Source organism: Haliotis rubra, unplaced genomic scaffold (assembly GCF_003918875.1).
Source record: "Haliotis rubra isolate DU_JTF1 unplaced genomic scaffold, ASM391887v1 Scf111, whole genome shotgun sequence".
NCBI lineage: Eukaryota > Metazoa > Mollusca > Gastropoda > Lepetellida > Haliotidae > Haliotis > Haliotis rubra.
In genome coordinates, this window is record NW_025765015.1 from 904902 (window position 1) to 976990 (window position 72089).

Below are 72089 nucleotides of genomic sequence, written 5' to 3' on the forward strand. Positions count from 1 at the left end.
GGACTGATTCGAAAAGACGTGTGCCGCCATTTGCACTCATGAACCCTTGCAAACGTTCCATGTTGTACATTGTTTTCACTGAGTGTGATTTGGTTCTAATTGTCATGAGTGAATTTGTTAACATGAATAACCACATAGTAGCTCGGAGCTGGAAGTAGATCTTTATCGGAAGAATCATCATGGTTATCAGTGAAAAATGTCATCTTCAATTCATCAAGGAAGCCACGAGGCAAATATGTCTCACGGTGAACGGGCACAGACGTTGTAGTAACTGTACCAATGTTGTACATTTTGAATGTTCAAAGGGAACCCTGTCTTTATCTCTAACGGCGATATTCACATGCCCAATTGTTTACACAGGTATCACTGATTGTTCAAGCCATTTTAAATTCATGACTAAAATCATTTTATTAATAATAGGAATTAGAAAATATACTAGATTTGTGCTATGTTTATTTTAATTGTGTTTTATTGTATGAATACCTGTTTGTGATAAACTCGGGAAAGTGACAGGTAGGTGTAAAGGTGTTTGACATGAGTAACATAGTCCGGCTCGATGGAAGCACGAGTAACTTATAAATGAAATTTAATCAGAAAGGTAGTCCGTCAAATCCTGAACCTAGGTCATCACCAGGCAGTAGCCAATCACGGGCTTGGAAATCGACCCCCTACATATGTTTGATACCAGTTTTCTCACATATGTATCTCACCCACTGGTGTGTAAGGATCCAAAATGTCCCATCTGTTACACTTTTTAAACAGCATTATGTATTGATAGTAAATATAGTCTAACATATTTGTTTTACCTCATTAGATAAAATACGTAAAACTAATCACAAAATATTGATTTACAATCATAGACTCTCAAACCACTCTGCTATGTAAAGACATTATTGTCCTTATTGTAAAATCATTTATTTTATACTTCTCTTTCGTGTCACTTTATTGTTTGTACAAACTATATTACACCTTTTTCTTTCTTTGTGTTTGTATGTACTTAATTACATCTCTAGCCTCCACATATATATATATACTTGCAACATGCAGTCAAGTAGACATTGCCGTAAAGTTATTTGGACAGAAGTAAAACATAGATGTTTCAGAATTCATCTAAGAATATGATTAAACTCAAATTACTTATTGTGCTTTAGGAAAATTGAAAGCATGAGTGTTGTTTTAACATTATACAAACATGTGAGTAGACTAAGGTAAATAAGAATGAGTTTCGCACATACTGTTAACTATATTGAAGCCAAGAATCCAAAAGTAAGAAACTGAACATTGCTGTCATGCTGATGAAACACTGTGTTTGTCACAGCTAGTTAGACATCACTGGTTGGGAACTTGGTTACAGTGAGACTGGATTCTTTGTGATTTTTGCGCTTGAAACTTTGCGATATGTCACGGAGTCTTTGTGATTTTTCACAGAGTCTTTGCATTATGATACAGAGTCTTTGCATTATGATACAGAGTCTTTGCATTATGATACAGAGTCTTTGCACTGGGATGCGTTTTAACAAGACGAAATGGTAATTATTGGTTTATTTTCTGGTATTTTAGACATTAAATTTCGATATCTCATCATGTCAATGTTATTTTACACAATTGTAATTCACTGGGGCAAGTCAAGATATAGCATAGATACATGTATAATGTTATCATAATACGGAATCAAAGTCATTTTGATTAAAAATATGAGTGTATCAGCCGAAAGAATAGCACACACCAGTAGAAAAAGTTAATATCTAGCAAGAAAACCCGGTAAATTTGTATCACAAATGTATTTGTAAGTCAAATAATATTTGGTAATATTTTCTGTTACATCAATTTCGTAATCACAAAGTTTCTGTGACATTAGACCAATTCATGGAAATTCATATGTACGTTGTTGTTGTTTTTTATAAAACAACACATGCTTTATGATGAAATGGGATAAACCCTAATCGGAACACTTTGTATTATTTTACACTTACATGGGATCATTTGTCACAATATACCGATTATTTATAAAAAAAAGTATTAAGTTTGTGACAATTAATGGTTTTACATTATTATCCGTAGCTTTCTGAACAACATATCTTTACTTGTTACTGATGGAAACCTAATGTACATAAATGTCACTCTCTTGATATATTGATTTTGTAGGTATACAGGAAATTTGTCGTACCCTATCCTTCCCTTTGCTGTGACATATCGCAAAGTTTCCGTCGCCAAACTCACAAAGACTTCACTCTCACATTAACCCAGTTCCCTACCAATGGCATGTTCAAGTTGTAAATTGCAATCTGCACAATGTGTATTTGAGCACTGGTTCACATGCTGAAGGTGAGAGGCACTCATTCAGGTCAACAATTCATATCAACAACATGAGCACAGTCTGGCCCAAACAATTGAATTTATAGCCTCTGTGCCTGCCCTTACGGGTGTACTATGGACTACTGATTGTATCTACTACTAGTATGCCATGCTTAGGAGATAAACCTTATGTGTTGGCCAATTTCCGGGTGTTATTGAGTATTTGAAGCACAAATGAATGTTTATCGACATTGTAAACACAAAAGTAAACCAAAAGGCCCACATGACTTTAACTGTCTGCACTCATTGACATTCCGACTTTACGTCACAATATGATTTGAATGACGTCACCACTGCTGACGACGCAACAATACAATGGTGTGTTCGATTTTTGTACGTGTCAATACGCAGTGAATAGTCTTGCAATTTCAGGGAATCGAATACCATTCGATCATGTTATTCAACCAATCAGATTAAAGAACACGGTGACTTTTGGTTTACAATATACTGTATATTACACTAGCAGATCCCCTCCATTGTAGTTATTATGCCAAACTATACTTAGGAGATAAACATCATGTGTTGGCCGAATTCCAGGTGTTATTGAGCATTTGAAGAAAGGGAATTCATTTGGAACCGACGGCGTCAGCCGGAGGTTTCAAATGAAATATTCCCATTCTTCAAATACTCAATAACACCCGGAAATTGGCCAACACATGATGTTTATCGACATTGTAAACACAAAAGTAAACCAAAAGGTCCACACACGTTTTTGTGTCTACACATCGAGTACAGGTACAGCAGTGAAATGTCATCAGCCGGCCGTTTCCCATGGTAGCATCTGGAACTGCTCATTTGTGACGTCATTAAGATTTTTCGTCACAATATAATTTGAATGACGTCATCACAGCTGACGACGTAACAATAAAATGGTGTGAGCGATGTTTGTACGTATTAACACGCAGCGAATTGCCGGAATCGAATACCATTCGATCATGTTTTTCAACCAATCAGATTAAAGAACACAGTGACTTTTGGTTTACAATGTATATTATACCAGCAGATCCACGCCATTGTATTTATTATACAATGTAGTGTATGTATACAATGTACTGTATGTATGTATTTACTATACTGTATATAATACCAGCAGTTCCACTCCATTGTGCCAGACTTTTACGATTTTGTATATGCTCCACTGAAATGAATAAAAATATCTATTAAAAAAACCATGAGCACAGTCATGTACATGATTACCGGTCATATTTATATACAGTTCGATATCGAGTCTCGTGCTGATTTTCCCATATGTTGTTGGAACTGGCGTGAAGGCTTAGCAATCAAGTAATCTGTTTCGGTAATGTGTCTGTGATTGCTTCAGTGGTTCAAATGTTGATGCAGTTAATCTGTTTTCCTCACCTGGATCCAAATATCACCGTTACCCTGAGTTCTGCTTGTCTGTTCTGTCTGCTCACATTCCTGCTGGGACATAGCATTCAGGTGGTAATTTTCTCCAAATGTGACAGTGGCAGTCTGAGGAAACACCAGCCTGCCATACTTTGTTCCTGAAGACTTGACTGGCGCTGGCTTAATAAACCTTGTCGGTAATTAGGAATTACATTTGAGAAAACTGTAAAGTCAACTTTGTCATTATTGTGTTACATGAAGTAAACAAAATTATTATTGTAAATATTTCAATATTGATAAATACTCTTTTATTTGTTCTAGGTGTTGACCCTGTGGATCTTATTCACGGTGTCGCTGAGAATGCAATTCTGAAGAAAGATCTGGCAAATATGCAACTTAAAGCTTACAGACACTAAGAGAAAGATGAAAGATTTGGAGTAAAAGTCTGAGCACTTCCAAAAGTTGAAAACAGTAACTTTTACAATTATTATTGTAATAAAGTATTCGCTACTACAAGAAACCCTCTGTGAGATATTTCAGTATTCGTTACCAGATGATCATGAATATCCTCTCAGTAAAGGATCAATTGTCTAAAATATAAGTATCTCCCTTTTATCGTTTGTTTTCGACCTTCTTTAAACATTGACTTTGATTTCCGAGATTTAGCTTTTAGATATGGAGGATGACAAATGATAGATACAGCACATTCAAGGGTTCAAGGTTCCGACCGCGAAGCATGCTCCATGTTCAGGTAGTGATGTACAGCTCGGATGGTACCTCAGTGAAACCTATCATCTGTCACTGTTGAAGTGCGATGATTAAAAGTGAAAATGTATGTAATATGAGGAACACGGCGTTTCGGAATATATTCTTACTCCTTCGTCAGGTGAAGAAAACTATGAAAGCGATAGCTATACAAGAACATGTGAAACGACAACGGTGATAAGATCGACATGAGGGAAGCCGGTAGTTTATCGGCGTTGATTGGTAATGGCAATGGACAAATACAAGCCATGAGTTAATCCAGGCGTAAATAGTCCTGATAGGTAATTAGGCACTGGTAGGTAATGGACAAAGGGAGGGCAAGGCGGGGGTAATAGCTCTGATCGGTGATAGTGAAGACATGGAGGCCAGGACAGAAGAATCAAATCAATAACTCCCAACCGCTAGGTAGGTATGTTCCCTTGTCATGGTTGATTGCTTGTTGGGATCTCCTGATGCCATCGACGTAGTTTAGCTTCCATGAGACCAGTTGTTGCTAGTGGACAGGGTTTTAGTGGCTGTGGTCTTGGTTCTTGCTAATGTAGTCGGAAATGGCGCATTTCTGGTCGAGTTCATCGACATATGTCTGGTGTTCTTTGTGTCTGGTGTTGAGGGATCTGAGGATTTCGCCAATCTGTTTGTCGCGAAAAGTTTCATTCTGGTACATACATCCTATGGGTTTGAGACTTGAACTGTTGGTGCCTTTGACATTGGCTTGAAAGGACTGTCTTCATAGTCTTCCTGCTGGAGAAGGTAATATCTGTTTTGGCTTTTTTCTTCGTGATGGCTAGCAAGGCCTTGATAGGGGATGGTGATTCTGATGGGCGATTGGGCAGGCTTGGGTCTTGGCTTAAAAGTCTTGATAGTCTTGTTGATAGTTTTTTAAGACTAGGTTGGCAAGGCAAATGCTGACTGAGGTCAGGACGGCAAATCACTCTGACACGTCGGGTGAGGATGGTACGGTGGCATAATAGGGCCATCTGTTTTGGGCTGTTTTCTTAAACTTTCAAGTAATAACTTGAAATTTCAAGATTGTAACTTAGTTGAAAATAGTTGAAATTTCAAGGTAATAAGTTGAAATTTCAAGCTTGGATTATCAGCTACTACACCGATGCTGTTAGAAAACTTAACGGTTGTCCTCAACGTGTACGATCTGATGCAGGAACAGAAAACTCCACAGTTGAACACATGCAACGTTTCGTCATCATGTCGAGTGAATGGTACCTTGCTGACATTGCCCACACAGAACTGGTCAAAGAGAGAGTCACAGAACTCTACCAGTGCATCACGCATAACGCCTCCATTGTCTTCTGCCACCTTCATTTCGCCATTAGGAAGGATTATCTCGAAATTGAAAGCATCCTTGTCCAACTCATAGGTGAGTTTTTTAAACCGTGCTCTTAGTTCATTGTCATCTGTGTAGGCGAATCGTATGTTGTCTGTCCTCGAAGTTAGCGATGAAGTCATCCAAGATGTCGTAAGAATCAGAAGTGACATCAGCATCAGCTTGAAGAGGCAGTATATCTGGAAGTTCATCTTCAGTTGATGAGGAGCTATGGTCCAGTTGATCAACATGTGGCTTAATTGAATGCTGAATTAGAACTCCAGATTGATCCCAAGCGTTGGTTGTCTGTGAAGGTGAAACAGGAACGTCGGTTGCCTGTTAAGATGTTGCCTGTGAAGATGAAACAGGAACGTTGGTTTTTTTAGCAGATGTGTTTATCTCAGAATGTATTGGCGTGATTGCAAGGTATAATCTGAGGTTACTGAGTCCTGTTACTTCAGATAATCGACGTACTGTTATATCCTCCTCGAGAGTGACAAATTGGTAATCCATAAGGTCAAACTGGTAATCTGCTTCGAGTCCAAATTTAACAGAATCACCCCCAGGGAAGAACAAGGATTTTGCTTGACATATCAAATCTGGTTTGGTGGCCTGTTTAGAAACGGATACATTTCTTGTGCCCCCTCCAGATTTCGTTTTCACTTGAAAATATTACCCTCTCTCTGCAATAGGCCAATTCCAGTTTTTTTTGTAGGTTTCATTGCGTTTTGACTTTGCGGGCTTGTTGCTGTTTCCTCAGAAGGTGCATCTGACGTGCGATTCAGCTTAATCCGCAACCGTCCGAATAGACCCTGTTTACGTTTCGAAACTCTTTTCATTGTTGCTGCCTCAGCCTGAAATAAAGTTGCTATACATAAGTTTCAAACAAACATATGACTCAACATCAACAAAACACCAAGCAAATATTTTCAAAGTACACTATTACAAATGTTCTAAATTTAGTTATTAGTCACTATTGAGCTTGAACACAAAGTAAATTGATATACCTATCTGAAAACAATTACGTAAAGTGCAGTGAATGCAGTGTGATTGCGACACATAAGGGCAACTTAGAAATTATGAGTGATAAAGAAACTTACCCGAGATGCTGCATCAACGCTTGTGCTGTCTGTTGGGTCACCCATCTTTCCTAGAAAATATCCGTGTGATGTTAGAATAGTAGCTCGAAATTTCAATATATACTCTACAAAAACAAAAAAACGCATATAGGAATTTCAACTGTATTTTTATGTATATTTTGAAACATCTTGTAGGGTTTATGAGTCAATGTAATATAGCGAAAGTGCACACTGGGAATGCAGACTTATCCGTCTTTGGCACCAACTCGAGGAAAGTCAGTTTGAGTGTCACATGAAGACGTGTGGTGGCGCTGAAGTCAATACTTTGTGTGACCACCGTGGGCATCCAGAACTGCACGGCATCGCCTCGGCATCGAACGAATAAGTCTCAGAATCTCGTGTTGCCCAATCGCAGCCCACTCTGCCTGTAGTGCCTGTGCGAGTTGCTGAAGTGTCTGGGGCTGAGGGTTACGGCGTCGCACCCGTCTGTCCAGGGCATCCCACAGATGTTCGATCGGGTTTAAGTCCGGTGATCTTGAGGGCCAGGGGAGCACATTGATTTTGTGGTTCTTGAGGAAGTCTCTAGTGTGACGTGCTGTGTGGGGCCTGGCAGTGTCCTGTTGAAACAACTCCCTCTGGCGATCAATGATTGGAAGGAGGTGTGGGCGTAGGATTTCATCACAGTACCGTTGAGCTGTCAGGTTGCCCTGGATCATCACCAAATCACTTCTCCTACGGCAGGTGATCGCTCCCCACATCATAACACTTTCCCGGCCGAATCTGTCCACCTGGGGAACGCAAGAGTCGGCGAAACGTTCACGTCGACGTCTGTACATCCGCATTCTTCCACCGCGTCGTTCCAATAGAAATCGTGATTCATCACTGAACCAGATTCTACGCCAAATCGGTAGGTTCCAGGCCTTAACGTTGGTGCACCATTGAACTCGATGTCAACGATGTTGTTGTCGAAGCACAGGGCCAAAATAAGGTCTTCTGGCACGTAAACCAGCCTCTCTCAACCTGTTCCTGACGGTCTGTGCAGAAAGCCTCATCAATCCGGGTATTTGTCGAGCGGTACTGGTCGCCGTAGCTGTTCGACGACGCAGGTGATGTACCCGGATATAGCAATCCTGCACCAGGGCCGTGAAATGGTGCTTTGGTGAACATTCATGCGTCGGGCAACTGCACGTTGAGACTGGCCAGCTTCAAGCAAACCGATGGCGATATGACGGTTGGCTTCACTTAGACGTGGCATTTTGCGTTCGTCAACAATATTCCAAATACAGTGAATAATCGACAGACAGCGATCAACCTTTTATACCCATCATTGAGACTATCTGATCCCCAACCTTCACACGTGCATTGCACTACACGCCGAAATTGAAAATCATGCTGTTAAATACGGGTATTTTACGGATGGTGCGTTTTGTTGTGATGTTTTAAAACATAAACACCATAGGACTCATAAACAGAGCAAAACCTTTTGTAAAATGAATCACGTTTTAATTCATTGCTACATGAAATTTCTATTTTCATGATGCGTTTCTTTTTTGGAAGAGTATATTTTGATGAAATGTCAACTCGATATGAAGATTTTGAATAAAATGAATTGAATATTACGGTGGCATAATAGGGCAATCTGTTGTTGTTTTGGTTGTTTTTTTTAAATTTCAAGGAGTAACTTGAAATTTCAAGATTGTAAGTTGCAATTTCAAGATGTCGATCTTGAATTTTCAACTTAATTATCGCGTAAAAAATCTTGAAATTTCAAGATACTATGTCGATATTTCAAGATGCTATGTTGAAATTTCAAGTTAATAAGTTGAAATTTTAACATACCACTAACGTAAGATCTTGAAATTTCAAGATTTTTACGCGATCATATAGCTGAAATTTCAAGTAAAATATCTTGAAATTTCAACTTATTACTTGATATTTCAACTTATTAACTTAAAATTTTAAGATCGACATCTTGAAATTTCAGCTTACAATCTTGAAATTTCAAGTTACTACTTGAAATTTCAAGAAAACAAACAAAAAACACATGGGCCTATTATGCCACCGTAGAATATTGATCGACTTATTAACTTGAAATTTGGACATAGTATGAAATTTCAAGGTATTTTGAATCTTTCAAAGAAAAAACACACACAAAACAGATGGCCCTATTATGCCACCGTACACCAGTATGGATCTCAGGTTGTATTCACAGGGTAATGATGAGGCAGATTTGACTGGACAATAATTGGCCTCTTGACTGTGTATCACACAGCTGTAAGATCCATCAATATGTTTGAGCATCCTTCATCAGGGGTAATAACAATAATAGAGTGTCAATGAGAGTAGTTTGACTCACACTCTCACTGTGTATACACACATGTGAATGAAGTAGTTTGACTCTTTCACTGTGTATCACACATGTGATGAAGTCGTTTGACTATCTCACTGTGTATTACACTTGTGATCAGGTAGTTTGACTCTCTCACTCTGTATCACACATGTGATGTAGTAGTTCGAATATCTCACTGTGTATCACACTTGTCATGAAGTGGTTTGACTCTCTATCACACAAGTGGTTTGTAATGAAGTAGTTTGACTCTCTCACTTTCTCTCACTGTGTATCACACATGTGATGAAGTAGTTTGACTCTCTCACTGTGTATCACACATGTGATGAAGTAGTTTGACTCTCTCACTGTGTATCACATCACATGTGATGAAGTAGTTTGACTCTCTCACTGTGTATCACACATGTGATGAAGTAGTTTGACTCTCTCACTGTGTATCACACATGTGATGAAGTAGTTTGACTCTCTCACTGTGTATCACACATGTGATGAAGTAGTTTGACTCTCTCACTGTGTATCACACATGTGATGAAGTAGTTTGACTCTCTCACTGTGTATCACACATGTGATGAAGTAGTTTGACTCTCTCACTGTGTATCACACATGTGATGAAGTAGTTTGACTCTCTCACTGTGTATCACACATGTGATGAAGTAGTTTGACTCTCTCACTGTGTATCACACATGTGATGAAGTAGTTTGACTCTCTCACTGTGTATCACACATGTGATGAAGTAGTTTGACTCTCTCACTGTGTATCACACATGTGATGAAGTAGTTTGACTCTCTCTCTCACTGTGTATCACACATGTGATGAAGTAGTTTGACTCTCTCACTGTGTATCACACATGTGATGATGAAGTAGTTTGACTCTCTCTCACTGTGTATCACACATGTGATGAAGTAGTTTGACTCTCTCACTGTGTATCACACATGTGATGAAGTAGTTTGACTCTCTCACTGTGTATCACACATGTGATGAAGTAGTTTGACTCTCTCACTGTGTATCACACATGTGATGAAGTAGTTTGACTCTCTCACTGTGTATCACACATGTGATGAAGTAGTTTGACTCTCTCACTGTGTATCACACATGTGATGAAGTAGTTTGACTCTCTCACTGTGTATCACACATGTGATGAAGTAGTTTGACTCTCTCACTGTGTATCACACATGTGATGAAGTAGTTTGACTCTCTCTCTCTCACTGTGTATCACACATGTGATGAAGTAGTTTGACTCTCTCACTGTGTATCACACATGTGATGAAGTAGTTTGACTCTCTCACTGTGTATCACACATGTGATGAAGTAGTTTGACTCTCTCACTGTGTATCATCACACATGTGATGAAGTAGTTTGACTCTCTCACTGTGTATCACACATGTGATGAAGTAGTTTGACTCTCTCACTGTGTATCACACATGTGATGAAGTAGTTTGACTCTCTCTCTCACTGTGTATCACACATGTGATGAAGTAGTTTGACTCTCTCACTGTGTATCACACATGTGATGAAGTAGTTTGACTCTCTCACTGTGTATCACACATGTGATGAAGTAGTTTGACTCTCTCACTGTGTATCACACATGTGATGAAGTAGTTTGACTCTCTCACTGTGTATCACACATGTGATGAAGTAGTTTGACTCTCTCTCACTGTGTATCACACATGTGATGAAGTAGTTTGACTCTCTCACTGTGTATCACACATGTGATGAAGTAGTTTGACTCTCTCACTGTGTATCACACATGTGATGAAGTAGTTTGACTCTCTCACTGTGTATCACACATGTGATGAAGTAGTTTGACTCTCTCTCACACTGTGTATCACACACATGTGATGAAGTAGTTTGACTCTCTCACTGTGTATCACACATGTGATGAAGTAGTTTGACTCTCTCACTGTGTATCACACATGTGATGAAGTAGTTTGACTCTCTCACATGTGTAGTTATCTCTCACTGTGTATCACACATGTGATGAAGTAGTAGTTTGACTATCTCACTGTGTATCACACATGTGATGAAGTAGTTTGACTCTCTCACTGTGTATCACACATGTGATGAAGTAGTTTGACTCTCTCACTGTGTATCACACATGTGATGAAGTAGTTTGACTCTCTCACTGTGTATCACACATGTGATGAAGTAGTTTGACTCTCTCTCACTGTGTATCACACATGTGATGAAGTAGTTTGACTCTCTCACTGTGTATCACACATGTGATGAAGTAGTTTGACTCTCTCACTGTGTATCACACATGTGATGAAGTAGTTTGACTCTCTCACTGTGTATCACACATGTGATGAAGTAGTTTGACTCTCTCACTGTGTATCACACATGTGATGAAGTAGTTTGACTCTCTCACTGTGTATCACACATGTGATGAAGTAGTTTGACTCTCTCACTGTGTATCACACATGTGATGAAGTAGTTTGACTCTCTCACTGTGTATCACACATGTGATGAAGTAGTTTGACTCTCTCACTGTGTATCACACATGTGATGAAGTAGTTTGACTCTCTCACTGTGTATCACACATGTGATGTGATGAAGTAGTTTGACTCTCTCACTGTGTATCACACATGTGATGAAGTAGTTTGACTCTCTCACTGTGTATCACACATGTGATGAAGTAGTTTGACTCTCTCACTGTGTATCACACATGTGATGAAGTAGTTTGACTCTCTCACTATGTATCACATCTCATGTGATGAAGTAGTTTGACTGACTCTCACTGTGTATCACACATGTGATGAAGTAGTTTGACTCTCTCACTGTGTATCACACATGTGATGAAGTAGTTTGACTCTCTCACTGTGTATCACACATGTGATGAAGTAGTTTGACTCTCTCACTGTGTATCACACATGTGATGAAGTAGTTTGACTCTCTCACTGTGTATCACACATGTGATGAAGTAGTTTGACTCTCTCACTGTGTATCACACATGTGATGAAGTAGTTTGACTCTCTCTCAGTACACATGTGATGAAGTAGTTTGACTCTCTCACTGTGTATCACACATGTGATGAAGTAGTTTGACTCTCTCTCACTGTGTATCACACATGTGATGAAGTAGTTTGACTCTCTCACTGTGTATCACACATGTGATGAAGTAGTTTGACTCTCTCACTGTGTATCACACATGTGATGAAGTAGTTTGACTCTCTCTCACTGTGTATCACACATGTAATGAAGTAGTTTGACTCTCTCACTGTGTATCACACATGTGATGAAGTAGTTTGACTCTCTCACTGTGTATCACACATGTGATGAAGTAGTTTGACTCTCTCACTGTGTATCACACATGTGATGAAGTAGTTTGACTCTCTCACTGTGTATCACACATGTGATGAAGTAGTTTGTAGTTTGACTCTCTCACTGTGTATCACACATGTGATGAAGTAGTTTGACTCTCTCACTGTGTATCACACATGTAATGAAGTAGTTTGACTCTCTCACTGTGTATCACACATGTGATGAAGTAGTTTGACTCTCTCACTGTGTATCACACATGTGATGAAGTAGTTTGACTCTCACTGTGTATCACACACTGTGTGATGAAGTAGTTTGACTCTCTCTCACTGTGTATCACACATGTGATGAAGTAGTTTGACTCTCTCACTGTGTATCACACATGTGATGAAGTAGTTTGACTCTCTCACTGTGTATCACACATGTGATGAAGTAGTTTGACTCTCTCACTGTGTATCACACATGTGATGAAGTAGTTTGACTCTCTCACTGTGTATCACACATGTGATGAAGTAGTTTGACTCTCTCTCTCACTGTGTATCACACATGTGATGAAGTAGTTTGACTCTCTCACTGTGTATCACACATGTGATGAAGTAGTTTGACTCTCTCACTGTGTATCACACATGTGATGAAGTAGTAGTTTGCTCTCTCACTGTGTATCACACATGTGATGAAGTAGTTTGACTCTCTCACTGTGTATCACACATGTGATGAAGTAGTTTGACTCTCTCACTGTGTATCACACATGTGATGAAGTAGTTTGACTCTCTCACTGTGTATCACACATGTGATGAAGTAGTTTGACTCTCTCACTGTGTATCACACATGTGATGAAGTAGTTTGACTCTCTCACTGTGTATCACACATGTGATGAAGTAGTTTGACTCTCTCACTGTGTATCACACATGTGATGAAGTAGTTTGACTCTCTCACTGTGTATCACACATGTGATGAAGTAGTTTGACTCTCTCACTGTGTATCACACATGTGATGAAGTAGTTTGACTCTCTCACTGTGTATCACACATGTGATGAAGTAGTTTGACTCTCTCACTGTGTATCACACATGTAATGAAGTAGTTTGACTCTCTCACTGTGTATCACACATGTGATGAAGTAGTTTGACTCTCTCACTGTGTATCACACATGTGATGAAGTAGTTTGACTCTCTCACTGTGTATCACACATGTGATGAAGTAGTTTGACTCTCTCACTGTGTATCACACATGTAATGAAGTAGTTTGACTCTCTCACTGTGTATCACACATGTGATGAAGTAGTTTGACTCTCTCACTGTGTATCACACATGTGATGAAGTAGTTTGACTCTCTCACTGTGTATCACACATGTGATGAAGTAGTTTGACTCTCTCACTGTGTATCACACATGTGATGAAGTAGTTTGACTCTCTCACTGTGTATCACACATGTGATGAAGTAGTTTGACTCTCTCACTGTGTATCACACATGTAATGAAGTAGTTTGACTCTCTCACTGTGTATCACACATGTAATGAAGTAGTTTGACTCTCTCACTGTGTATCACACATGTAATGAAGTAGTTTGACTCTCTCACTGTGTATCACACATGTGATGAAGTAGTTTGACTCTCTCACTGTGTATCACACATGTGATGAAGTAGTTTGACTCTCTCACTGTGTATCACACTTGTGATGAAGTAGTTTGACTCTCTCACTGTGTATCACACATGTGATGAAGTAGTTTGACTCTCTCACTGTGTATCACACATGTAATGAAGTAGTTTGACTCTCTCACTGTGTATCACACATGTGATGAAGTAGTTTGACTCTCTCACTGTGTATCATTCATGTAATGAAGTAGTTTGACTCTCTCACTGTGTATCACACATGTGATGAAGTAGTTTGACTCTCTCACTGTGTATCACACATGTAATGAAGTAGTTTGACTCTCTCACTGTGTATCACACATGTGATGAAGTAGTTTGACCCTCTCACTGTGTATGACACATGTGATGAAGTAGTTTGACTCTCTCACTCTGTATCACTCATGTAAAACAGTAGTTTGTTTGCTCACTGTGTATCACTCATGTGATGAAGTAGTTTGACCCTCTCACTGTGTATCACACATGTACTGAAGTGGTTTGAGCCGCTTTTAGCAATATTCCAGCAACATCACGGCGGGGGACACCAGAAATGGGTTTCACACATTGTACCCATGTGGGGATTCGAACCCGAGTCTTCGGCGTGACGAGCCAACGCTTTAACCACTAGGCTACCCCACCGCCCTGAAGTAGTTTGACTCTCTCACTGTGTATCACACATGTGATGAAGTAGTTTGACTCTCTCTCACTATGTATCACACTGTGCATCGTTCTCACGGCATAATGGGATTCAGTTAGGTTATAACTGATATAGCTGATCTTCCCAAAGTTTAGACGAATTCAGGAAGCAAAAATAACTTTTCAATTCTTAATATGTCATCCACTGAAATGTTGTGATCCTTCGTCCCTGCACTAAATGCACTTCTATAACACTGGCGAAAAGGAATCTAGGAAGACTGTCTGGTACATCGTGTGTAACTTGTTATTGCTTTTCATTACTTTGTGTTATTCATATGCACTTTATGCCAGATTTTACGAACATGCACGCAATGCATGCTTATGTGTAAAGAGGTAGAGCAAACCAGTCTATCCCTGCTTATTAAAACCGAATTGAGTATTTTTGATTGTTTTATTTGGGGGGAGAATGGTCACGATCTGAGAGGCAGTCATTTAACTTGGATAAGAGATGTTAAGCCCAGGAATTATTTTCGATCTAAGGTCACCATAACAATGCCACACATCTTGCTGCGTCTTCATATGTAAATATCGCACTGCCCTCCCTCTCCTATGTGGACAGTCTTCCCGGTGGGATCCTAAACTGACCATAACACACCCGATATAAAAACGTGTGTCATTATTCATGAAATGTATTTATTCTTTCGATTTTGCAATTTTGTTATCTTTGAGGACACTATTTATCCCGGAAACCTGACCGGATGACAGACAAAGCGATTGTTATCGTGACTGACGTGAGCCTTTGGATCAATCGATCGTTATTTTGTGAAACTGAAGGGTCGATCATGAACATTATGGGTTTGTTAGTATATGTTCCATAGTCAAAGGTTGTGAAGCATATTGGCCTCTCCACGCTTATTTATGACAATTCCCATCATGCCAACTGCATTCACTAGTTCATACACAAACAATGAATGATATTAACTTATATGATAAGCACAATGCATAAACTGTAAGGGTGGTCAACCAAGGCTAATGGTCCTTCCACTTCGGTCAAAATCACAATACAATCATCATTCATCCTCAGACAGTGCCGAACTGTAGACAAAGTTATTCAGTACCAAGAAATAGTGAACATGAACGTCTTCTGCAAATACATGTTCATATGGTTATCTTTTGTGTGACAAACACGGTCTCATGCGGGAGTTGACATATCATGGTGGAAGCGGACGTAACAGCCCAGATGAAATCACGGTACTCATCACAAGTCAGGTTTGAAATATTAGGTAAGATTCATTAGTTATTTGAGTCTCACATCATGAGGTATACTATGGTATGACCAGAAAGTATTGAGAATTTTAGGAATATGTTTAATTGGATTTCTAGTATAAATAACCTTGACCAGCTATCAAGTGCTTTGTTTCATTCAAGAGAGACAACTCCGTTAATCCTTTTTCATAAGTTTGTGAAGAGTTATCCCCCTTTGTTTACTTGCTAGCAGACGACATGTTCAGTGATCCTCAGTATGGATGATTTAGAGAAGAGGTAGTTGATTTTAGAGTATTATAACAAGGACATCAGATCAGCTAAAGTGATTTCAAGTAGAACAGGCATCCCTTTGTCCACTGTTTATCGTGTTTTGAAAAATAATGCGAATGGATATGGCATTGAGCACCAGGGAGGCGCAGGTAGGCCCAGAAAATTGACTGTCGGTGACAGGAGGCGGCTTAGTATTCTTGTTTCTAAAAACAAACGAAGGAGTTTAGAAAACTTAAGGCTGGATATGATTGATAGAGGAACTGTGGCTGTCTGTAAGGAGACAATAAGAATTGAGCTGCATGCAATGGGTTGGCAGAAAAGTCGAGGAATTCCATCACCGATCATGAAACCTGAACAAAAGGAGCAAAGGTTGAGCTGGTGCTTACAGCATAGAAAATTTAATTGGGACAATGTGATTTTCTCAGACGAAAGTTCTGTGTGGCTGTTTCCTAATACACTGAAATTCTGGACCAAACAAACTGAAAAACCTTTGTATCAGCGCCCAAAGTACAGTCCGAAATTTAACGTGTGGGGTGGCATATCTGTGTTAGGGGCAACGTCCCTCTATGTATTTGAAGGGAATATGAACAGTGAGCGGTACACAGATATTCTCGAGGGACATTTACTTCCATCTGCTCACGTGTTCTATGGAAAGTTTTGGATTTTCCAGCAGGACAACGACCCAAAACATCGTTCAAAGCATTCACAGGCCTGGTTTCGGACTTAAAATATGACATTAGTAGATTGGCCAAGCTATAGCCCTGACCTAAATCCAATAGAAAATATTTGGGGACTTATGAAGGACAGTGTCAATAAGAAAAATCTAACAAATATTGCTGAAATGAAAGAAGAGGTGGTCCGATATTGGGACAGCATGGACCACGACTTTCTAACTTCTTTGATCAGTAGTATGACCCGCCGCATTGAAGCCTGCATTGCTGCCCATGGTGACTTGACAAAATACTAACTGTTCACCTGTCTTTGAATCTGGAGTTATATTCTGCTAATATTCACATTTAATACGTGAATAATGAGTGAAAAAAATAAAAACAATTACAATCTTAAATTCTCAATAATTTCTGGTTGTACTGTACAAGTGTCCTCCCCTGCCCATCTCGTGAACTATACCTTCAGCAGTGTTTGATTGGAGAGTTTGGCTGTTTAAGGTCAAAGTGTTATTGGAAGATAACAACTGGAAAGAACGTTACAAGAATAAATTCTTATCTTTCCACAAATCTAGACCTCGTGCTGACTGGTTGCAGACACAGCTTAGAGGTAGGGCGAACGGTCACCGTTTTAGGAATTCGGATATCTAGTCAAGGAATCAATAACAAGTCGTGTGATATGGTACGATGATAATCCACCGCCTCATTTGTCACTCTGTCATGGTGCATATGGCAACAATGAGATGATATTTACACGGCTTGGTAAAACAGAGGGATGAACTGACATCGATATCCTGCTTGGCGAGTAATCACGGATCCCGGGCACTGCATCTCGTCATGCAACAACGTTGGAAGCTTGACGACGTGACTGATGGGCACGGGGAACCGTATGGCCACTATGTAAACACAGATGCCGGAAGGAAATCGCTGCTATGACCAGGTGGTCTCTGAACACGAACCAAGCTCGGGCCCAAGCTCTGAAAATATCAGGCGCTCAATGTGTAACTAGGGCCAGAATAATATCGTATGTTTCTGGCAGTTATTTTAGATAAATGAAATTGTTGGTTTACCATAGATTCGCATGTAAGGTCCCGTGTGTGTTGCTGAGTTTTTGAGTGACTATGGAGACATGTGCCACGTACCACTGTCTTTGCTGTTGAGTACGCACAATAACTCATTAAGAGTTAAGCAGGAATCACAAAATCACAGTGGATAAAGTTTTTGAACAAGACGCTTGATTAGTAAGGCCAAGAGATGGTAGTGAATTCCATAGATAGATAGATATTCTTTATTTCCTCCATAAAATGAAGATTACATTTGTATGGTAAACAACAGTACAGAAAACTTTCTAATTATTAGTACTTATATTATACAGTAATATTCAATTGTGAAAGAACTGAAGGTATTTATGAGCATTGCCGGAGTATGCTCTCCCAACTGCGAACAGAGAGACTAATCATTACCATCAGTTCTGACCAAACATTATAATCCAGTACATCCTTACAGTGGTCAGGTATACCTCCGAGGAGGAATGACAGGAATACATCATCGTCTTCCATCCACATTTTAACAAAAATGTCTATGTCAAGAGTATCACAGATTCTTTCAAATAGAGAATTCCTTTCTACTAAGTTATACTGGCATGACATAAAAACATGTTTCATAATGTCGTGAGCAACTGTTCCGCATAGACATTCCTTTGATTCTATTGGAGTTGCACCAAGCCTTATAATTCTCGCAATGTCAGTGAAGTTCTGAGGTCGCTCTAAAGCGAGTATCCATAGTCTATGTTCTCGTCCTGATCTTATTGTTAGATATCTGGAGAGAGACAACCTTGTTTGTAGTACATTTACCAACTGCATTTGATCATATGTAATTACCTTATCTTTGACTAGTTGCGACCAAGCATTTTTCTTCATAAACTTAGAATCACAGATGTAGTTACGGATTTCACTAAGCAGATTGTATTTGGAAACAAGCCGTAACATGTTAAAAACAGGTGATTTCATATCAAGCTTATTCTTGTATATCAGTGGTTCTTTACAGTGGCATTGGCCAAGGCGGGCTAAAAACATTTGTTTAAAGCTGTATCTTGTGTTGGCATTACAGAGTTTACCAAGGAGTAAGAGGCTTTGTTGATCTATATATCCTTGTAGGGATGTTATCCCGACTGTATCTCTTACAATTTCATTTGGCATGTACTTATTAAAGCCTTGGACTTTCTTACAGAAGTAGCGCTGGATGATTTCTAGCATTTCATATTCTTTAAGGGACAGTTTGCCCCAAACTGTACATCCATACAAACCACAAGGTAGAATCACACGATTCCAAATACGTACAGCCACTAGAGGATTCAAACCGCCAAAGTAGAGGCGCATGTAAGGTCCCGTGTGTGTTGCTGAGTTTTTGAGTGACTATGGAGACATGTGCCACGTACCACTGCCTTTGCTGTTGAGTACGCACAATAACTCATTAAGAGGTCCGCGTGAATATGCGTGATTCACGGTTTGGTCGTTGTCATCACTTCAGTATATGGAAACACTGTACCCATTGTCCTGCATTCATCCATGGTCCATCCATTATCGCGTCCATTGACTCCTTGGCCTGTGACGTCTTAGAAGTCTCATCATGAGTCAGTTTCTCAGTTCAATGACACAGCCCGATGGCTGGGGGATATTGCTTAGATGAGTCCTGCTTGTGTGCGTGTGTATGTACTGTGTGGGTGTAAGTTGGTATGGCAACCTACAGATTTGCGTCCTTGTTGAAGTTTATGAGTTCTCTTGGGGTTATTCTCTTGATAAATTTATATTCGTTAACAAACATAACCAGGACTAAAATTCCAGAACTATGAACCTGTCTTGCTAAGATTCGGCTTATTCATAGACATCACCGGCGAAAAAGGTTAGCATCCGAAAAAGAAGAGTGAGTCAAGTATACCGGTGTGCGTGAACTAAACTAGATAATATTTGATAAGGATCACCAATTTAAAAGCAATGAAGAAAAATAATCTGCAGGTGTTTCTTCTAGCCAAAAGAAATGAAGACATATTTAATTAACAACTGTCTGTTGTCAAGTGCCGTCCACTTCCAAGACCATGATCACGTTCATATCCAGAATGCCATCCCCATAGTAAGCACCGATCATTCTGCCGGGCTGCAAGACGTGGAAATAGGTTCTTTGTGCTCTATTGATCCCGTCCAAAATCTAAAATTCTTGTTTACGCCATACTCGAGCACGATGATGTGTGCAGACTAGACAGTATCACGATTCAGTAATACACTGAGGGGCAAAAGAAACGATACCAAGTAAATTTCACAACGTGAGAAAAAACAAGACGTCATAAGCATAAGGTGACAATTTATATTTTCAGAACAATCAAACAACTACAACATATCGTAAATTCATACAGTCATAACCAAAGAAGGTACAGATATTCAACAATTAAAGAGGGTGGGGTCGATTGTCCAGTATTCGATCACGTACAAGTTTACACAGTCCCACTGAAACAGTCATTTGAGCACATTTTACCACAAGTTAGAGTCAGTATCGAGTGTGTGCTCCTCCAGCATCGATACAGGCTCGAACTCGACGTCGGGCAGATGACGTCAGACGTCTGATCACCGGACGTTGGATCCTGTTCCACTCGTCTTGCAGTGCTCTGGCAAGAGCTCTCCTGTTGGCAGGCGGATGTGGTCTGGCGCGAATTTGCCTCCCAAGATGGTCCCAAAGGTGCTCAATGGGGGAGAGGTCAGGGGAACGTGCTGGCCATGGTAAGACGTGAACGTTGTTAGCGTTAAGGAAACCCCTAACGCGCTGTGCTGTATGGCATGGAGCATTGTCGTGTTGGAAGACAGTTCGGGGGTTCTGCTGCAGGAATGGCAAGACGACTGGTCGGAGAACCTGGTCGATGTACCTTTGACCATTCAAGTTACCGTCTACGATCACCAAGTCTGTCTTTCTGTCTCCAATTATGCCTCCCCAAACCATGACGCTGTCACCGCCGTAGGGCTCCACTTCTTGTACGCAGCAACGTGCAGTACGTTCACCTCTGCGTCGATGTACCCGTATCCTGCCGTCTGGTCTGTTAAGGTGGAACCTGCTCTCATCTGTAAAGAGTACTCGAGCCCATTGCCTGTTCTGCCAGCCTGCAACTTTGCGTGCCCATCTCAGACGTTCACGTCGATGTTGACGGCTCAGTGCTATGCCACGGAAGGGTCGGTAGGCGCGAAGGTCGTGCAAACGTAGCCTCCTAGACACCGTTCGTCTGCTGACACGATGGCCGAGCGCTGTCTCTGCCGATGACGTCACCGTGAGGAACCTGTTACGTAAGTGTAACACACGTAGGTAGCGGTCTTCAGCGGCGGTCGTGACGGGCGGCCTACCACTCCTGGGTCTGTCCGACGTTCTGCCTGTTTGCCTGTAACGTGCCATAAGCCTGGTGATCGTCAAACGGATACAGTTGAAGATTCGGGCAACATGGTCGTGGGTCGCACCAAGCTGGATCATACCAAGTGCCCGTTCTCTTTGCTCTGCTGTTAATCTTGGCATGGTCGATGATGTTAACGTTGCAATCTGATACTGGCGAACATTTCCATGTGCTTTTATACTCAATACGACCCATGCACGTCATTTTGCACGTGCATGAAAAATTGCCAGTCAAATGCATTTTTCATGACTTTCCATTTCCAAATGCATGTATTTTGGCGCAGGTCCGTTTCAGTTGCGTTCGTGCGAAGGTTTTCTGTTCCAAACCACCTAAAAAAGTCTGAGTTCAAATCCAATTTGTCCCCCCATTAAAGTTTGGTATCGTTTCTTTTGCCCCTCAGTGTATAAGTACTAGAGCCCAGTCCTGGCCTACCAAGTTGGACTGATCTCATAACGACGTGACGTGACGTCTCATGACGTCCCATAACGTCCGGGGCTGTGCGGTGGGCATTCATGCCTTCAATGAGTCCAGCCTCATAGGGCTGATTAGGTACTAAGTAGAAACGTTAAATAGGGTTCCTCGGGTAATTTCTGAATGTAGTATCGGTCACAAAATGAAAAGGTCTGCTACAGTCAGGAGAAACCTTCACTCTTTGTAGTGGTATGCTGTTGGGCACCACCACCATCGTGCTAGCTGATCCCACCATCTGGTTACGATTCCATGTCCTGCTGATCTTTTAGCTTTTGCCAAATACATTTGCAACGTGACGTTGTGCTGACCGAGTTTCGAGCAAGCCTGCATCTGCATAATTCCTCAGTCGTTGGCGCCTTTGACGCTCAATCATCATTAGCAACTGTTGCTGTGGTCTCTGATAATGATGTACAACGATTCTCTCGATAAATAGAGACATAGGTTGGAAGCACTTAATGCAGAATGGCCTTGAACCTTGTTCGCCACACGTGTGACATACGTATTAAGTACGGATCTTACCACCAGTCTTTTCTACGCATGGGTAATAATGACAATATATAACATTACAGTTTCTACTGGTGTGAACTGGGTATGTCTGTATATAGTTTTACACGGGGATCGGAGGATAACCTGTGTTGCATGTATATTGAACGATAGCTGGGGCCTGTATGAACCCTCTGAAAACATGTACAGACCATACAGAAAACAATTTAACAACTAAGGAGGGTGTGTACCAGTCTTTACCAGACCGGGTTACGTCACATAATGTAGCGTCAGGATTGAACGGTTCGGAGTTTATTTGTGCGTCTATGGTTCTATAATGCTTCTGTATTGAACACGTACTCTCTAGTTCGTTAGGACAGACATGCCGCGGATGGTTTCCACACCATAACAGGCCGTGAGGGTGGACACTGTCTTAACGACGGTATCACGTACTGTTGAGTCGACAGATTTGTCATCTGTTTCCATGGTGATTATCTATACTCCAAACAGTTTGCTATTCACACACCGAGTGACAATAAAACACCTATTTGCGTCTTTTGAGATTGAAGGCATGTATACCCCTTACCTGCAAGTACAAAACCATGCTAATTGTAAAGCCCAACAGAAATCTACAGCAATTACATTCAACAACGTAACACGCAGTCGACAGCTCAGCTTGCGCCATAAATATAAATATATATCATACATTAAAGTATATGGTAACATACTAAGACCATACTTGTTTCTGAAATCAAACACGCAGAAAAGTATACCTAACTCTATTTATTTCATAAATAAACAAATAAACAAATCACTTTCCCATAAATGGTGCATTACAAATACTGTGAATTAATAAAAAAAAAACGGTCAGTTTGAGAAAACATACAATCTAAATCATTTACTTTTCTGAGCTCCACCACTCATAAGAGAGCTTGTGATGTCACCGATGATGCTGTTCATGCTGCCCTTGATATCACTGATGCTGCTGTTCAGGGCCTTGTGTGCATCTGGGGCCAGGTTCTTCAGATCGTCGATGAACTGGCTGACTTTGCCAAAAGCATTGATGACTTTGAAAGCTGTTCCCAGTTCCGTACCATTGGTGGCACCAGACAGGAGGTCCATCAGACCACGGCGACCTGTATGGAGAATAGGTGTACTTTTCCATAGCTATTCACTTGTTTCGTTCGAAATATGGTTGGTCCAAAACAAACATAGGTTTCCAGTGTATACAGTATCGCCAAGTACATCAAGACAACACTGTACATTGTAATCTTTCATATTAACGTGTCTTTTGAAAGTACAGCTGTCCTTTTTCTATACATAGACGTTTCAAACAGAAACCATAGGGATCTCGGGGTTCCACTGTGTGTTTCTTTGTCTGATGTCCACCGAATATAAGAAATATAAGCATTGTCTGCCCCTGTACTGACAATTTGTACTGACTAAAACGTTCCACGACAGTGAGGGTACCAGACGTTATTCTGAGTCGTTATATTTATTGCTTCTAGAATAAAACACAGCAAGTATCTTCATGTGTATGGGGAATTAAAGCAAAATACAAATAAGGCTGCAATAGAAATCACCTTCTGTTCACTTTTGTGAAAAGACATCTCATTTCAAAAAGTGTGTTACCAACCACTTCAAACAGAATTGCTTCCTGACGTCAAACAACGTGTGTTCCTTAACTGAGTAGTTCATATTACTGTGATCTCACAAGCATTATTAAGTCAACAGGTCAGTTTAGGAAAACATACAATCTAAATCATTTACTTTTCTGAGCTCCACCACTCATGAGAGAGCTTGTGATGTCACCGATGATGCTGTTCATGCTGCCCTTGATATCACTGATGCTGCTGTTCAGGGCCTTGTGTGCATCTGGGGCCAGGTTCTTCAGATCGTCGATGAACTGGCTGACTTTGCCAAAAGCATTGATGACTTTGAAAGCTGTTCCCAGTTCCGTACCATTGGTGGCACCAGACAGGAGGTCCATCAGACCACGGCGACCTGTATGGAGAATAGGTGTACCTTTCCATATCTATTCACTTGTTTCGTTCGAAATATGGTTGGTCCAAAACAAACATAGGTTTCCAGTGTATACAGTATCGCCAAGTACATCAAGACAACACTGTACATTGTAATCTTTCATATTAACGTGTCTTTTGAAAGTACAGCTGTCCCTTTTTCTATACATAGACGTTTCAAACAGAAACCATAGGGATCTCGGGGTTCCACTGTGTGTTTCTTTGTCTGATGTCCACCGAATATAAGAAATATAAGCATTGTCTGCCCCTGTACTGACAATTTGTACTGACTAAAACGTTCCACGACAGTGAGGGTACCAGACGTTATTCTGAGTCGTTATATTTATTGCTTCTAGAATAAAACACAGCAAGTATCTTCATGTGTATGGGGAATTAAAGCAAAATACAAATAAGGCTGCAATAGAAATCACCTTCTGTTCACTTTTGTGAAAAGACATCTCATTTCAAAAAGTGTGTTACCAGCCACTTCAAACAGAATTGCCTCCTGACGTCAAACAACGTGTGCTCCTTAACTGAGTAGTTCATATTACTGTGATCTCACAAGCATTATTAAGTCAACAGGTCAGTTTAGGAAAACATACAATCTAAATCATTTACTTTTCTGAGCTCCACCACTCATGAGAGAGCTTGTGATGTCACCGATGATGCTGTTCATGCTGCCCTTGATATCACTGATGCTGCTGTTCAGGGCCTTGTGTGCATCTGGGGCCAGGTTCTTCAGATCGTCGATGAACTGGCTGACTTTGCCAAAAGCATTGATGACTTTGAAAGCTGTTCCCAGTTCCGTACCATTGGTGGCACCAGACAGGAGGTCCATCAGACCACGGCGACCTGTATGGAGAATAGGTGTACTTTTCCATAGCTATTCACTTGTTTCGTTCGAAATATGGTTGGTCCAAAACAAACATAGGTTTCCAGTGTATACAGTATCGCCAAGTACATCAAGACAACACTGTACATTGTAATCTTTCATATTAACGTGTCTTTTGAAAGTACAGCTGTCCCTTTTCTATACATAGACGTTTCAAACAGAAACCATAGGGATCTCGGGGTTCCACTGTGTGTTTCTTTGTCTGATGTCCACCGAATATAAGAAATATAAGCATTGTCTGCCCCTGTACTGACAATTTGTACTGACTAAAACGTTCCACGACAGTGAGGGTACCAGACGTTATTCTGAGTCGTTATATTTATTGCTTCTAGAATAAAACACAGCAAGTATCTTCATGTGTATGGGGAATTAAAGCAAAATACAAATAAGGCTGCAATAGAAATCACCTTCTGTTCACTTTTGTGAAAAGACATCTCATTTCAAAAAGTGTGTTACCAGCCACTTCAAACAGAATTGCCTCCTGACGTCAAACAACGTGTGCTCCTTAACTGAGTAGTTCATATTACTGTGATCTCACAAGCATTATTAAGTCAACAGGTCAGTTTAGGAAAACATACAATCTAAATCATTTACTTTTCTGAGCTCCACCACTCATGAGAGAGCTTGTGATGTCACCGATGATGCTGTTCATGCTGCCCTTGATATCACTGATGCTGCTGTTCAGGGCCTTGTGTGCATCTGGGGCCAGGTTCTTCAGATCGTCGATGAACTGGCTGACTTTGCCAAAAGCATTGATGACTTTGAAAGCTGTTCCCAGTTCCGTACCATTGGTGGCACCAGACAGGAGGTCCATCAGACCACGGCGACCTGTATGGAGAATAGGTTTACTTTTCCATATCTATTCACTTGTTTCGTTCGAAATATGGTTGGTCCAAAACAAACATAGGTTTCCAGTGTATACAGTATCGCCAAGTACATCAAGACAACACTGTACATTGTAATCTTTCATATTAACGTGTCTTTTGAAAGTACAGCTGTCCCTTTTCTATACATAGACGTTTCAAACAGAAACCATAGGGATCTCGGGGTTCCACTGTGTGTTTCTTTGTCTGATGTCCACCGAATATAAGAAATATAAGCATTGTCTGCCCCTGTACTGACAATTTGTACTGACTAAAACGTTCCACGACAGTGAGGGTACCAGACGTTATTCTGAGTCGTTATATTTATTGCTTCTAGAATAAAACACAGCAAGTATCTTCATGTGTATGGGGAATTAAAGCAAAATACAAATAAGGCTGCAATAGAAATCACCTTCTGTTCACTTTTGTGAAAAGACATCTCATTTCAAAAAGTGTGTTACCAGCCACTTCAAACAGAATTGCCTCCTGACGTCAAACAACGTGTGCTCCTTAACTGAGTAGTTCATATTACTGTGATCTCACAAGCATTATTAAGTCAACAGGTCAGTTTAGGAAAACATACAATCTAAATCATTTACTTTTCTGAGCTCCACCACCACTCATGAGAGCTTGTGATGTCACCGATGATGCTGTTCATGCTGCCCTTGATATCACTGATGCTGCTGTTCAGGGCCTTGTGTGCATCTGGGGCCAGGTTCTTCAGATCGTCGATGAACTGGCTGACTTTGCCAAAAGCATTGATGACTTTGAAAGCTGTTCCCAGTTCCGTACCATTGGTGGCACCAGACAGGAGGTCCATCAGACCACGGCGACCTGTATGGAGAATAGGTGTACTTTTCCATAGCTATTCACTTGTTTCGTTCGAAATATGGTTGGTCCAAAACAAACATAGGTTTCCAGTGTATACAGTATCGCCAAGTACATCAAGACAACACTGTACATTGTAATCTTTCATATTAACGTGTCTTTTGAAAGTACAGCTGTCCCTTTTCTATACATAGACGTTTCAAACAGAAACCATAGGGATCTCGGGGTTCCACTGTGTGTTTCTTTGTCTGATGTCCACCGAATATAAGAAATATAAGCATTGTCTGCCCCTGTACTGACAATTTGTACTGACTAAAACGTTCCACGACAGTGAGGGTACCAGACGTTATTCTGAGTCGTTATATTTATTGCTTCTAGAATAAAACACAGCAAGTATCTTCATGTGTATGGGGAATTAAAGCAAAATACAAATAAGGCTGCAATAGAAATCACCTTCTGTTCACTTTTGTGAAAAGACATCTCATTTCAAAAAGTGTGTTACCAGCCACTTCAAACAGAATTGCCTCCTGACGTCAAACAACGTGTGCTCCTTAACTGAGTAGTTCATATTACTGTGATCTCACAAGCATTATTAAGTCAACAGGTCAGTTTAGGAAAACATACAATCTAAATCATTTACTTTTCTGAGCTCCACCACTCATGAGAGAGCTTGTGATGTCACCGATGATGCTGTTCATGCTGCCCTTGATATCACTGATGCTGCTGTTCAGGGCCTTGTGTGCATCTGGGGCCAGGTTCTTCAGATCGTCGATGAACTGGCTGACTTTGCCAAAAGCATTGATGACTTTGAAAGCTGTTCCCAGTTCCGTACCATTGGTGGCACCAGACAGGAGGTCCATCAGACCACGGCGACCTGTATGGAGAATAGGTGTACTTTTCCATATCTATTCACTTGTTTCGTTCGAAATATGGTTGGTCCAAAACAAACATAGGTTTCCAGTGTATACAGTATCGCCAAGTACATCAAGACAACACTGTACATTGTAATCTTTCATATTAACGTGTCTTTTGAAAGTACAGCTGTCCCTTTTCTATACATAGACGTTTCAAACAGAAACCATAGGGATCTCGGGGTTCCACTGTGTGTTTCTTTGTCTGATGTCCACCGAATATAAGAAATATAAGCATTGTCTGCCCCTGTACTGACAATTTGTACTGACTAAAACGTTCCACGACAGTGAGGGTACCAGACGTTATTCTGAGTCGTTATATTTATTGCTTCTAGAATAAAACACAGCAAGTATCTTCATGTGTATGGGGAATTAAAGCAAAATACAAATAAGGCTGCAATAGAAATCACCTTCTGTTCACTTTTGTGAAAAGACATCTCATTTCAAAAAGTGTGTTACCAGCCACTTCAAACAGAATTGCCTCCTGACGTCAAACAACGTGTGCTCCTTAACTGAGTAGTTCATATTACTGTGATCTCACAAGCATTATTAAGTCAACAGGTCAGTTTAGGAAAACATACAATCTAAATCATTTACTTTTCTGAGCTCCACCACTCATGAGAGAGCTTGTGATGTCACCGATGATGCTGTTCATGCTGCCCTTGATATCACTGATGCTGCTGTTCAGGGCCTTGTGTGCATCTGGGGCCAGGTTCTTCAGATCGTCGATGAACTGGCTGACTTTGCCAAAAGCATTGATGACTTTGAAAGCTGTTCCCAGTTCCGTACCATTGGTGGCACCAGACAGGAGGTCCATCAGACCACGGCGACCTGTATGGAGAATAGGTGTACTTTTCCATAGCTATTCACTTGTTTCGTTCGAAATATGGTTGGTCCAAAACAAACATAGGTTTCCAGTGTATACAGTATCGCCAAGTACATCAAGACAACACTGTACATTGTAATCTTTCATATTAACGTGTCTTTTGAAAGTACAGCTGTCCCTTTTTCTATACATAGACGTTTCAAACAGAAACCATAGGGATCTCGGGGTTCCACTGTGTGTTTCTTTGTCTGATGTCCACCGAATATAAGAAATATAAGCATTGTCTGCCCTGTACTGACAATTTGTACTGACTAAAACGTTCCACGACAGTGAGGGTACCAGACGTTATTCTGAGTCGTTATATTTATTGCTTCTAGAATAAAACACAGCAAGTATCTTCATGTGTATGGGGAATTAAAGCAAAATACAAATAAGGCTGCAATAGAAATCACCTTCTGTTCACTTTTGTGAAAAGACATCTCATTTCAAAAAGTGTGTTACCAGCCACTTCAAACAGAATTGCCTCCTGACGTCAAACAACGTGTGCTCCTTAACTGAGTAGTTCATATTACTGTGATCTCACAAGCATTATTAAGTCAACAGGTCAGTTTAGGAAAACATACAATCTAAATCATTTACTTTTCTGAGCTCCACCACTCATGAGAGAGCTTGTGATGTCACCGATGATGCTGTTCATGCTGCCCTTGATATCACTGATGCTGCTGTTCAGGGCCTTGTGTGCATCTGGGGCCAGGTTCTTCAGATCGTCGATGAACTGGCTGACTTTGCCAAAAGCATTGATGACTTTGAAAGCTGTTCCCAGTTCCGTACCATTGGTGGCACCAGACAGGAGGTCCATCAGACCACGGCGACCTGTATGGAGAATAGGTGTACTTTTCCATAGCTATTCACTTGTTTCGTTCGAAATATGGTTGGTCCAAAACAAACATAGGTTTCCAGTGTATACAGTATCGCCAAGTACATCAAGACAACACTGTACATTGTAATCTTTCATATTAACGTGTCTTTTGAAAGTACAGCTGTCCCTTTTCTATACATAGACGTTTCAAACAGAAACCATAGGGATCTCGGGGTTCCACTGTGTGTTTCTTTGTCTGATGTCCACCGAATATAAGAAATATAAGCATTGTCTGCCCCTGTACTGACAATTTGTACTGACTAAAACGTTCCACGACAGTGAGGGTACCAGACGTTATTCTGAGTCGTTATATTTATTGCTTCTAGAATAAAACACAGCAAGTATCTTCATGTGTATGGGGAATTAAAGCAAAATACAAATAAGGCTGCAATAGAAATCACCTTCTGTTCACTTTTGTGAAAAGACATCTCATTTCAAAAAGTGTGTTACCAGCCACTTCAAACAGAATTGCCTCCTGACGTCAAACAACGTGTGCTCCTTAACTGAGTAGTTCATATTACTGTGATCTCACAAGCATTATTAAGTCAACAGGTCAGTTTAGGAAAACATACAATCTAAATCATTTACTTTTCTGAGCTCCACCACTCATGAGAGAGCTTGTGATGTCACCGATGATGCTGTTCATGCTGCCCTTGATATCACTGATGCTGCTGTTCAGGGCCTTGTGTGCATCTGGGGCCAGGTTCTTCAGATCGTCGATGAACTGGCTGACTTTGCCAAAAGCATTGATGACTTTGAAAGCTGTTCCCAGTTCCGTACCATTGGTGGCACCAGACAGGAGGTCCATCAGACCACGGCGACCTGTATGGAGAATAGGTGTACTTTTCCATAGCTATTCACTTGTTTCGTTCGAAATATGGTTGGTCCAAAACAAACATAGGTTTCCAGTGTATACAGTATCGCCAAGTACATCAAGACAACACTGTACATTGTAATCTTTCATATTAACGTGTCTTTTGAAAGTACAGCTGTCCCTTTTCTATACATAGACGTTTCAAACAGAAACCATAGGGATCTCGGGGTTCCACTGTGTGTTTCTTTGTCTGATGTCCACCGAATATAAGAAATATAAGTATTGTCTGCCCCTGTACTGACAATTTGTACTGACTAAAACGTTCCACGACAGTGAGGGTACCAGACGTTATTCTGAGTCGTTATATTTATTGCTTCTAGAATAAAACACAGCAAGTATCTTCATGTGTATGGGGAATTAAAGCAAAATACAAATAAGGCTGCAATAGAAATCACCTTCTGTTCACTTTTGTGAAAAGACATCTCATTTCAAAAAGTGTGTTACCAGCCACTTCAAACAGAATTGCCTCCTGACGTCAAACAACGTGTGCTCCTTAACTGAGTAGTTCATATTACTGTGATCTCACAAGCATTATTAAGTCAACAGGTCAGTTTAGGAAAACATACAATCTAAATCATTTACTTTTCTGAGCTCCACCACTCATGAGAGAGCTTGTGATGTCACCGATGATGCTGTTCATGCTGCCCTTGATATCACTGATGCTGCTGTTCAGGGCCTTGTGTGCATCTGGGGCCAGGTTCTTCAGATCGTCGATGAACTGGCTGACTTTGCCAAAAGCATTGATGACTTTGAAAGCTGTTCCCAGTTCCGTACCATTGGTGGCACCAGACAGGAGGTCCATCAGACCACGGCGACCTGTATGGAGAATAGGTGTACTTTTCCATAGCTATTCACTTGTTTCGTTCGAAATATGGTTGGTCCAAAACAAACATAGGTTTCCAGTGTATACAGTATCGCCAAGTACATCAAGACAACACTGTACATTGTAATCTTTCATATTAACGTGTCTTTTGAAAGTACAGCTGTCCCTTTTTCTATACATAGACGTTTCAAACAGAAACCATAGGGATCTCGGGGTTCCACTGTGTGTTTCTTTGTCTGATGTCCACCGAATATAAGAAATATAAGCATTGTCTGCCCCTGTACTGACAATTTGTACTGACTAAAACGTTCCACGACAGTGAGGGTACCAGACGTTATTCTGAGTCGTTATATTTATTGCTTCTAGAATAAAACACAGCAAGTATCCTTATGTGTATGGGGAATTAAAGCAAAATACAAATAAGGCTGCAATAGAAATCACCTTCTGTTCACTTTTGTGAAAAGACATCTCATTTCAAAAAGTGTGTTACCAACCACTTCAAACAGAATTGCCTCCTGACGTCAAACAACGTGTGCTCCTTAACTGAGTAGTTCATATTACTGTGATCTCACAAGCATTATTAAGTCAACAGGTCAGTTTAGGAAAACATACAATCTAAATCATTTACTTTTCTGAGCTCCACCACTCATGAGAGAGCTTGTGATGTCACCGATGATGCTGTTCATGCTGCCCTTGATATCACTGATGCTGCTGTTCAGGGCCTTGTGTGCATCTGGGGCCAGGTTCTTCAGATCGTCGATGAACTGGCTGACTTTGCCAAAAGCATTGATGACTTTGAAAGCTGTTCCCAGTTCCGTACCATTGGTGGCACCAGACAGGAGGTCCATCAGACCACGGCGACCTGTATGGAGAATAGGTGTACTTTTCCATAGCTATTCACTTGTTTCGTTCGAAATATGGTTGGTCCAAAACAAACATAGGTTTCCAGTGTATACAGTATCGCCAAGTACATCAAGACAACACTGTACATTGTAATCTTTCATATTAACGTGTCTTTTGAAAGTACAGCTGTCCCTTTTTCTATACATAGACGTTTCAAACAGAAACCATAGGGATCTCGGGGTTCCACTGTGTGTTTCTTTGTCTGATGTCCACCGAATATAAGAAATATAAGCATTGTCTGCCCCTGTACTGACAATTTGTACTGACTAAAACGTTCCACGACAGTGAGGGTACCAGACGTTATTCTGAGTCGTTATATTTATTGCTTCTAGAATAAAACACAGCAAGTATCTTCATGTGTATGGGGAATTAAAGCAAAATACAAATAAGGCTGCAATAGAAATCACCTTCTGTTCACTTTTGTGAAAAGACATCTCATTTCAAAAAGTGTGTTACCAGCCACTTCAAACAGAATTGCCTCCTGACGTCAAACAACGTGTGCTCCTTAACTGAGTAGTTCATATTACTGTGATCTCACAAGCATTATTAAGTCAACAGGTCAGTTTAGGAAAACATACAATCTAAATCATTTACTTTTCTGAGCTCCACCACTCATGAGAGCTTGTGATGTCACCGATGATGCTGTTCATGCTGCCCTTGATATCACTGATGCTGCTGTTCAGGGCCTTGTGTGCATCTGGGGCCAGGTTCTTCAGATCGTCGATGAACTGGCTGACTTTGCCAAAAGCATTGATGACTTTGAAAGCTGTTCCCAGTTCCGTACCATTGGTGGCACCAGACAGGAGGTCCATCAGACCACGGCGACCTGTATGGAGAATAGGTGTACTTTTCCATAGCTATTCACTTGTTTCGTTCGAAATATGGTTGGTCCAAAACAAACATAGGTTTCCAGTGTATACAGTATCGCCAAGTACATCAAGACAACACTGTACATTGTAATCTTTCATATTAACGTGTCTTTTGAAAGTACAGCTGTCCCTTTTCTATACATAGACGTTTCAAACAGAAACCATAGGGATCTCGGGGTTCCACTGTGTGTTTCTTTGTCTGATGTCCACCGAATATAAGAAATATAAGTATTGTCTGCCCCTGTACTGACAATTTGTACTGACTAAAACGTTCCACGACAGTGAGGGTACCAGACGTTATTCTGAGTCGTTATATTTATTGCTTCTAGAATAAAACACAGCAAGTATCCTTATGTGTATGGGGAATTAAAGCAAAATACAAATAAGGCTGCAATAGAAATCACCTTCTGTTCACTTTTGTGAAAAGACATCTCATTTCAAAAGTGTGTTACCAACCACTTCAAACAGAATTGCCTCCTGACGTCAAACAACGTGTGCTCCTTAACTGAGTAGTTCATATTACTGTGATCTCACAAGCATTATTAAGTCAACAGGATCAGTTTAGGAAAACATACAATCTAAATCATTTACTTTTCTGAGCTCCACCACTCATGAGAGAGCTTGTGATGTCACCGATGATGCTGTTCATGCTGCCCTTGATATCACTGATGCTGCTGTTCAGGGCCTTGTGTGCATCTGGGGCCAGGTTCTTCAGATCGTCAATGAACTGGCTGACTTTGCCAAAAGCATTGATGACTTTGAAAGCTGTTCCCAGTTCCGTACCATTGGTGGCACCAGACAGGAGGTCCATCAGACCACGGCGACCTGTATGGAGAATAGGTGTACTTTTCCATAGCTATTCACTTGTTTCGTTCGAAATATGGTTGGTCCAAAACAAACATAGGTTTCCAGTGTATACAGTATCGCCAAGTACATCAAGACAACACTGTACATTGTAATCTTTCATATTAACGTGTCTTTTGAAAGTACAGCTGTCCCTTTTCTATACATAGACGTTTCAAACAGAAACCATAGGGATCTCGGGGTTCCACTGTGTGTTTCTTTGTCTGATGTCCACCGAATATAAGAAATATAAGTATTGTCTGCCCCTGTACTGACAATTTGTACTGACTAAAACGTTCCACGACAGTGAGGGTACCAGACGTTATTCTGAGTCGTTATATTTATTGCTTCTAGAATAAAACACAGCAAGTATCCTTATGTGTATGGGGAATTAAAGCAAAATACAAATAAGGCTGCAATAGAAATCACCTTCTGTTCACTTTTGTGAAAAGACATCTCATTTCAAAAGTGTGTTACCAACCACTTCAAACAGAATTGCCTCCTGACGTCAAACAACGTGTGCTCCTTAACTGAGTAGTTCATATTACTGTGATCTCACAAGCATTATTAAGTCAACAGATCAGTTTAGGAAAACATACAATCTAAATCATTTACTTTTCTGAGCTCCACCACTCATGAGAGAGCTTGTGATGTCACCGATGATGCTGTTCATGCTGCCCTTGATATCACTGATGCTGCTGTTCAGGGCCTTGTGTGCATCTGGGGCCAGGTTCTTCAGATCGTCGATGAACTGGCTGACTTTGCCAAAAGCATTGATGACTTTGAAAGCTGTTCCCAGTTCCGTACCATTGGTGGCACCAGACAGGAGGTCCATCAGACCACGGCGACCTGTATGGAGAATAGGTGTACTTTTCCATATCTATTCACTTGTTTCGTTCGAAATATGGTTGGTCCAAAACAAACATAGGTTTCCAGTGTATACAGTATCGCCAAGTACATCAAGACAACACTGTACATTGTAATCTTTCATATTAACGTGTCTTTTGAAAGTACAGCTGTCCCTTTTTCTATACATAGACGTTTCAAACAGAAACCATAGGGATCTCGGGGTTCCACTGTGTGTTTCTTTGTCTGATGTCCACCGAATATAAGAAATATAAGTATTGTCGGCCCCTGTACTGACAATTTGTACTGACTAAAACGTTCCACGACAGTGAGGGTACCAGACGTTATTCTGAGTCGTTATATTTATTGCTTTCTAGAATAAAACACAGCAAGTATCTTCATGTGTTTTGGGAATTAAAGCAAAATACAAATAAGGCTGCAATAGAAATCACCTTCTGTTCACTTTTGTGAAAAGACATCTCATTTCAAAAGTGTGTTACCAGCCACTTCAAACAGAATTGCCTCCTGACGTCAAACAACGTGTGCTCCTTAACTGAGTAGTTCATATTACTGTGATCTCACAAGCATTATTAAGTCAACAGGTCAGTTTAGGAAAACATACAATCTAAATCATTTACTTTTCTGAGCTCCACCACTCATGAGAGAGCTTGTGATGTCACCGATGATGCTGTTCATGCTGCCCTTGATATCACTGATGCTGCTGTTCAGGGCCTTGTGTGCATCTGGGGCCAGGTTCTTCAGATCGTCGATGAACTGGCTGACTTTGCCAAAAGCATTGATGACTTTGAAAGCTGTCCCCAGTTCCGTACCATTGGTGGCACCAGACAGGAGGTCCATCAGACCACGGCGACCTGTATGGAGAATAGGTGTACTTTTCCATATCTATTCACTTGTTTCGTTCGAAATATGGTTGGTCCAAAACAAACATAGGTTTCCAGTGTATACAGTATCGCCAAGTACATCAAGACAACACTGTACATTGTAATCTTTCATATTAACGTGTCTTTTGAAAGTACAGCTGTCCCTTTTTCTATACATAGACGTTTCAAACAGAAACCATAGGGATCTCGGGGTTCCACTGTGTGTTTCTTTGTCTGATGTCCACCGAATATAAGAAATATAAGTATTGTCGGCCCCTGTACTGACAATTTGTACTGACTAAAACGTTCCACGACAGTGAGGGTACCAGACGTTATTCTGAGTCGTTATATTTATTGCTTCTAGAATAAAACACAGCAAGTATCTTCATGTGTATGGGGAATTAAAGCAAAATACAAATAAGGCTGCAATAGAAATCACCTTCTGTTCACTTTTGTGAAAAGACATCTCATTTCAAAAAGTGTGTTACCAACCACTTCAAACAGAATTGCCTCCTGACGTCAAACAACGTGTGCTCCTTAACTGAGTAGTTCATATTACTGTGATCTCACAAGCATTATTAAGTCAACAGGTCAGTTTAGGAAAACATACAATCTAAATCATTTACTTTTCTGAGCTCCACCACTCATGAGAGAGAGCTTGTGATGTCACCGATGATGCTGTTCATGCTGCCCTTGATATCACTGATGCTGCTGTTCAGGGCCTTGTGTGCATCTGGGGCCAGGTTCTTCAGATCGTCGATGAACTGGCTGACTTTGCCAAAAGCATTGATGACTTTGAAAGCTGTTCCCAGTTCCGTACCATTGGTGGCACCAGACAGGAGGTCCATCAGACCACGGCGACCTGTATGGAGAATAGGTGTACTTTTCCATATCTATTCACTTGTTTCGTTCGAAATATGGTTGGTCCAAAACAAACATAGGTTTCCAGTGTATACAGTATCGCCAAGTACATCAAGACAACACTGTACATTGTAATCTTTCATATTAACGTGTCTTTTGAAAGTACAGCTGTCCCTTTTCTATACATAGACGTTTCAAACAGAAACCATAGGGATCTCGGGGTTCCACTGTGTGTTTCTTTGTCTGATGTCCACCGAATATAATAAAAATAAGCATTGTCGGCCCCTGTACTGACAATTTGTACTGTCTAAAACGTTCCACGATAGTGAGGGTACCAGACGTTATTCTGAGTCGTTATATTTATTGCTTCTAGAATAAAACACAGCAAGTATCTTCATGTGTATGGGGAATTAAAGCAAAATACAAATAAGGCCGCAATAGAAATCACCTTCTGTTCACTTTTGTGAAAAGATATCTCAATTCAAAAAGTGTGTTACCAACCACTTCAAACAGAATTGCCTCCTGACGTCAAACAACGTGTGCTCCTTAACTGAGTAGTTCATATTACTGTGATCTCACAAGCATTATTAAGTCAACAGGTCAGTTTAGGAAAACATACAATCTAAATCATTTACTTTTCTGAGCTCCACCACTCATGAGAGAGCTTGTGATGTCACCGATGATGCTGTTCATGCTGCCCTTGATATCACTGATGCTGCTGTTCAGGGCCTTGTGTGCATCTGGGGCCAGGTTCTTCAGATCGTCGATGAACTGGCTGACTTTGCCAAAAGCATTGATGACTTTGAAAGCTGTTCCCAGTTCCGTACCATTGGTGGCACCAGACAGGAGGTCCATCAGACCACGGCGACCTGTATGGAGAATAGGTGTACTTTTCCATATCTATTCACTTGTTTCGTTCGAAATATGGTTGGTCCAAAACAAACATAGGTTTCCAGTGTATACAGTATCGCCAAGTACATCAAGACAACACTGTACATTGTAATCTTTCATATTAACGTGTCTTTTGAAAGTACAGCTGTCCCTTTTCTATACATAGACGTTTCAAACAGAAACCATAGGGATCTCGGGGTTCCACTGTGTGTTTCTTTGTCTGATGTCCACCGAATATAAGAAATATAAGCATTGTCTGCCCCTGTACTGACAATTTGTACTGACTAAAACGTTCCACGACAGTGAGGGTACCAGACGTTATTCTGGGTCGTTATATTGATTGCTTCTAGAATAAAACACAGCAAGTATCTTCATGTGTATGGGGAATTAAAGCAAAATACAAATAAGGCTGCAATAGAAATCACCTTCTGTTCACTTTTGTGAAAAGACATCTCATTTCAAAAAGTGTGTTACCAGCCACTTCAAACAGAATTGCCTCCTGACGTCAAACAACGTGTGCTCCTTAACTGAGTAGTTCATATTACTGTGATCTCACAAGCATTATTAAGTCAACAGGTCAGTTTAGGAAAACATACAATCTAAATCATTTACTTTTCTGAGCTCCACCACTCATGAGAGAGCTTGTGATGTCACCGATGATGCTGTTCATGCTGCCCTTGATATCACTGATGCTGCTGTTCAGGGCCTTGTGTGCATCTGGGGCCAGGTTCTTCAGATCGTCGATGAACTGGCTGACTTTGCCAAAAGCATTGATGACTTTGAAAGCTGTTCCCAGTTCCGTACCATTGGTGGCACCAGACAGGAGGTCCATCAAACCTCGCTCTGTTACAGAAAAAGTTTGGTTAGGCCGATGTCCCTACATGTATGTTGATACTTGCATCCTCGTGTGCCTTTGGGACTCGTTGTGTCTTTGCATACAGATAAACGTATACATTACAAGACTCCTTTTCCCACGTTTCCTCCAGGACTCCTGTGTTGCCCTTCAAGACTGGCTGCATGGTGTTCCTACACGGTGTGTCTACAGAACTATCAACATGGAGTGTCTACAGAACTATCTACACGGCGTGTCTACGGAACAATCTACAAGGTGGGCCTTAGTCTGTCGTACAGACCCTGAAGCAAATATATCCAAGAAAGCCCACTCAAGACTGAAAATGAAGAAAGGCTCAGGGCTCCTTTTCATTATATTTTCTTTTTTTTTATATGAACTTTTTTCAGTAAAATATGCTCATTTCAGAGACTAGTTGTTAGTGTAGGTGTGCCTGTATAACTATCTGTACGGTGTGCCTTCCTAACTATTTACATGGTGTGAGTATATAACTATTTTTAAGGTATGTCTACATAACTATCTACATGGGGTGCCTACATGACTATCTACATGGTGTGCCTGCATAACTATCTACAAGGTGTGCCTACATAACAATCTACAAGGCGTGCAGGCATTACTATCTACAAGGTGTGCCTGCATAACTATCTGCATGTTGTGCCTACATAACTATTTACATGGTGTGCGTACAGGACTCACTACATGGTGTACCTACATAACTATCTACATGGTGTTCCTACATAACTATCTACAAGGTGTACCTACATAACTATATGCATGATGTGCCTCTGCATAACTGTCTACAAGGTGTAGATACATAACTATCTACAAGGTGTACCTTAATAACTATCTACATGGTGTGCCTACATAACTATCTACATGGTGTGCCTACATAACTATCTACATGGTGTGTCTACAGGACTCGCTACATGGTGTACCTACATAACTATCTACATGGTGTTCCTACATAACTATCTACATGATGTGCCTACGTAACTATCTACATGGTGTGCCTACATAACTGTCTACAAGATGTACCTACATAACTATCTACAAGGTGTACCTACATAACTATATGCATGGTGTGCCTCTCCATAACTATCTACAAGGTGTACCTACATAACTATCTACAAGGTGTACCTACATAACTATCTACTTGTTGTGCCTACATAACTATTTACATGGTGTGCCTGCATAACTATCTACATGGTGTACCTGCATAACTATCTACAAGGTGTGCCTGCATAACTGTCTACATGGTGTGCCTGCATAACTTTCTACATGGTGTGCCTACATAACTATCTACAAGGTGTACCTACATAACTATATGCATGGTGTGCCTCTGCATAACTGTCTACAAGGTGTACCTACATAACTATCTACAAGGTGTACCTTAATAACTATCTACATGGTGTGCCTACATAACTATCTCCATGGTGTGCCTACATAACTATCTATTTGTTGGGCCTACATAACTATCTACAAGGTGTGTCTACAGTTCTCGATACATGGTGTACCTACATAACTATCTACATGGTGTGCCTACATAACTATCTACATGGTGTGCCTACATAACTATCTACATGATGTGCCTACATAACTATCTACATGGTGTGCCTACATAACTATCTACTTGTTGTGCCTACATAACTATCTACATGGTGTGCCAACAGGACTCGCTACATGGTGTACCTACATTACTATCTACATGGTGTTCCTTCATAACTATCTACAAGGTGTACCTACATAACTATATGCATGGTGTCCCTCTGCATAACTGTCTACAAGGTGTACCTACATAACTATCTACAAGGTACACCTACATAACTATCTACATGGTGTGCCTACATAACTGTCAACAAGATGTACCTACATAACTATCTACAAGGTGTACCTACATAACTATATGCATGGTGTGCCTCTGCATAACTATTTACAAGGTGTACCTACATAACTATCTACAAGGTGTACCTACATAACTATCTACTTGTTGTGCCTACATAACTATCTTGTTGTGTGTGCCTACATAACTATCTGCATAACTATCTGGTGTGCCTACATAACTGCCTACATAACTATCTACATGGTGTGCCTACAGGACTCACTACATGGTGTACCTACATAACTATCTACATGGTGTTCCTACATAACTATCTACAAGGTGTACCTACATAACTATATGCATGGTGTGCCTCTGCATAACTGTCTACAAGGTGTACATACATAACTATCTACAAGGTGTACCTTAATAACTATCTACATGGTGTGCCTACATAACTATCTACATGGTGTGCCTACATAACTATCTATTTGTAGGGCCTACATAACTATCTACATGATGTGCCAACAGGACTCGCTACATGGTGTACCTACATAACTATCTACATGATGTTCCTACATAACTATCTACATGGTGTGCCTACATAACTATCTACATGATGTGCCTACATAACTATCTACTTGTTGTGCCTACATAACTATCTACATGGTGTGCCAACAGGACTCGCTACATGGTGTACCTACATAACTATCTACATGATGTTCCTTCATAACTATCTACAAGGTGTACCTACATAACTATATGCATGGTGTCCCTCTGCATAACTGACTACAAGGTGTACCTACATAACTATCTACAAGGTGTACCTACATAACTATCTACGTGGTGTGCCTACATAATTATATGCATGGTGTGCCTCTGCATAACTATCTACAAGGTGTACCTACATAACTATCTACAAGGTGTACCTACATAACTATCTACATGGTGTGCCTACATAACTATCTACATGGTGTGCCTACATAACTATCTACTTGTTGTGCCTTCATATCTATCTACATGGTGTGCCTGCATAACTTTCTACAGGATGTGCCTACATAACTATCTACATGGTGTGCTTGCATAACTATCTGCAAGGTGTGCATGCATAACTATCTACAAGGTGTGCCTGTATAACTATCTGAATGTTGTGCCTACATAACTATCTACATGGTGTGCCTACAGGACTCACTACATGGTGTACCTACATAACTATCTACATGGTGTTCCTACATAACTATCTACAAGATGTACCTACATAACTATATGCATGGTGTGCCTCTGCATAACTATCTACAAGGTGTACCTACATAACTATCTACAAGGTGTGTCTACAGGACTCGCTACATGGTGTACCTACATAACTATCTACAAGGTGTGCCTACATAACTATCTACTTGTTGTGCCTACATAACTATCTACATGGTGTGCCTACATAACTATCTACTTGTTGTGCCTTCATATCTATCTACATGGTGTGCCTGCACTACTTTCTACAGGATGTGCCTACATAACTATCTACATGGTGTGCTTGCATAACTATCTTCAAGGTGTGCATGCATAACTATCTACAAGGTGTGCCTGTATAACTATCTGCATGTTGTGCCTACATAACTATCTACAAGGTGTGTCTACAGGACTCGCTACATGGTGTACCTACATAACTATCTACAAGGTGTACCTACATAACTATCTACTTGTTGTGCCTACATAACTATCTACATGGTGTGCCTACATAACTATCTACTTGTTGTGCCTTCATATCTATCTACATGGTGTGCCTGCATAACTTTCTACAGGATGTGCCTACATAACTATCTACATGGTGTGCTTGCATAACTATCTGCAAGGTGTGCATGCATAACTATCTACAAGGTGTGCCTGTATAACTATCTGCATGTTGTGCCTACATTACTATCTACATGGTGTGCCTACAGGACTCACTACATGGTGTACCTACATAACTATCTACATGGTGTTCCTACATAACTATCTACAAGGTGTACCTACATAACTATATGCATGGTGTGCCTCTGCATAACTATCTACAAGGTGTACCTACATAACTATCTACAAGGTGTGTCTACAGGACTCGCTACATGGTGTACCTACATAACTATCTACAAGGTGTGCCTACATAACTATGTACAAAGTGTGTCTACATAACCATTTACAAGGTGCACCTACATAACTATCTACAAGGTGTACCTGCATAACTATCTACTTGTTATGCCTACATAACTATCTACATGGTGTGCCTACATAACTATCTACTTGTTGTGCCTAACTAACTATCTACAAGGTGTGCCTGCATAACTGTCTACATGGTGTGCCTGCATAACTTTCTACAGGGTGTGCCTACATAACTATCTACAAAGTGTGTCTACATAACCATTTACAAGGTGCACCTACATAACTATCTACAAGGTGTACCTACATAACTATCTACTTGTTGTGCCTACATAACTATCTACATGGTGTGCCTACATAACTATCTACATGTTGTGCCTTCATAACTATCTACATGGTGTGCCTGCATAACTGTCTACAGGGTGTGCCTACATAACTATCTACATGGTGTGCTCTACATAACTATCTTCAAGGTGTGCCTGCATAACTATCTACAAGGTGTGCCTACATAACTATCTACATGTTGTGCCTACATAACTATCTACAAGGTGTGCCTACATAACTATCTACATGATGTGTAACCTACATAACTATCTACAAGGTTGTGTACCTACATAACTATCTACTTGTTGTGCCTACATAACTATCTACATGGTGTGCCTACATAACTATCTACTTGGTGTGCCTTCATAACTATCTACATGGTGTGCCTACATAACTTCTAAGGATGTATCTACAAGGTGTGCCTACATAACTATCTACAAGGTGTGCCTGCATAACTATCTACAAGGTGTGCCTGTATAACTATCTACAAGTGTGTGCCTACATTACTATCTACATGGTGTGCCTGCCTACATGGTGACATCTACATGGTGTACCTACATAACTATCTACATGGTGTTCCTACATAACTATCTACAAGGTGTACATAACTATCTACAAGGTGTGTCTACAGGACTCGCTACACCTACATAACTACTACATGGTGTAACTAACTATCTACAAGGTGTGCCTACATAACTATGTACAAAGTGTGTCTACATAACCATTTACAAGGTGCACCTACATAACTATCTACAAGGTGTACCTGCATAACTATCTACTTGTTATGCCTACATAACTATCTACATGGTGTGCCTACATAACTATCTACTTGTTGTGCCTTCATAACTATCTACAAGGTGTGCCTGCATAACTGTCTACATGGTGTGCCTGCATAACTTTCTACAGGGTGTGCCTACATAACTATCTACAAAGTGTGCCTACATAACTATCTACAAGGTGTGCCTACATAACTATCTACAAGGTGTGCCTACATAACTATCTACTTGGTGTGCCTACATAACTATCTACAAGGTGTGCCTACATAACTATCTACATGGTGTGCCTACATAACTATCTACATGGCGTGCCTGCATAACTATCTACATGGTGTGCCTACATAACTATCTACATGGTGTGCCTACATAACTATCTACAAGGTGTGTACCTACATAACTATCTACAAGGTGTGCCTACATAACTATCTACAATACAAAACTATCTACATGATGTGCCTATATCACTATCTACATGTGTGCCTACATAACTATCTACTTGTTGCGCCTACATAACTATCTACATGGTGTGTCTACATAACTATCTACTTGTTGTGCCTACATAACTATCTACATGGTGTACCTACATAACTATCTACATGGTGTGCCTACATAACTTTCTACAAGGTGTGCCTACATACCTATCTGCATGGTGTTCCTGCATAACTGTCTACATGGTGTGCCTGCATAACTGTCTACATGGTGTACCTATATAACTATCTACAAGGTGTGCCTTCATAACTATCTACAAGGTGTACCTACATAACTATCTACAAGGTGTGCCTACATAACTATCTACAAGGTATGCCTTCATAACTATCTGCAAGGTGTGCCTACATAACTATCTACAAGGTATGCCTGCATAACTGTCTACATGGTGTACCTGCAGAACTATGTACAAGGTGTGCTTACATAAATAGCTACAAGGTAAGCCTGGAGGACTCACTACACGGTGGACTTACATAACTATCTACACGGGGTGTGCATGCATAATTAGTTACATGGTGTGCCTGTATAACTATCTACAATGTGTGCCTGGAGGACTCACTACACGGTGTACCTACATAACTATCTACACGGTGTGCATGCATAACTATTTACATGGTGTGCCTACATAACTATCTGCAAGGTGTGCTTCCAGGACTCGCTACAAGGTGTGCCTACATAACTATCTACACGACGTGCCTGCATAACTATTTACATGGTGTGCCCGTATAACTATCTGCAAGGTGTGCCTACATAACTATCTACATGGTGTGCCTACAGAACTATCTACATGGTGTGCCTACATAACTATCTACATGGTGTTCCTACATAACTATCTACAAGGTGTACCTACATAACTATATGCATGGTGTGCCTCTGCATAACTGTCTACAAGGTGTACCTACATAACTATCTACAAGGTGTACCTTCATAACTATCTACAAGGTGTACCTACATAACTATCTACTTGTTGTGCATAAGTATCTACATAACTATCTACATGGCGTGCCTGCATAACTATCTACTTGTTGTGCCTTCATAACTATCTACATGGTGTGCCTGCATAACTATCTACAAGGTGTGTCTACATAACTATGTACAAAGTGTGTCTACATAACTATCTACATGGTGTACCTACATAACTATCTACATGGTGTGCCTGGGTAACTGTGTACAAGGTGTGCCTACATAACTATCTACATGGTGTGCCTACAGGACTCACTACATGGTGTACCTACATAACTATCTACATGGTGTTCCTACATAACTATCTACAAGGTGTACCTACATAACTATATGCATGGTGTGCCTCTGCATAACTGTCTACAAGGTGTACCTACATAACTATCTACAAGGTGTACCTTAATAACTATCTACATGGTGTGCCTACATAACTATCTACATGGTGTGCCTGCATAACTATCTATTTGTTGGGCCTACATAACTATCTACAAAGTGTGTCTACATAACTATGTACAAAGTGTGTCTACATAACTATCTACAAGGTGTGCCTGCATAACTATCTACTTGTTGTGCCTACATAACTATCTACACGGTGTGCCTACATAACTATCTACTTGTTGTGCCTTCATAACTATCTACAAGGTGTGCCTGCATAACTGTCTACATGGTGTGCCTGCATAACTTTCTACAAAGTGTGTCTACATAACCATTTACAAGGTGCACCTACATAACTATCTACAAGGTGTACCTACATAAGTATCTACTTGTTGTGCCTACATAACTATCTACATGGCGTGCCTGCATAACTATCTACTTGTTGTGCCTTCATAACTATCTACAAGGTGTGCCTGCATAACTGTCTACATGGTGTGCCTGCATAACTATCTACAAGGTGTACCTACATAAATATCTACATGGTGTACCTACATAACTATCTACATGGTGTGCCTGGGTAACTGTGTACAAGGTGTGCCTACATAACTATCTACATGGTGTGCCTACAGGACTCACTACATGGTGTACCTACATAACTATCTACATGGTGTTCCTACATAACTATCTACAAGGTGTACCTACATAACTATATGCATGGTGTGCCTCTGCATAACTGTCTACAAGGTGTACCTACATAACTATCTACAAGGTGTACCTTAATAACTATCTACATGGTGTGCCTACATAACTATCTACATGGTGTGCCTGCATAACTATCTATTTGTTGGGCCTACATAACTATCTACAAAGTGTGTCTACATAACTATGTACAAAGTGTGTCTACATAACTATCTACAAGGTGTGCCTGCATAACTATCTACTTGTTGTGCCTACATAACTATCTACACGGTGTGCCTACATAACTATCTACTTGTTGTGCCTTCATAACTATCTACAAGGTGTGCCTGCATAACTGTCTACATGGTGTGCCTGCATAACTTTCTACAAAGTGTGTCTACATAACCATTTACAAGGTGCACCTACATAACTATCTACAAGGTGTACCTACATAAGTATCTACTTGTTGTGCCTACATAACTATCTACATGGCGTGCCTGCATAACTATCTACTTGTTGTGCCTTCATAACTATCTACAAGGTGTGCCTGCATAACTGTCTACATGGTGTGCCTGCATAACTTTCTACAAAGTGTGTCTACATAACCATTTACAAGGTGCACCTACATAACTATCTACAAGGTGTACCTACATAAGTATCTACTTGTTGTGCCTACATAACTATCTACATGGCGTGCCTGCATAACTATCTACAAGGTGTACCTACATAAATATCTACATGGTGTACCTACATAACTATCTACATGGTGTGCCTGGGTAACTGTGTACAAGGTGTACCTACATAACTATCTACATGTGTGCCTACATAACTATCTACTTGTTGTGCCTACATGACTATCTACATGGTGTGTCTACATAACTATCTACTTGTTGTGCCTACATAACTATCTACAAGCTGTACCTACAGAACTATCTACATGGTGTGCCTGCATAACTATCTACATGGTGTGCCTACATAACTATCTACATGGTGTGCCCACTGACCTATCTGCATGGTGTTCCTGCATAACTATCTACATGGTGTGCCTGCATAACTGTCTACATGGTGTGCCTATATAACTATCTACAAGGTGTGCCTTCATAACTATCTACAAGGTGTACCTACATAACTATCTACAAGGTGTGCCTACATAACTATCTACAAGGTGTGCCTTCATAACTATCTGCAAGGTGTGCCTACATAACTATCTACAAGGTATGCCTGCATAACTGTCTACATGATGTACCTGCAGAACTATGTACAAGGTGTGCCTACATAAATAGCTACAAGGTAAGCCTGGAGGACTCACTACACGGTGGACTTACATAACTATCTACACGGGGTGTGCATGCATAATTATTTACATGGTGTGCCTGTATAACTATCTACAATGTGTGCCTGGAGGACTCACTACACGGTGTACCTACATAACTATCTACACGGTGTGCATGCATAACTATTTACATGGTGTGCCTACATAACTATCTGCAAGGTGTGCTTCCAGGACTCGCTACAAGGTGTGCCTACATAACTATCTACACGACGTGCCTGCATAACTATTTACATGGTGTGCCCGTATAACTATCTACATGGTGTGCCTGCAGGATTCGCTACAAGATGTGCCTACAATACGCCAAACATTAATAGAATCAAGTTGCACCATTCGCCTATATCGATTACATTCTATTTAACTGAGGATGAAGAACGGGAAGAGGAAAAGAACCTAATACCTTAATAGCAGTTTAATATTAGTTTAATTAGATAAGACAGTAGAGGGAACAGAAAAGATTAAAAGATGCATTTGAGAATATAAATGAAATAAAACCCAGGTTCAGTCATAATAAAGACAATGGGTAAAACAGATCAAGAAGCTGAAGTCCATGTTGATGGTTAATTGTCAGTTACTTAAAACCTGTGGCTAATTACATGTATTTCAAAAGGCAATAGACTGAAACAATGTTTCAAACATTGACGCCCTATCTCACCATTGACAGTCTTTAATAAGCTTGCTTCACTCACTGTTTCTCACTGTATGCTTATAAAACGAGGGTCAGGAATGTTTCATCCCCGATACATAGTTTGGCGAAATAACGAGACTAATTTATGATTTGATTATTTACCCTAATTAACCTTCTAGTTCGGTGTCTGTCAATCGACTGTCTGTCAAATAGGTGTAGGTCAATTGGGAAATAACTAAATATACCGAAACATACCATATTCCAGGACTTCTACAACTTGTTAACTTTGAAAAAGCTTTTGGCACAATTGATTGGCCTTTAATGATAAAACACTCAGCATATTTAATTTTGGCGAGTCTATCAGACAATGGATAAATTGATCTACAAAGTATTTCAATCACGTGGGGTGACAAATGGCTTCGTCTCCAAAGCGTTAACATTTCAAAAGTTGGTCGTCAAGGTGACCCACTCGCCTCTTATCATGTCATACAATGTGTGAAATTTCTCACCATTATGATAAAAGTAATGTCGCTAACATCAAAGGATTAACATCAGTAAAATAGAATATCTCTTAAATCTGTTTGTCCGCTTGCAGTTTAGATGGTTCAGAAAGTAGGACATATGCAGTTTTGTAGGTGTTAACCGTTATTGACAGACTTTCCAAATAAACAGTAAATATAGCGAAAATTTTTGAAGACTTGAACGTGAGTGCTTTAGCTTTATGTGAGGGGATAAGCCGGGTGAAATCACGAGATCAGCTAATCTGTTTTAAAGGAGATGTTTTCAATGCTTCGAAGATTGAAGAATCAATACAGTCCCAAAAAGACAATGTAAGTTTATTTCAGTAATATAGTACGATTGTCCCGAAAAGCTACACTTTTAAGCTTGATGAACATTTTGATGTGTTGGTCCATTATCCTTGTACATTCAGACGACACGGACATCACATATTAGAAACCTATTATGTTTTCATGGCTACGGCTTTGTATAGTTACACCAAACAGCTGGGGATGGTAACTCTGGTTGAAACCAAATTTCACTAGCATTCTCTAAATATGTTTTTACGAGAATGGCATTTACCAGGAAAATAGTTATAAGTATCCTTTGAGGTCAGTTCAATCAATGTTAAGCGTTTATTGTTCGATAAATGATGGACGAAAAATTGTCGAAAGAAAACTAATGTTTCTTTTGTACGATTGTAATCTAAGAAACATACACTACACGCCAAAAGAAACCTTACCCTCCTTCCTTAATGAATTGCTGAAAAACTGTCAAAGATATGTTATAAAGTATTAGTTAACAAGAAAGCTTAACAACACAGCTTAATGCAAATCACGAAAAGTGCAGTCATATTTCGGTGAAATGGTGTCCTCCCATTACGCAGGCAGGCAGTTCGTAGACGCCGTAAAACAACAACATTTACGGTTCAATGAACAGATTTTTATGGTTTCATTAGGAAAACACACACCCCCACCCCCACCCACCCCCACCCCCACCCCAGATCCGCCACTGGAGGACTGTTCGATTATTCTAGTTCACTGTCTGTCAAATGGGAGATAACCGGTGAAATGCATCTTTTTCAGAAGAGTTAAATTGTCCTATTTTCGATCATGCCGAAATAAACCAATACGTTATTTAGATGTCCTATAGAAAGGTTGAAATAAAATTCTGCTTTGAGACAAAGATAAACCATTTAAAGCCATCATTTATTGAAACAAGAAACAACTGTTGTAGAGTGTGTAAAATTGTAAAAGAACTATTCCTATGATTTCAGTCTTTTAAAACATTTTTTGCTGATTTGCATTAGTGAAAACAAGTAAACGAGTCTTTGATATTATTAAAAGCGTGTTTAGGAACACCTAAAATTATTTTTGTTAACATTTATGTTTGCAAAGTAACATTTTTTCCATTTTCTGTTTACACACAGTAATATCAATCGCCAAAAACGTAGCAATATTCAAGCAGTATTTGCATAAATTTCACGTGTAGAATGATTCTACAGGGTATGAAGAGAGACTAGAATGCGAGAAATATGCCACGATTACAGCTGAAGAGAGAGAAAGGGCCATTGGGATGGTGCAGATGGGGTCGACGTACAATGCTGTTGCCAACGCCCTCGGATGCCACCGCATCACAGTTATAAGACTTATTCAGCGCTACAGACAGACTAGGGTCACCGTAGACCGACCGAGAAGTGGGCGTCCACGCATCACAACGCCAGTTGAAGATAGGTACAAATTCATTTAGGAAGGAGGGTAACGTTTCTTTTGGCGTTTAGTGTATTTATCCCATAACGCCCTCTGTCAAGTTATTCTGAACCTCTTTCTTTTTCCTATCTCTCTTTAATAAATGATCCTGTCATGTTAACACTGGACCTATATATGTTACAGATGCAAACTCTCATGGTGTTAATCAGCTTGGGGGTATTTTTCGAATATGTAAAACCACTGATGTGTCACGCCTGTGCATATGGACCTGAGGCATTAAATACAATAAACACAGTAGGCATGTGTGACAACTCGTGCTGCACGGGACCCGTGTGTACGGCCACACACTACCAGCATTCCGTTCCACATTCAGCTGTTGTCAAGGCTAAAGGTTATTGAAACAACTCAAAACTGGGAGAAGATAACGAGCGTTGTTTTTGTTGTCAGAACTACATGGCAGGTGTTTTCCTCAGAACTACATGACAGGTGTTTTCCTCAGAACAACATGACAGGTGTTTTCCTCAGAACTACATGACAGGTGTTTTTCTCAGAACTACATGACAGGTGTTTTCCTCAGAACTACATGACAGGTGTTTTCCTCAGAACTACATGACAGGTGTTTTCCTCAGAACTACATGACAGGTGTTTTCCCCACAACTACATGACAGGTGTTTTCCGAGTTGAGACAAAGTAGGACAGTGGCAGCAGCTGACTGGTTGGAATCTGGTGTATGCGTCAGTGACCAGGCCGTGTGGTCAGCTGGACAAGACTACACAGAAGGACGTGAACTAATTACACTGTCACCAGTTAGTCCAGTATGTTCAGCCAAGTGGCGACCCAGCCCATCACAAATTGCAACAGAAATGGTTTCAACTGATTTACACTGAGAATCGATTCATGCATAATGTATAAAAAATGTCTACCAAAATCGGAGTGGGTGAACACTGGAAAATAAGTGTCATAAGTGCTTCAGAAGGGCAGTGACAACTATGACCTTTGGCGTCGAATTTGACAGTGTTCCACCATTTCGATTTTGATATACATTATGGGGTCGATTCTGGGCGTAAATCAGTTGAAACCAATTCTTTTGGTATTTGTGGTGGGTGTTTTGCTAATTTGGCTGGACTAAATGAGAGTCATTTTGAAAGACTGCTACGTCTGAGGACTAAATCTCCATTTTGAGCAAAAACATGGACAGCCGTTTTCAAAGCATAGTGATAGGTTAGATTAGAATTGTACTCACCTCGAGGAACACACGTGGCTGTGGCCAGACATATAGCAAGTATCAGCACCCTCATGTTGTAAAGTCTGGGGAAAAGAAACATACATTATATAATGACTACCTACACTGATAACTACAAAATGTTTATTGCGCTTACTCATTTGAAATGCCAGTTGATATAATGTCGACACACAGGAGAGGACACCTTACTGTTAGTCCTACAAACAGAAACAGGTGTGTTGAAGTGTGAGCTAGATCCCATACCTACGAACAGCAGCGGCGAGAGACACACTCTGAAGTCCTTGTCTTATCTTGGCATATTTAAGTTATTGGCACTCCCCGTCAGGGAAAATCTTTTGGCATAACTCTGATAAGACAAGAATAAAACTCATTACAAGCGCATTCACACTCATGTCTGCTAGTATTTGGGGGATAGTTTATACATGTGAATCTGACCAGTCCTTCACACTCATGTCTGCTAGTATTTGGGGGATATTTATACATGTGAATCTGACCAGTCCTTCACACTCATGTCTGCTAGTATTTTGGGGATATTTATACATGTGAATCTGATCAGTCCTTCACACTCATGTCTGCTAGTATTTGGGGGATATTTATACATGTGAATCTGACCAGTCCTTCACACTCATGTCTGCTAGTATTTGGGAGATATTTATACATGTGAATCTGACCAGTCCTTCACACTCATGTCTGCTAGTATTTGGGAGATATTTATACATGTGAATCTGACCAGTCCTTCACACTCATGTCTGCTAGTATTTGGGGGATATTTATACATGTGAATCTGACCAGTCCTTCACACTCATGTCTGCTAGTATTTGGGGGATATTTATACATGTGAATCTGACCAGTCCTTCACACTCATGTCTGCTAGTATTTGGGGGATATTTATACATGTGAATCTGACCAGTCCTTCACACTCATGTCTGGCAAGGTAAAACCATGAGGATTCGCAGTCTTAATTTCACTTTATTTGTTTGACTTTTGGGTTTAAAGTGACATTTATCGGTACGTTTTTACTGCAAACAGACTATAGTGCAGAGTGAATTAGTCCAAGTATGAGTGCGTGTACAAATGACAAATAGTACGTTCCCACAGATCCATACACTCTAAATAACCCCATTCTGAGCTGACCCGTTACAATCTTGCCAATGGCCACAACGTAGAAGCTTTTGCCAGTTATAGCTCCCTAATTTTGATGATTACCACACCCTGGTTGGTGCGAAGGCAGCCATGGCAACACCGTACTTGCCATTGACGAAGTTATATGTCAGACAGTAGTTCAGTCCGCCAGAAACCTCACATTCTTCGGTAGGGAGCTTTATGGGTAAGTTGACATACTTGTGAAGATATGTAGGTTTTTTATACGGTACTTATAACCACATCGCACCTCAACCGTAAGGCAATTCTCTAAAATGTTCCTATATGGGAATCCGATGGTTTTACCAAGATAGGACAAATCAGTGCTATGTCCTACTTAATCTGTTGGTCACATTTCAACCTTGTCTGCTATTTGCTACTGTTTTATTTACTTCGTATTATGATTAATCAGGAAGAATAAATGGTGGATTTTACTTAATGTAAATTCTAAGCCCTTATGAAGGTAAAAAGGGTTTACTAAGGTTGGGGAGGATCCACATTAACTACCCTTGTACCCGCCCTTCATTGACCCTCTAGCCCGGTTAGTCTTAATTTAGAGGTATTCCCAGTTATGTGGGCCCAGATATATTTTTTTAATATTTTTTATTTTTATTTTTATTTTTATTTATTTATTTTTATTTTTATTTTTTTTTGGGGAGGGGTCAGTTAAAGACCTCGTTATTGCAAAATAGAATAAAGAGAAATATTGTGCTGATACTAGTCCCCTCATTGGTCCATTACAATACAATCTTTAATATAATGAAACAGCAGCAGCGGTACAGAAACTTCCCAGCACTAGCGCTTGGGGCAGTCGTCTGTTAGTGGTGGTCTAACTGAAGACACGAATGAAAAGCTGCCCAGTACAGTTGCAGCACCAATCTGGGAAAGCATAAAACGATGAATGGTGTCACTGACAGATAGACAGTTTATATATGTCTCTCAATATATACAGATGATGTGAGTTTAACAAGAGTAAAAGTACCCCAGCCATTCTTTATAGAATTATGAGAGACTGTAGGAGATAATCTAAAATACAAACTGAACAATGTTAGCAAAAGGATACAAAATGTACAATATTCATAAATATAAAAACGATCTTCTTCGCGCTAGAGAGAAGGTAGCGGGTAGAGAGTTTGGGCAGCATAATTTGTAACATTCTTATTAGATTGTTGAAAGCAAAACTTGTGTACATCAGACAGCACTTCATATGTATCACATGCCAGTTGAGCCTGACATTTGATATAAGTTAAAACGTAAATCAGTGTACATGGGACAATGCATTAATGCATATAGTTCATTCAGCATTTACACTACATATGGAACATAATCTCTGATTGACAGTTAAGTTATCGTATCGATTACGGCCTAATCCGTCGAATTTTGAACGGTCAGCAGTGACGATCCGTCGAATCATGCTTGAGTGGTTCTGTGCTAAACGGTCGAATTTCAGACCGTGTGAACACACTGGGAGAGTCTAAGTTCTTTAATAAAGGGGTCGGCTTGTATTGGATTAGACAACATGTTTTCTTAAATAGTTTCGCTTCCAATGTGTGCCAAGCTTAGTTTCAGCAAACTTATTTGTCCATTTGTCCAATTTCAATTTTCTACAAAAGTACAAAAATATAGAGAGCCCAAACATATATTTATTGCATCAATTTCTCATTGTATCAAATGAGTAGGCAAAGATAAGTACAAAAGTACAAAAATAAAGAAAGCCAAATCATTCAACACCCATTGCGTCTTTTTCTTGGCATGATCCAATGTTTGGATAACTAATTAATAGCTAAGATCAGTGCAGTGCTCATCCGTCGAATGCATCTCGGTTAGGAACTGGATACCCTATAATTCCAGTTCTTTACATTGTCTGGACACACAGCTATTTGTCCACGTGAACACTCGTCTATTGAGTCTTCTAGGGCTCATATTTATGTTGGCCTTTACTTCGTAACCACGGTTTCACTAACATAAGTTGTCTCTTATGGGCAAGAGTACTGCCCGTAACCCCCGCTTGAAATGTATTTTATTTATTAGAATTATTTCGAGGGTTTAGGGTTTAGGGTTTGATTTAAGCTGTAGGGTTTGGTTTAAGATTAGGGTTAGGTTTCTTATTATATACTCATGCCAATAATGGTTGTCACCCCCCTCCACACCCCAACCCCCCACACACCTCACACCTCCAACCCACAACCCCTCTCCAATTAAAAAAATTGAAGGGGGTGACAACCATTATTGGCATGAGTATATATTCTTAAGCAAAAAATGATCATTAAAAAGCGGGGCTTACGGGCGGAAATATTTTCCTCTTATGTTGGCCTTTACTTCGTAACCAAGGTTTTTTCACATCTGCCCATATCAGCCAAAAGTTTGGATAGTTTTCATTGAAGATGTATAGTTTGTAACATCTTTAGTGTTTATTGTTAATCGCCGCAGAGGATATGAAAATATTGTGTGTTGTGTGTCAACGTTGCTTCCATATCACTGCTTACCGTATCACAGAAGCACTTGTACACCGAGTCGACACATTAGCTAGGGTTGTGGTGACGTTATCCATCCGAGCTATTGCATCTTGTTACTCTGCACTGTACCAGAGTCACGCATGAATGATTGGGGGATGCTGTGTACATTGAACTTGACGTAACTTGTCTGTGTTCCCGGCGTCTCCGTGAGTATTTCATCAAAGCCATCTTGCTTGGGTCAATCCCCACCCCTGTATGCAAGTACACTTGCACGTCGTACCCTGAAGTTCTGTTATCAGTGTAAATCTTCGTTTGTAATGTAGTCGTCTTGAGATTTGGGGTTAAATTATTATGTGTTAGAATGCATACTGGGCGGGGTAGTTTAAAGGATTTGGGCGGAGTACCCACCATTGTTGCCTTTTAAACTGTGGAAGCTTATGCCCATGCGGGCCTCGTGGTTGAGAAGATGTGACGATGTCACGACATGTGTGTGTGTACGTGTGTGTGCGTGCGTGCGTGCGTGCGTGCGTGCGTGCGTGCCTGCGTGCGTGTATTAAAAAGGCAAACCACACAACCTGACATTAAAGAAGGAAAAAACTACAAAAACAACTGCCAACTTAACCACTCCGTATTCAACATTCATACAAAAATGAACTCTGCAAACCGAAGGCCCCTTCAGGTTGTCATATTCTTCGGTCCTAATCACCCCTCTTTCTATCAGACATTACATGGCCACTCAGGCCCGAGTGCCAAATGCGTATCATGTCCCAATCATCATTATCATCACCGAAAAAACCCGTCCCGTTAGAAAGAACGTCTAGTTACAGGATGCTCAGTTTTGCGGAGTACGCTGGGAGGTTATCTTAAACATACGCGACATTGTGAAGTTTTTGTGAGAATTCCTTGTCGCATAATAGAAATGAGATACTTGGGTACCAGGGGATGAAAGGCTGAACGAATCGTGAATCTGCAGAAAATATATAGGAGATCATCTATTTTTCCTATACACAGTATGAACATAAAAATATGGGATATAGTGCTGCAATTTCAGTTTAATGTGTATCATTCAGAAAGAAATGTCCCTTATGACTTGAAAAACATGAAAAATATAAATATCAAGTATAAGTAAGTAAATGGTAACATTAGGCAACCAACCTCATGTTTGTTTGCCAAGTTTTCATATGGCTGCGATGAGTCATTATTACCCCTCGTAACTGGAAATCTGCATTTTTATAACATTCTTTTTTTCTAAACGTTTCAGGAAATGTGGATAATAAAGAAAGAAAATCAACCCCTATTTCAAAACTGGAATTCAACAGTCCGGGCCACAGTTGAGTCTCACTACGCAATAATACTTCATCATATAGAGCTACCTACCACTTGCCAATTGCCTACTCCAATATAATTAGTACGTGGACAGTAACTAAAGCGTACCAGCTGTGTGGACAGTGACCAGAGTCTACCAGCTGTGTGGACAGTGACTAGAGCGTACCAGCTGTGTGGACAGTGACTAGAGCGTACCAGCTGTGTGGACAGTGACTAGAGCGTACCAGCTGTGTGGACAGTGACTAGAGCGTACCAGCTGTGTGGACAGTGACTAGAGCGTACCAGCTGTGTGGACAGTGACTAGAGCGTACCAGCTGTGTGGACAGTGACTAGAGCGTACCAGCTGTGTGGACAGTGACCAGAGTGTACCAGCTGTGTGGACAGTGACTAGAGTGTACCAGCTGTGTGGACAGTGACCAGAGGATAACAGCTGTATGTGGACGGTGACCAGAGGATAACAGTTGTACGTCGGCGGTGACCAGAGGATAACAGTTGTACGTGGACAGTGACCAGAGGATAACAGCTGTATGTGGACGGTGACCAGAGGATAACAGCTGTACGTGGACAGTGACCAGAGGATAACAGCTGTATGTGGACAGTGAGCAGAGGATAACAGCTGTACATGGACAGTGACCAGGGGATAACAGGTGTACGTGGACAGTGACCAGAGGGTGACAGCTGTACATGGACAGTGACCAGACGATACCAGCTTTATGTGGACAGTGACCAGAGGATAACAGCTGTACGTGGACGGTGACCAGAGGATAACAGCTGTACGTGGACGGTGACCAGAGGATAACAGCTGTATGTGGACGGTGACCAGAGGGTGACAGCTGTACATGGACAGTGACCAGACGATACCAGTTGTACATGGACAGTGATCAGACGATAACAGCTGTACGTGGACGGTGACCAGAGGGTTACAGCTTTACATGGACGGTGACCAGAGGGTGACAGCTGTACGTGGAAGGTGACCAGAGGGTGACAGCTTTACATGGACGGCGACCAGGTCCGCACCATCTTCACCTATACCTGGAGCGAACCATCTGTACGAGGTAAACACATATGACAAAGATGGACGATCAGTACCACACTAACAACACGGAGGAATCATTGCTAAAAAGCGATTTCGCCAACTTCCATACCTTTGTCAACATCTGCAACAAATACTTCATCCCGATTATCATCATCACTGGCATCACTGGCAACATTATCTCTTTCATAGTTTTCATCTGCTCCCAACTGAAGCGTCTGTCTACATCAGTATACCTCGCGGCCTTGGCTTTTGCCGACACCGGGTTTCTGATTTGTGTAGGTTTAGGCTGGCTTGACAATGTTGGTGTTAATGTCTTTCGTGGCAACGGTAGCTGCCAGATTGTTGTGTGGGTCACATATGTCTTTAGTTTCTTATCTGTTTGGTATGTCGTCTGCTTCACAACTGAAATGTACCTCACCATTTTCCACAGTCATATTGGGCACAAAATATCCAAGCCTAAAAAGGCACGAATTGTCGTCTGCTTTGTCACTAGTTTTGCTTGTGCGTTTTATGCGTACACATTTTGGTCTGCTAAATCCCAGACAGTGGATGGGAAACTGTTATGCGTTCCGCATACCGAAAACAGAAACGTCGTAATTGGTTTAACCCTAACTGATACCACAATAACCCTTGTCCTGCCTCTCTCGATTTTGATTTTTATGAACACTCGAATCTTGATTCTTATCATGCAAGTCTACAACACTAAAACAGAGGGCGACATCAACTCCTCTAGTGTAGAGGGTACGAATGATAGCTGCCAAGCCAATGATTGTCATCGCGTCAACTATGCATCGAAGGTTCAAAGGAAAACCACGAAAATGTTGGTAACAGTCGCAATGTCGTTTCTGTTTCTCAACTTGCCCAGTCACGCGATACGGGTGCAGTCATTACTGAGGACATTGTTCCAGTCGGGTTACGCCACGACTGAAATCGAGTATCTCTGTCAACAAGTAGTCCAGTTGCTGTATTACCTCAACTTTGCGGTCAACTTTGTCATATACAATGCTTGTGCTAAAAGCTTCAGGAGAGCTATACTCAGACTTCCGGAGATTATCATGTGTTGCACATGCGCAGAGGAAGACACTTATCACAGGAACCGGCGACAGAGAAGCCCACGAGTGATTCGACGACTGGATAGAGAGAAAATACAGAATTCACACCTTGTGGAGGTGCACCTATCAGAGATGCACTTATCTCAGATGCAGTCATTTGGTCCAGGATTCATCTGCAGGTCTCCACCGTGTCTCATTCAGGAAGGTGCGCCCTTAAATCATGGGGCCACGTCCTTGTAGCCTGACACCGTGTCCAGGCGGTAAGACACATTAAACAGGCTCGACACCAGTGTCGCCTACAGGGAGACACAATCGTAGATCGCTAAACGATATCCCCTATGTACAGAGAGACTTATGCTTAGAGCTAGAAACGATATCACCTACAGTGAGACTTATGCTTGGAGCTAGAAACAAGATCACCTACAGTGAGACTTATGCTTGGAGCTAGAAACGAGATCACCTACAGTGAGACCTGTGCTTGGAGCTAGAAACGATATTAGCTACAGGGAGATATGTGCTTGGAGCTAGAAACGATATCCCCTATGTACAGTGAGACTTATGCTTAGAGCTAGAAACGATATCACCTACAGTGAGACTTATGCTTGGAGCTAAAAACGACATCACCTACAGTGAAACTTATGCTTGGAGCTAGAAACGAGATCACCTACAGTGAGACTTATGCTTGGAGCTAGAAACGATATTAGCTACAGGGAGACTTATGCTTGGAGCTAGAAACGATGTCACCTACAGTGAGACCTGTGCTTGGAGCTAAAAACGATATCACCTACAGTGAAACTTATGCTTGGAGCTAGAAACGAGATCACCTACAGTGAGACTTATGCTTGGAGCTAGAAACGATATCACCTACAGTGAGACCTGTGCTTGGAGCTAGAAACGAGATCACCTACAGTGAGACTTATGCTTGGAGCTAGAAACGAGATCACCTACAGTGAGACCTGTGCTTGGAGCTAGAAACGATATTAGCTACAGGGAGATATGTGCTTGGAGCTAGAAACGATATCCCTTATGTACAGTGAGACCTGTGCTTGGAGCTAGAAACGATATCACTACACAGACTTGTGTGAGCTAGACGATATTAGCTACAGGGAGCTTGGAGCTAGAAACAATACAGTGAGCTTTGAGACTTATGCTTGGAGCTAGAAACGATATTAGCTACAGGGAGACTTGTGCTTGGAGCTAGAAGGGAGACTTGTGCTTGGAGCTAGAAACGAGATCACCTACAGTGAGACTTATGCTTGGAGCTAGAAACGATATCACCTACAGTGAGACTTATGCTTGGAGCTAGAAACGATATCACCTACAGTGAGACTTATGCTTGGAGCTAGAAACGAGATCACCTACAGTGAGACCTGTGCTTGGAGCTAGAAACGATATTAGCTACAGTCCAGGGAGACTTATGCTTGGAGCTAGAAACGATATCCCTATGATACCTCCAGGAGACCTGTGCTTGGAGCCAGTGAGACCTACAGTGCTTGGAGCTAGAAACGAGATCACCTACAGTGAGACTTGTGCTTGGAGCTAGAAACGATATTAGCTAGATCACCTCAGGGAGACTTGTGCTTGGAGCTAGAAACGATATTAGCTACAGGGAGACTTGCTTGGAGCTAGAAACGATATTAGCTAGAGAACGATAAAATCCCTTATGTACAGTGAGACCTGTGCTTGAGCTAGAAACGAGATCACCGACAGTGAGACTTATGCTTGGAGCTAGAAACGATATTAGCTACAGGGAGACTTGTGCTTGGAGCTAGAAACGATATTAGCTACAGGGAGACTTGTGCTTGGAGCTAGAAACGAGATCACCTACAGTGAGACTTATGCTTGGAGCTAGAAACGATATCACCTACAGTGAGACTTGTGCTTGGAGCTAGAAACGATATCACCTACAGGAGACTTATGCTTGGAGCTAGAAACGAGATCACCTACAGTGAGACCTGTGCTTTGAGCTAGAAACGAGATCACCTACAGTGAGACTTACAGTGCTTGAGCTAGAAACGAGATCACCTACAGTGAGACCTGTGCTTGGAGCTAGAAACGATATCACCTACAGTGAGACCTGTGCTTGGAGCTAGAAACGAGATCACCTACAGTGAGACTTGTGCTTGGAGCTAGAAACGAGATCACCTACAGTGAGACTTATGCTTGGAGCTAGAAACGAGATCACCTACAGTGAGACCTGTGCTTGGAGCTAGAAACGAGATCACCTCCAGGGAGACTTGTGCTTGGAGCTAGAAACGATATTAGCTACAGGGAGACTTATGCTTGGAGCTAGAAACGAGATCACCTACAGTGAGACCTGTGCTTGGAGCTAGAAACGATATTAGCTACAGGGAGACCTGTGCTTGGAGCTAGAAACGAGATCACCTACAGTGAGACCTGTGCTTGGAGCTAGAAACGATATTAGCTACAGGGAGATATGTGCTTGGAGCTAGAAACGATATCCCCTATGTACAGTGAGACCTGTGCTTGGAGCTAGAAACGATATCACCGACAGTGAGACTTATGCTTGGAGCTAGAAACGATATTAGCTACAGGGAGACTTGTGCTTGGAGCTAGAAACGATATTACCTACAGTGAGACTTATGCTTGGAGCTAGAAACGATATCACCTACAGTGAGACTTGTGCTTGGAGCTAGAAACGATATCACCTACAGTGAGACTTATGCTTGGAGCTAGAAACGAGATCACTCTACAGTGAGACCTGTGCTTGGAGCTAGAAACGATATTAGCTACAGGGAGACTTATGCTTGGAGCTAGAAACGATATCCCCTATGTACAGTGAGACCTGTGCTTGGAGCTAGAAACGATATCACCGACAGTGAGACTTATGCTTGGAGCTAGAAACGATATTAGCTACAGGGAGACTTGTGCTTGGAGCTAGAAACGATATTACCTCCAGGGAGACTTATGCTTGGAGCTAGAAACGATATTAGCTACAGGGAGACTTATGCTTGGAGCTAAAAAAGTAACATTAGCTACAGGGAGACTTATGCTTGGAGCTAGAAACGATATTGCCTCCAGGGAGACTTGTGCTTGGAGCTAGAAACGATATTAGCTACAGTAAGACTTGTGCTTGGACCTAGAAACGAGATCACCTACAGTGAGACTTGTGCTTGGAGCTAGAAACGAGATCACCTCCAGGGAGACTTATGCTTGGAGCTAGAAACGATATTAGCTACAGGGAGACTTATGCTTGGAGCTAGAAACGATATTACCTCCAGGGAGACCTGTGCTTGGAGCTAGAAACGAAATCACCTACAGTGAGACCTGTGCTTGGAGCTAGAAACGAGATCACCTACAGTGAGGCCTGTGCTTGGAGCTAGAAACGAGATCACCTACAGTGAGACCTGTGCTTGGAGCTAGAAACGAGATCACCTCCAGGGAGACTTGTGCTTGGAGCTAGAAACGATATTAGCTACAGGGAGACTTATGCTTGGAGCTAGAAACGATATCACCTACAGTGAGACTTATGCTTGGAGCTAAAAACGATATCACCTACAGTGAGACTTATGCTTGGAGCTAGAAACGATATCACCTACAGTGAGACCTGTGCTTGGAGCTAGAAACGAGATCACCTCCAGGGAGACTTGTGCTTGGAGCTAGAAACGATATTAGCTACAGGGAGACTTATGCTTGGAGCTAGAAACGAGATCACCTACAGTGAGACCTGTGCTTGGAGCTAGAAACGATATTAGCTACAGGGAGACCTGTGCTTGGAGTTAGAAACGAGATCACCTACAGTGAGACCTGTGCTTGGAGCTAGAAACGATATTAGCTACAGGGAAACCTGTGCTTGGAGCTAGAAACGAGATCACCTACAGTGAGACTTATGCTTGGAGCTAGAAACGAGATCACCTACAGTGAGACCTGTGCTTGGAGCTAGAAACGAGATCACCTACAGTGAGACCTGTGCTTGGAGCTAGAAACGAGATCACCTACAGTGAGACCTGTGCTTAGGGCCAGGAACGATATTACCTTCAGTGAGACCTGTGCTTGGAGCTAGAAACGATATCACCTACAGTGAGACCTGTGCTTGGAGCTAGAAACGAGATCACCTACAGTAGGACTTATGCTTGGAGCTAGAAACGATATCACCTACAGTAAGACTTATGCTTGGAGCTAAAAACGAGATCACCTACAGTAAGACTTATGCTTGGAGCTAGAAACGATATCACTTACAGTGAGACCTGTGCTTGGAGCTAGAAACGAGATCACCTACAGTGAGACTTATGCTTGGAGCTAGAAACGAGATCACCTACAGTGAGACCTGTGCTTGGACCTAGAAACGAAATCACCTATAGTGAGACCTGTGCTTGGAGTTAGAAACGAGATCACCTACAGTGAGACCTGTGCTTGGAGTTAGAAACGAGATCACCTACAGTGAGACCTGTGCTTGGAGCTAGAAACGAGATCACCTACAGTGAGACCTGTGCTTGGAGCTAGAAACGAGATCCCCTACAGTGAGACCTGTGCTTGGAGCTAGAAACGATATCACCTACAGTGAGGCCTGTGCTTGGAGCTAGAAACGAGATCACCTACAGTGAGACCTGTGCTTGGAGCTAGAAACGAGATCACCTACAGTGAAACTTATGCTTGGAGCTAGAAACGAGATCACCTTCAGTGAGACTTGTACTGTGAGACTGAATCAGTGGTAAACACAGTTGAACCCATACAGCGAGACACATGCTGTGAGACTGAATCAGTGGTAAACACAGTTAAACCCATACAGTGAGACACATGCTCGGAGACGTACTGCGAGACTGACTCATGAAGTTTCACATAAGCAGAAGCCATGTTTTCAATTGTCCCTGTAATTGTAAACTGTAAATTAATATTTCTTATGTTAATATTTTTGATTGAATAAAATATGCTTTGAATACGTCTACACCAGCGTTACATTATATAATTGTCATATGTGTATCTCCTGGAACAATCTGGAGGTGATGCAGTTTGGGAATACCCGGAGGCTTCTGTTATACCCCCTTCACACTTGAGGCGGAATGAGCCGGAATGCTGTCGGAATGAAAATTCTTAGAGATTCCTGGAAATTCGAACTGCATTCTAAAAATCTAACCGCATTCCGAATGCATTCCGACTATTCGGGTCAATTCTTGTAACATGCCCGAATGTTTTGAACATGTTCAAAACTTTCGAGGTACATTCGAAGTGGAAAAATATCGAACGCCATTTGAAGTGCATTCTAACTGCATTTTAAGTATTCTTTTTGCATTCTCAGTATTCTTACTGCATTCTATGTATTCTGAACGTATTCGAGGGAGAATTGGAAAGGCAAACCACTTCAATGTGAGAATGTCCTGAATGCGCCTCGAGTGTATATCGATTGTTGCTGGAATTCAGGTGGAATATGTTTCAAATGTATCGGGATATTTCGATTGCAGTTGGCCATGGAATACAGCTCGAATGTACCTCGAATACACCTCGAATACAGTCAGAACGTCCCGAATGCTCCTCAAATAAACCCTGACGTCATCAGGACACCGCCGAATCGCATAAAAAGTGGCCACCTGTCACTGAAACGTCAGATAGCATTTGGGAGTTGCATTCTTACAAAGCTTGAAAAAATGGTTTATTTTGACATTCTCTCCCGAATGCGGTTCCAATTTTGGAGAAAAGAAATTTCTGATTCGTTCTCCTTGATTCCTGTCAATTCGAAATAAGTGTGAAGGAGCCTTTACTAAACACGCAGTTCCTCCTCCATCAAGATGGTGTTGTATGGGAGATGACTGATATCATGACATCAGAATCAAGGGTTAGGTAAAGAAGAATAGGGTGATATTTCGTTATTTGGATAATTTAATTATCTAGGCTCAGTCGGTCAGGAATATAATGGGTTTTTTTGCTGTACCGAGTCTGTCTGACGTTCGCTTGCAAGAGTCCAACATCCGCTTTCGGATCGGCAGCCACAATCATCTGGGCGAAGTACACACCTTTTGCATAACAGGCACATGAGGCAGTGATATATACACTCGCCTATTATCCCTGGCTTTCAATGAATAACACGAAACAAGTTGTGGTCAGTAACGGTACAGTAGAAGTATTTTCGTATCCAATGTGGTAATAGGCCAGAGTTATGGATTGTCTGTTCTGACCAGATGGGACGACATGCATCTGATTTCAAATTTTTAAAATACCATCATTATCATTTTCAAATGGCACTGTGGATTTTCAACATAGTATACATACATTTGAGCCTACACTTGGTTGATCATGGTAACCTCGTTGCTTTACACCATGGGCACACGTCTCTGCCACAACATGTTCAGTTTCATGTCCTATAGTATATGTGTCCAGGCAATAAGATCATAACCCTATGAGAGCCATTTCAGTCGCAGTAACAACAGATTATATGGGCTGACATGGGTTAACTCCATCGCACTGAACAGTGAGTTTACACATAATTCTTCCTGCGAGAAACTACATTTGTTTACAGCGGCCGGACAAACTCTGACAACACGCCAACAGTATTTCTACAAATGGTATACATTGCAATGTTGGAGCTGTGCCACATGTCTGGTACGCAATTACCTCCGGGGGAGGTGTATCGCCAGGAGATGTTCCATACCCCCTGTGGTGGGGGCCCAGTGGTGGTGTGATGTTCATGTGTGACAACTGTCATCGCCCAGGTGCAGAACAACGTCATCCTACCATCTCCATGATCCCGATATGAACTCCATCGAACATCTTTGGGACTATACATTGGACAAGTTCGACCACCAATGATGTTGTTGATCGTGACGTCCCCGACTATGATGGTGTTGTTGATCGTGACGTCCCCGACTATGATGGTGTTGTTGATCGTGACGTCCCCGACTATAATGGTGTTGTTGATCGTGACGTCCCCGACTATAATGGTGTTGTTGATCGTGACGTCCCCGACTATAATGGTGTTGTTGATCGTGACGTCCCCGACTATAATGGTGTTGTTGATCGTGACGTCCCCGACTATAATGGTGTTGTTGATCGTGACGTCCCCGACTATAATGGTGTTGTTGATCGTGACGTCCCCGACTATGATGGTGTTGTTGATCGTGACGTCCCCGACTATAATGGTGTTGTTGATCGTGACGTCCCCGACTATGATATCGACAGGGGAAGTGAGCATGGTACTAGTCATCACACAGCCTGCATTTCAACAGAACCATTCCCTGTCCCTAGTCAGCAGGGGGCTATCCCAGTCACATTACCAATGGTAACAAGATCCATGGTTGTCGCCATGTAAGTATATGGTAACTGCCTGCATTACAACAGAACCATTCCCTGTCCCTAGTCAGCAGGGTGCTATCCCAGTCACATTACCAATGGTAACAAGATCCATGGTTGTCGCCATGTAAGTATATGGTAACTGCCTGCATTACAACAGAACCATTCCCTGTCCCTATAGTCAGCAGGGTGCTATCCCAGTCACATTACCAATGGTAACAAGATCCATGGTTGTCGTCATATCCCAGTAAGTATATGGTAACTGCCTGCATTACAACAGAATCATTCCCTGTCCCTATAATCAGCAGAGGGCTATCCCAGTCACATTACCAATGGTAACAAGATCCATGGTTGTCGCCATGTATGGGGTATATGGTAACTGCCTGCATTACAACAGAACCATTCCCTGTCCCTATAGTCAGCAGGGTGCTATCCCAGTCACATTACCAATGGTAACAAGATCCATGGTTGTCGCCATGTAAGTATATGGTAACTGCCTGCATTACAACAGAATCATTCCCTGTCCCTATAATCAGCAGAGGGCTATCCCAGTCACATTACCAATGGTAACAAGATCCATGGTTGTCGCCATGTAAGTATATGGTAACTGCCTGCATTACAACAGAATCATTCCCTGTCCCTATAGTCAGCAGGGTGCTATCCCAGTCACATTACCAATGGTAACAAGATCCATGGTTGTCGCCATGTAAGTATATGGTAACTGCCTGCATTACAACAGAACCATTCCTGTCCTATAGTATGGTAACTGCCTGTAACTGCCTGCATTAGTCAACTATCCCAGAACCATGGTTGTCGCCATGTAAGTATATGGTCCCTGTCGCCTATACCAATGGTAACAAGTCCATGGTTGTCGCCATGTAAGTATATGGTAACTGCCTGCTAGTCAGCCAGTCACATTACCAATGGTAACAAGATCCATGGTTGTCGCCATGTAAGTATATGGTAACTGCCTGCATTACAACAGAACCATTCCCTGTCCCTAGCAGGGGCTATCCCAGTCACATTACCAAGTCAGCAGGGGGCTATCCCAGTCACATTACCAATGGTAACAAGATCCATGGTTGTCGCCATGTAAGTATATGGTAACTGCCTGCATTACAACAGAACCATTCCCTGTCCCTATAGTCAGCAGTATATGGGGCTATCCCAGTCACATTACCAATGGTAACAAGATCCATGGTTGTCGCCATGTAAGTATATGGTAACTGCCTGCATTACAACAGAACCATTCCCTGTCCCTAGTCAGCAGGGGCTATCCCAGTCACATTACCAATGGTAACAAGATCCATGGTTGTCGCCATGTAAGTATATGGTAACTGCCTGCATTACAACAGAACCATTCCCTGTCCCTATAGTCAGCAGGGGGCTATCCCAGTCACATTACCAATGGTAACAAGATCCATGGTTGTCGCCATGTAAGTATATGGTAACTGCCTGCATTACAACAGAACCATTCCCTGTCCCTATAGTCAGCAGGGGGCTATCCCAGTCACATTACCAATGGTAACAAGATCCATGGTTGTCGCCATGTAAGTATATGGTAACTGCCTGCATTACAACAGAACCATTCCTGTCCCCCTAGTCAGCAGGGGGCTATCCCAGTCACATTACCAATGGTAACAAGATCCATGGTTGTCGCCATGTAAGTATATGGTAACTGCCTGCATTACAACAGAACCATTCCCTGTCCCTATAGTCAGCAGGGGGCTATCCCAGTCACATTACCAATGGTAACAAGATCCATGGTTGTCGCCATGTAAGTATATGGTAACTGCCTGCATTACAACAGAACCATTCCCTGTCCCTATAGTCAGCAGGGGCTATCCCAGTCACATTACCAATGGTAACAAGATCCATGGTTGTCGCCATGTAAGTATATGGTAACTGCCTGCATTACAACAGAACCATTCCCTCCCTATAGTCAGCAGGGGCTATCCCAGTCACATTACCAATGGTGCAAGATCCATGGTTGTCGCCATGTAAGTATATGGTAACTGGTTACAACAGATCCATTGGTCCCTAGTCAGCAGGGGCTATCCCAGTCACATTACCAATGGTAACAAGATCCATGGTTGTCGCCATGTAAGTATATGGTAACTGCCTGCATTACAACAGAACCATTCCCTGTCCCTATAGTCAGCAGGGGGCTATCCCAGTCACATTACCAATGGTAACAAGATCCATGGTTGTCGCCATGTATGTAAGTATATGGTAACTGCCTGCATTACAACAGAATCATTCCCCTGTCAGCCTATAGTCAGCATGGTAACAAGATCCATGGTTGGCTGTCCCAGTCACATTACCAATGGTAACAAGATCCATGGTTGTCGCCATGTAAGTATATGGTAACTGCCTGCATTACAACAGAATCATTCCCTGTCCCTATAGTCAGCAGAGGGCTATCCCAGTCACATTACCAATGGTAACAAGATCCATGGTTGTCGCCATGTAAGTATATGGTAACTGCCTGCATTACAACAGAATCATTCCCTGTCCCTATAGTCAGCAGGGGGCTATCCCAGTCACATTACCAATGGTAACAAGATCCATGGTTGTCGTCATGTAAGTATATGGTAACTGCCTGCATTACAACAGAATCATTCCCTGTCCCTATAATCAGCAGAGGGCTATCCCAGTCACATTACCAATGGTAACAAGATCCATGGTTGTCGCCATGTAAGTATATGGTAACTGCCTGCAATACAGCAGAACCATTCCCTGTCCCTATAGTCAGCAGGGGGCTATCCCAGTCACATTACCAATGGTAACAAGTATATGGTAACTGCAACTCATTGCTGTGTTGTTGGGGCTTGTCAAACACTGGTGCTGCTCTCTAGGAATATACTCAGCACATCTCACAGACAGGGCTCTTGACATTCTAAAGTTTTCCCTCCACTAAAGATATCTGCTCCCGTCTCACTCCGATCTCGGAGGAAGCAGGAAGTTAATCCTCACACAGTAGTTGCATTCAGCGCATTCGGCTATGACATTTAAGCTTGACAAGGACTTGTCAATTTCGGCTCACTCCCACTTACCCAATTTACTGGGGGGATTGAAAGAGATTAACAGTTACGGGTCAGTGAGTGTGCAGGTTGAATGTGTTACCCCTACTTTGGCTGTGACATAACTTCACCCAGCACTCCAATCAGGGCCAATCAGAGCAATATCATGACCAACGGTGCTTTAGATATTTCAAGTAAAGTTACTATTGTTGGTGATTTGAATGAAAATCTACTTTCTGTATCTAAACTTAATTTAACAGATATCCTAAACAGAAAAAAATTATGTAACGTTATAACAGAACCTACTAGGGTGACGAGGACAACCAGCACACTACTAGATCCAATTATAGTCAGTGATGATGTTGAGGTTGTAGAAAGTGGTGTTATCGATTTTGACAGAACTATAAGTGATCACAAAGGCACGTTTGTCAGCCTAGATGTGTATGTGTCAACTAAGATTGCATATCCTAGAAAGGTCTGGTGTTACAAAGATGGTGACTATGAGAAGCTGAACGCACTTATTAGCAATACTGATTGGTTGTCATTGTTTAGTGACTGTTCTAATATTGATGATACTTGCTGTGCATTTTATGAACGTTTTATTGATTATACCAAACAATGTATTCCTTCTAGAATTGTGATGATAAGACCTAATGACAAACCATGGTATGATTCAAATATTAGACGTGAAAGTAGGAAGCGGGATCGACTACGGAAAAGAGCCATCAGAACACAGAAAGAGTCTGATATTTTGAAGTACAAAAAACAACGAAATAAAGTTAATAACATGAAATGTTATGCAAAAGAACATTTTTATTCTAATCTTGATGAGTTTTTATTCGAACTTTATGGAGAAAATAAATCATCATATTGGAAAATATTACGCAGTTTGATCAAGACGTCAGGTTCCGCTTCTACTATTCCCGCTCTAAAAAGAAGTGTTATTGAGGAAAGTCCATCAGCTTATTCAGATGTAGATAAAGCCAACATGTTAAATCAATATTTCGAATCTGTAGCTAACCTGACTGGTGCAGATAACAAATCTATACCACACTTTGACAGGCGCACGGATGCCGTTATAGATAACATTATAATAGAAGTTAATGAGATCTCCGACATAATTAAATGTCTACCTCTCAAGAAAGCTGCTGGACCAGACCAGATTAGTCATCAGTTACTTAGAAAAACGGTCGAGTCTATAAGCCCAGTACTGTGCATATTATTTAACATGTCACTTAATTTATCAGCATATCCTAGCCAACGGAAATATGCAAATGTTATGCCCCTATTCAAGAAGGGTGATCACTCAATTGTATCAAATTATCGCCCTATTTCACTTATAAGTTGTGTTGGGAAGTTGTTTGAAAGAGTTGTATTTAAACATATTTACAATTACTTCATTTCAAATGATTTGTTATATAAATATCAATGTGGATTCCGGAGAGGCCACTCTACTGTACAACAACTTGTTGAAATTTATAACCAAATCTGTATATCACTAGATAACAAAGAACACTATTGTATGGTCTTTTGCGATGTATCTAAGGCCTTTGATAGAGTTTGGCACAGAGGGCTTATGCTTAAATTGGAGAGGTACGGAGTAAGTGGAAAGTTACTTGATTGGTTTGATAGTTATGTAAGTGGTCGCAATCAATCAGTTTCTGTTCACGGCTCATTATCTAAGCCTTTGGTTTTAAAAGCAGGAGTTCCACAGGGATCAGTTTTAGGTCCTTTTCTTTTCATTGTGTATGTAAATGAGATAGCAGATAAACTACATTGTATAACTCGGCTTTTCGCTGACGACACGTCACTGGGAGCCTTGTCAAAGGAAAAGCAGTTGATGGAAAGAATAATGAAAGAAAATCTACAAATATTATGTAATTGGGCAAAGGACTGGCTAATTTCTTATAATCCGGACAAAACGGAAGCTATGCTATTTACGACGAAAGATGGCCAAACAGACATTAATTTGAAATTTGACAATTGTCATGTAAAACCAGTTGACTTTCATAAACATTTGGGACTAACATTTTCATGTAATGGGGGTTGGCACCATCATATTGAAAGTATTGTTAAAAAGACTTCTAAAATGATTGGAGCATTTCGAAAGTTTTCGAAGTTTCTCCTGAATAGAACAACATTGTCAAGCATATATACTGTATTCATAAGACCACATTTCGAGTACGCATCTGAAGTATGGGACGGGTGTTCTATTGAAGAATCTAATAGATTAGAAAAGTTACAACTTGAAGCGGCTCGTATAGTTACTGGTCTGCAGAGATATGCTTCTTCTAGATCATTATACTTTGAAACGGGATGGGATTTACTATCTGAGAGAAGAAGGGTGAAAAAATTATCGTTATTTTATAAGATACATACAGGCCTTGCTCCAAGTTTTCTTTATGATTTACTCCCTCCTGTAGTAGGTAGTCGAACAAATTATGAATTAAGAAACTCCAGTAATTACACTCAACCCTGTACAAGACTACGATATTCGACTCTATCCTTTTTTCCATCAACAATTAAATTGTGGAATAACATCCCCTTAGCTATCAGAAACTGTAAATCTGTTGTGTCTTTTAAAACTGCAGTTCATGTGAAACAAAAATGTGCACCCGTATATTTCTCATATGGGAAAAGGAAACTAAATGTTTTGCATACAAGATTAAGATATATGACAAGTACACTTAATTATGATTTATTCAGAATTAATGTTAGAAATGATGCACTTTGTCAGTGTGGCCATAATTGTGAAAATGCTTTCCATTATTTTCTTGAATGTCCATTATATATAATTCAAAGAGAACAAATGTTAACCTCTTTAGAAAATATAGTGAATAATAGAGCATGTATTGATATTAATCTCATCTTAAATGGCAATGCAGGTCTCTCGCTTAGCGAAAATCAGAATGTTTTTAAAAGTGTACATATCTACATCCATAACTCTAAACGATTTAAATAACTCTGTCTGTACATATCTATACCCTTTGTCTGCCTCTTGTTGAACTTTTTTGTAATATACACTTGTAACTATGTGGAGAGGGCTTATTTAAGTTTGATAACTTGTGCCCAATCCGTTTCTTAATTGAATAAAATATGTTTCAATCAAAACCAACGGTGAACATATTTCACCAGATAAATTGATCATACCACTTGCTAACAATTATATTTGATCTGGGTAAACTATATTCATATTATTTGCTACAAACTGAATTTTTATTGAGTGAACTATGCCAACCACAAGTATCATAAAGTATGGAGATTTCCTTGTTTCTCCATTGAGAAACACATGAAATATGTGATATGATGTCATTACTTGTATTTTAAAGTATTGATGTTGTATTAACTTGTATAACTTAACAACTTGTATGTATATAATTAATAAATAAAGATAAACATTGAATCAAAAGTAGTTGATATTACATTTGGTCCTGGATACTATTTCACAGGGAACAAAATAAGGGATTAAAGGGGATTATCTATTGAAACAATAGGAGTTGGGTAAGTGGGAAGACCCCCTCAATTTCAATGGAATACTATAAAAAACTACCCTTTACATTGGAATGCATAATACATTCCCTTTGACTCTATGGGGTATATTTAGACCTGAAGTGTCCCGAACTATTTTGCCTGACACAACAGGTTACAGCT

General features: G+C 40.9%; 2 protein-coding genes across 2 annotated transcripts; both read right to left on the reverse strand.

Moving 5' to 3' along the window:
• Positions 1-24948: 24948 nt before the first annotated feature.
• Positions 24949-32931, reverse strand: LOC124287958. Its single transcript, XM_046724458.1, has 10 exons — positions 32764-32931; positions 31895-32128; positions 31026-31259; positions 30158-30391; positions 29290-29523; positions 28422-28655; positions 27554-27787; positions 26685-26919; positions 25817-26050; positions 24949-25182 (listed from the first exon to the last, which is right to left on the reverse strand). Exons 1-9 carry the CDS (start codon positions 32783-32785, stop codon positions 25888-25890), a joined length of 1824 nt encoding a protein of 607 aa, XP_046580414.1. The 5' UTR covers positions 32786-32931; the 3' UTR covers positions 24949-25182; positions 25817-25887.
• Positions 32932-35365: 2434 nt separating this feature from the next.
• LOC124287964 lies at positions 35366-51453 on the reverse strand. The gene is made up of 6 exons (XM_046724471.1): positions 51407-51453; positions 51164-51228; positions 37973-38203; positions 37105-37338; positions 36235-36470; positions 35366-35599 (listed from the first exon to the last, which is right to left on the reverse strand). Exons 2-5 carry the CDS (start codon positions 51216-51218, stop codon positions 36253-36255), a joined length of 738 nt encoding a protein of 245 aa, XP_046580427.1. The 5' UTR covers positions 51219-51228; positions 51407-51453; the 3' UTR covers positions 35366-35599; positions 36235-36252.
• Between the last annotated feature and the right edge of the window lie 20636 nt (positions 51454-72089).

Coding starts and splice junctions, on each gene's coding strand:
- LOC124287964 (XM_046724471.1), bottom strand. CDS start 51,218: ATGAGGGTGCTGATACTTGCTATATGTCTGGCCACAGCCACGTGTGTT. Junction 37,339..37,972: donor GAGTGGTGGAGCTCAGAAAA/GTAAATGATTTA, acceptor TTCTCCATACAG/GTCGCCGTGGTCTGATGGAC. Junction 36,471..37,104: donor GAGTGGTGGAGCTCAGAAAA/GTAAATGATTTA, acceptor TTCTCCATACAG/GTCGCCGTGGTCTGATGGAC.
- LOC124287958 (XM_046724458.1), bottom strand. CDS start 32,785: ATGAGTGGTGGAGCTCAGAAAA. Junction 30,392..31,025: donor GAGTGGTGGAGCTCAGAAAA/GTAAATGATTTA, acceptor TTCTCCATACAG/GTCGCCGTGGTCTGATGGAC. Junction 29,524..30,157: donor GAGTGGTGGAGCTCAGAAAA/GTAAATGATTTA, acceptor TTCTCCATACAG/GTCGCCGTGGTCTGATGGAC.